The 72089-nt window shown below is 40.1% G+C and overlaps 1 protein-coding gene and 1 long non-coding RNA gene across 2 annotated transcripts; both read left to right on the plus strand.

Annotated features, from left to right (window-relative positions):
* The first annotated feature begins 27022 nt into the window (after positions 1-27022).
* LOC147898401 (pentatricopeptide repeat-containing protein At2g33680-like) lies at positions 27023-30659 on the plus strand. Its single transcript, XM_087379285.1, has one exon. It carries the CDS (start codon positions 27492-27494, stop codon positions 30366-30368), a length of 2877 nt encoding a protein of 958 aa, XP_087235411.1. The 5' UTR covers positions 27023-27491; the 3' UTR covers positions 30369-30659.
* Positions 30660-46066: 15407 nt separating this feature from the next.
* LOC147898402 (uncharacterized) lies at positions 46067-46983 on the plus strand. The gene is made up of 2 exons (XR_015541578.1): positions 46067-46405; positions 46596-46983. It is a non-coding gene; the product is annotated as an uncharacterized LOC147898402 (long non-coding RNA).
* Positions 46984-72089: the final 25106 nt, after the last annotated feature.

Consider the following 72089-nt stretch of genomic DNA (forward strand, 5'->3'; position numbering starts at 1 on the left):
ATACATATACTCTACATAAATGTATGCATTTATGTATATGTAACATAAATTTTATACATGTACACATATATATGTGTAGGTGTATGTGTTTGTGCATATTCAAATGCTTGTGTTGGTATAACTTTAGATAGATATGTGAACCTATATGTATGTATACGTGTATCCATAAAAGAATGAATAATAAAATTGAATGACAACTAAATACATGAAGGAGTTTGACTCACCAAGAAAATCAAGAAGTGGTTGGTTGACCAACTTTTCCCATGCCATGCTTAGCCATGCTCTCTTGACGTTGTTTTTCAGCCAAAGATAATTGCAATTCATGTTCTTTCTTTCTTTCTTCCTCATTTGCATTACCATAAGTTCCTGAACTTGACTTGCAATCCCCACTCGCATGCTTCTCATAGACATCCTTCTCCTCCTCAATGAATGTACCAGGCTTCATGTCTATCCACCACCACGAGTAGTTCTTGCTCTCCCAATCTGTCAATGTTATCTTACCTTTTGGATCTTTATTCCCTCAAAACAAAGGAGATGTGTACAATCAAAAAGTAGGTGGGGTTGTCCATGCCTTGCAAACATGGGGCACACTCTCCAGGTGCTTTAAGGCCACAAGAGACAACAAGAATTTGTAAAATAAAAGTACACAAAGTCCAATTATCGCATGAACATACACGAGTAAACTTATTAAACTATTAATTTCCAAAGGACTCATTATTCCAAAACAAAGAAAGATAGTTTACTTGTAAACCACTCTTCGAGCACAATTGAAATTTCCACTTGCTTTGATGGTGGTGCACTTACTTCCATGAACTCATCCAAAGGATGAAATATGTCATGTGACAATATCTTCTAGATACTCTTTCAAAGTTGGATGAGCTGGCAAAATAACTTAAGCACTAGTCATTGAAGCATTGATGATTTGTTAAAGTAGATGTTCACTCTCTTCCAAAAGTTGCACCATTCAAATCTCCTTTGCCATCCATGCAATGAATGCATGATCACCATGTGAACATTGTGACATGAAGTTGGGGGTAATGAAACTTCATGCACCTGTTAGCTTCCTGCTCTTCCCAATCTTAATAATAGAGACCCTTATCACTTGCAAAGAGAGATGAAGAAAATATTTTTATGCAAAGAAAACCACAAAATATCTTTCTCCTTGCTTCCCTTAGAGGAGAATGAATATGGTAACATCCCAAGTGACGTAGTCCAGCATTGGCAGAGGAAAAGGATTTGCAGAGGCCATTATCTCACCAAGCCGGTCGGCACCAAAGAGAAGAGCGATGCATTGTTGGAAGAAGATCTTTCAGCTCAACATGACATGAACTGATATATATCTAGGGGCTTGAAGGGGCTGATTTGGCTGGATGGGTAAATTCTGGGGAAACATGGCACCTCCTTCACAGAAGCCTCTAGAAATGGCTCAAAATCATACAAACTGCTAGAAAACACAGAGGTCTATAACTTCCACCAAAAAACTGATATTAGAAATTAAAGTACATACAGGGATGTGCCTTAAAGTGAGTTCATACTGATATAAATTTCGTTGAAAACAGATAAACAATTGAAGAGATATGGATAGTTTATTGAAAGGGGGTTAAAACTGCCATAGAAATAAACAATCATACACAAAGACTCATAACTTATTGTCTTGGACCCAATGTAAGAAACTAATTACATAGGAGGGAGAATCTTAAAGAGAGCTTTGCGCTGATATAAGTTTCATTGAAAATAGATAACCAGTTGAAGAGATATGGACACTTTATTGAAAGGGGGGGAAAACTACCATAGACATAAACAGTCATACACAGAGACTCATAACTTCTTGTCCTGGACCCAATGCAAGAAATTAATTACATGGAAGGGAGACCGTTAAATAGAGCTTTTGTGTTGATATAAGTTTCATTGAAATCGGACCACTGAGGAGAAAGTTATAGGCCAAATATTGACAAGGGGTCTAACTGCTATATTAACAGCCATCTGCCCATGCAGATTTCGCCTAAGCAAATTACTCCCTCAAGACTCCACGATTATCAACGATCCAATACACCTAGAATTCGCCTGAAGAGAGGAAGAAGCTTGCATGATGGCTTGTGAAACAGATGGACCATGTGTGCACAGTGAGTGGCCGAACAGAACTACTTTAGAGACTTGAATAGAGAGAGAAAAGAACATAGGAATGGAGACTCAAGGAAAATGATAAGAACTGACTTTCATTGCCATGAGATTAAGAATCCCCTCAAATACACCCAAAATACTACAAACACAAGGGAGAAGAAGAGGTTTCATACATACAAGAGGGAGCGGAAGCTCCAAGACTACTCATAGAGAGAGAATAAACTAGAGAGAGATAGACTCAAGAGTCTACATAAGAGAATATCTACAAGAGGGAGAAAAGGCTCATGGAAGAGGCTTGAGGAGACTAGAGTTACAGCAACATGAGGCCTAATGGTGGAAGAGATGTTGAACAAGGGAGAGGAGGGCTCCTTTTATAAAGATTTTGTCACCCTCCACCCGTTTACAATTGCTGCTTGTAGATTTCTTTCCCCATCAATCACATAAGCCCCTAAGTCACCATCCATGTCCTTTTTGGCTACTCTGGCCATGTGTCCCATCAAAAGATGCTCAAGACTCTTAAAATATTGAGAAAGTTAAGAGTCTCCCCACATGGAGCCCATAGGGACCCTCTCTTTTCCATATGTCCACATCCTCCTTATTCCACATGGGAATTCTAGAAGGATTCCTCTTGACTCCACACTCCTCCACATGCCTTCCACAAACTTGGCATGTGGCCTCTCTTATATTATTGGAACACATGGATATGAGCCCACATCTCTATATGACCCACTCTTCCTATTTTCTAAAAACCCCATAATATCCCATATACAAATAACTCTCACCCCATACCGAGGTATTTATAATTCATACCTATGGTATTTACAATGATCCATTCCACTCATCCTCTCAATCCCATACAATATCTTAGAAAATAGAAATAAGTGAGAGCCACTAGGCTATCACTTGATACTCAAACTCTTATTAAACATAGAAGAGAACAATACCAATGCCAAATAAAAAATATCAATTTTTGGCGTCACATCTTCCCCCCCCTAGCAGATCCTCTCTAATGACAGAGAGGGTCTGCTAGCCCTCAAGGTGGTCGAGCATAGAAGAATTTAAGGCGATACTCATTGGTGCGTCCGGGTATCACCATGCAAGAGCTTCGAAAGAAGCTAGATCCTAAGTCTAGGAAATGCATCTTTTTGGGTTATGGTGAAAGTGGAGAGATGGGCTATCATCTTTGGGATCCAAAAGCAAAGAAGATTGTACACAGCCATGATGTAGTCTTCAATGAGAAGAAGATTCATAAGGCACCCATGAGGGATGTGGAAATGAGGAGAATCACTTTCCAAGATGTGAATCCACCTGCATATGTTGATAGATATCAAGCTGTCCATGCACCAAATGTGCAAGAAATAGTACCACCAAGTACTCCCACAGGATATAATCAAGGGTAGATGATGGATCATCTATTGGTGGAAAGGATGAGCCAAATGTGGCTGATATGCAGGTGGGATAGCAAGCTAAAATTCCCTTGAGAAGATCATCTAGAGTGTCTAGACCGCCTGATAGGTTTGTTCTAGGGGTAGACTATGTGATGCTTCCTGGTTGCGGGATCCTTCTTGCTACAAAGAGGCTATGATGTGCAAGGATCAATGCAAGTGGGAGTACAATATGCAATCAAAGATGAGTTCAGTTATGACGAATAAGATTTGGTACTTGGTTTCTTTGCCACATGGAAAGAAAGCATTGCCATGTAAATGGGTCTACAAGATGAAGGTCATAGGTGATGTTGTGCCTAGGTACAAGGCCCACTTGGTCGCTAAAGGGTTCAAGCAAGAGAAGGGTGTGGTCTTTGATGAGATGTTCTCTCCGATTGTGAAGATGACCACACTTAGATGCATGCTTGGCCTAGTGGTAGTAGAGGATATGGAGCTTATAAGACCGTATTAGATAATTCGGGAAAAATGCAATTCCCAGAATGGCAGTTTTGGAAGAAATTGTAGCTCCCCTCAATGAAAAAACAGGAGAAATCTGTGAAAATAGACTAGATAGCCATTCATGAAGTGTGAAATATCAACTACATTCTCAAATAATAAATAGAATATCAGTGTCTAAACTATGTTATCATCAAAAAAATAATAAACTTTGAAACCCATTTGAGTTAGATTCATCTCGTGAGCCATAGTGATGTTCAAAAACACCTTCATAATAGCGAGTCTCTGGAATTTCCATTGATATTGAGACTCGCTTTTGTTGGGATGCGTCAATTTTACGAGCAAAAACCTATGAGCAGGTTTATCCGAGTGTGTTTTTCAAGAGATTTCTAAAAATGTTTTTCTTTAGGAAACATGGTTTTTACACTTTTATTTTCACTAGAACTAGATCCCTTTATCATAAAAATATACAGACTAGTCACTCATTCATTTTTACACAACATAATTTTCTTATTTAGAGACATCCCTTTGTACCCCTGTTATTACTTAAAAAAAGTGTTGATTCCTTTAAGAAACATTCCTCATAATCACTCTCAATGTAATAATTCTATGCATATATAATTACTTATTAACACATTTATATCATATGGCAATATCTTTTTAGTGTTTTTATAGCATATTTATGGACATGTTTCTAAAGAAGTTTAAATTACTATAAATAAGTATTAACTTGGGCTTATATATCACTCTCATAAAATACATGTAATATTTAATACTATATATGAAATATTTTCCAAAATATAACTCCATAGATGTGCTCAAATGGGGTGATCAATTTGAGTGGTTGAATGACTATATTTGGACATTGGATATGAAAGTTATGTCACTTTTAAAAGTGTTGTCCAAGGTAGTTTCGCCAGCGAAACTACCTTGGGAGACTTGCTTCAAAGGGGTTTCGCTAGCGAAACTACCTGGATGGCTTGCTTCAATGAGTTTTCTTTGAAGAAACTCTTTCATGAAGATAGGTTGAGAGAGGGTTTTCAATGTCACCCCCTATTAAGTAAAAGTTGTAAGAAGGATCATAAGGGAATTTTCATAGAGAAGTCTACTCTACATGTGGGTTTCTTCAAAAGCCATCCCATTATGCTCTCACCATTCCTACACATTCACCTAAAGATTTTTGTATAAAATAGGCATTGCTATAATACTTTGCATATTTCTAAGTGAAACTATGTTTTCTTCTGATCGATTTTTGCCATATTTATGCACAGTTGGAAGCTTTTTTTTTCCTTCGCTCGGACGCTCGGAAGATTTCGCTCAGAAAATGCTCGTCCCCCTTTTGTTGTGAGCATTCTCATTTGAAAATCTCCAAAACACCGTTTAAAAAATGTAGAGTGTAATTAATAACCATGAGTATTGCAATGAAAATGCACAGGCTCTTTAACTTAGTAAGATATGTAGTTGATGGAAAATCAAGATATGTAGTTGAGGAGAATGAATGCAAGATATGTAGTTGATGGAAAATCAATGGGCAATGACAAGCATTTGATGTAATTAGGTGGCAATGACAATCATTTATTGTGCACTTTCAATGTTTGGACTGACTAGCATTATTGTAAAACGATAACTTTACATGTCATGTTGATTACTCATTGCAAAGTAAAAAAGTACACTTTAGGATGAAAACACAACAACTTGTTGATACACCATTGAAATCCCTGAAATAAATCATGATTCCAAAGAAACTCTCAACCACTAGTGGAGAATGGCAGTAGGATAATGGCAAAAGTGCCAATGCACATGTGAGTTTAGGATTCCTTGTGCATGTTTTCAGGTCATGGTATGAGATTGGCACCACTACCATTCTCCACTGGTGGCATTCTCCACAGAAATTGGCACAATTCCATATGATCTCTGCACATGTGAGTTTAAACTTCTCAATGACATTTCTTAGGGCCTAATAAGAGATTGGCACCACTGCCATTCTTCACTTGTACAAATGTTTACCCTACTATTCTAGGAGGGGTATTCCAGTGATCATAGGAGAGTGGTGTCCGATTCCAATCCACATGTGAGTTTGATGATCTCAGAGATTGAGACAATTCCATATGATCTCTATACAGCGGAGACATATGATCACTACATAAAAGAATGCACATGTGAGTTTAGGATTCCTTGTGCACCACTGCCATTCTCCAGTGGTGGCATTCTATAATGGCAAAACTTCCAATCCACATGTGAGTTTATGATTCCTTGTGCATGTTTTCAGCTCATGGTATGAGATTGGCACCACTACCATTCTCCACTATTGGCATTCTCCACAGAGATTAACACAATGCCATATGATCTCTACAAAGCGGAGACAGTGACCACTACATAGAAGAATGCACATGTGAGTTTAGGCTTCTCAATGCCATTTCTTAGGGCCTAATAAAAGATTGGCACAACTACCATTCTCTTGTACAAATGTTTACCCTACTATTCTAGGAGGGGTATTCCAATGATCATAGCAGAGTGGTGTCCGATTCCAATCCACATGTGAGTCTGATGATCTCAGTATCATTATGTAGGTGCCACCATGAGTTTGGCATCACTGCCATTCTCGACTAGTGGTTGTCTAGACAAACTAAACCTATAGATTGACATTCCAAGGCCTAATAAGAGATTGACACAATTCCATATGATCTCTACACAGTGGAGACAGTGATCACTACATAGAAGAATGAGCATGTGAGTTTAGGCTTCTCAATGCCATTTCTTAGGGCCTAATAAGAGATTGGCACCACTACCATTCTCCACTTGTACAAATTCTCACCCTACTATTCTAGGAGGGGTACTCCAATGATCATAGGAGAGTGGTGTCCGATTCCAATCCACATGTGAGTTTGATGAACTCAGAGATTGATCTATTCCATATGATCTCCACACAGCGGAGATAGTGATCTCTACATAGAAGAATGCACATGTGAGTTTAGGATTCCTTGTGCATGTTTGCAGGTCATGTTATGAGATTGGCACCACTACCATTCTCCACTGGTGGCATTCTCCACAGAGATTGACACAATTCCATATGATCTCTACATAGCGGAGACAGTGATCACTACATAGAAGAATGAGCATGTGAGTTTAGGCTTCTTAATGCCATTTCCAATTCCCAATTTGGGAAAAACCCAATTCCCAGAATGGCAGTTTTGGAAGAAATTGTAGCTCCCCTCAATGAAAAAACAGGAGAAATATGTGAAAATAGACTAGATAGCCATTCATGAAGTGTGAAATATCAACTACATTCGCAAATAATAAATAGAATATTAGTGTCTAAACTATGTTATCATCAAAAAAATAATAAACTTTGAAACCCATTTGAGTTAGATTCATCTCGTGAGCCATAGTGATGTTCAAAAAGCCCTTCATAATAGCGAGTCTCTGGAATTTCCATTGATATTGAGACTCGCTTTTGTTGTGAGCATTCTCATTTGAAAATCTCCAAAACACCATTTAAAAAATGTAGAGTGTACCATGAGTATTGCAATGAAAATGCACAGGCTCTTTAACTTAGTCTCAACTTAGTAAGATATGTAGTTGATGATATGTAGTTGAGGAGAATGAATGCAAGATATGTAGTTGATCGAAAATCAATGGGCAATGACAAGAATTTGATGTAATTTAGGTGGCAATGACAATCATTTATTGTGCACTTTCAATGTTTGGACTGACTAGCATTATTGTAAAATGATAAATTTACATGTCATGTTGATTGCTCATTGCAAAGTAAAAAGGTACACTTTAGGATGAAAACATAACAACTTGTTGATACACCATTGAAATCCCTGAAATAAATCATGATTCCAAAGAAACTCTTAATTTCTAGCCCCAAAGAGAATGGCACCGGAAAGAATGGCATGAGAGACACTCCTTCTAAATACATTATGAATGTAGTTATGAACATGTTTGCATATTATTCACACACAACAATTACGCACCAATTTACATAGTTGGCAAGAAAGTAGTAATTCCCATAAGTAATGATTGTATAAAGAAATATCTATGAAGGGAAGGGGGAACCTATCACATCGTGTTGTAGCATTCAAACTCCGATAGTCAACACATATTCTAAGTTTGCCGGTCTTGCTTTTGGGAGGACAACTTTTCCCGAAGCATGCACTTGGGGCCACAAACGAGACATCCTATTCATAGCACGCAAGTCTTCTCGCACTCCTCTCGAGTCCTTGGAACCAACCAAGTGCGCCCAACACATTCTTGAAGATATGCATGGGATCCAAGAGATGATTGATTTGTAACTGACCCCAATAAGGAAGCTCGTGAAAGATCGATAGCCTCTTCATACCAGGAGGAGGTTCCTCTCCATTTGCCCTCCAAGATTGAATCCAGTCACTGGCCTTCAAATAAGATGGTGGTGGATCAAGCTGACCTCCACGTGCAAGATGGTCGAGCGGAAGGTATCGAGCATGACCTTCATAAACATTTTTCCTCATATGTTTGGAGTAGCGTGCAAGCGAGAGCCGGTCCACAAATAGGACAAGCATGGTACCCACTTGTAACAAGTCCTGCACGCATGCATGAATGTGTTAGTACAAGACATGCGTGCAAAAGAGAGTCAAAAAAGCATAATCCCTCATTGTACATGTAAAGACACAACCACGTACATGCGCAGTCTCCATATCTTGGGTAGTCATGCATGGTCCACATCAAGATACCCCTGACCAAAATATCATTGGTATGTCTAGGAGCTCTGGAAATATCAAAGACCTGCACTCCTCTCCATAATATCTGTAACTCCTCTATCAAAGGTGCCATGTACACATCCATGTTTTTTGCCTTGTACTTTCTTAGCACAAGTAGTGCAAGCATGAGGTGTCCCTTTTTTATTGTTAGCCATGGTGGGATATTGTAATTCACCATGACTATGGGCCATGTCGACCAAGATCTCAAGCATAACCCGAAAGGATTCACGCCGTCCATGGCTAGCCCAAGATGTAAGTTGCGTGGATCCCTCGCAAAGTCCGACCACTGATTATCTATGTGCTTCCAAGCTACACAATCTGTGGGAATCCTCAATGTGTCATCAGTGGACCGATGAGATGCATGCCACATCATCAACTCCGCTATGGATTTGCATCGGAACATGTGTTGTATTCTTGCAATGATGGGAAAGTGTCTCAAGACCTTTATCGGTATCCGCTCACCCTGCAAGTCATCTCTATATCGTTGTTCCCCACACTTTGGACAACTAGCCAAATCTCCATTCATCAAACAAACAATATCCAAATAATGAGTCAAATTAATGCAAGAGCTAACCTCATTAAGGCTGAGACACTTGTATCCGACCACCCATACTTTACTTGTAGATTTAAGATTGAGAGACAAGCACGTAGTTTAGCTTGTACAATTGTGTTGATTGCAACTCTCGCATTTTGACCTTAGACTCTGACATCACGTGTACGTGGGATGTAGTGCCCCTAAAAATGGAATCCATCATGTCGACCATACCCTCGTCATCATCCGGGAGACTATAGTCTTGCTGAAAGTGAGAAGGTATATGGGTACCCTCGTCACCCTCCTCATCCTGTTTTAAGATTCCGTGTAAATATAAGATCTTCTATTTCCTGGTATACAATAAGATTGCGAACTTAAATAGCTTCGACTTACCGATGGTCCATCAACATGTGCAACACCAATGGTGGGTACTGGTTCCAGCTCCTCCCCATACATCCACCAGTGGCGCATGATAATACAACATTGATGTCGTACTTCTCGCTTGCAATGAGTGCAATGATAGTATAACCTCTCCGTAAGCCACTTCATGCTCCCGAGTGTTAGCGCATCATCGGATGAGCTTCCACTCGTCCCTTCCATCTACACTTATAAAATCACAACATAAGCATGAAGAAGAGATATTAACAGTTATAAAATAGCATTTTTGACCTTCTTTTCATGTTACAATAAAAAGTGACTGTAAGCGTCGCTATATAGCGACCTTTTTCCTCTATTCCGTCGCTATATAGCGATGTTTTTAATTAAAAACATCACTACATAGCGACGAATAAGCATCGCTATATAGCGACGCTGTGGGTTAAAACCCGATACTTTCGCCGCATGGCATTTTCTTCATACTATCCTCTAATCTCTCAAGATAGCAAGCCAATATCTCCTCCCACCTATTTTCGACAACCTCCCACCTATTTCAAGCAACCTCCCACTCTATTTTCCACTCCTCACCCTTCTCCTAGCTCTTGTACTCCCTCTCTACCCTTTTCCCTCTTTGGTTTCTTGAAAGAAAGTTCTTCAAGAGGTGAGTTTGTTTCAACAATGTAGGTTGTTTGTTTGTTAGCTTTAGTTTTGTGAGTGTTTCTTCTTGTATTTCTAAACCTGTTAACCAGTTTTCATGCTTGTTTTGAAAGGATTGAAACAAAAAATGAGATTTCAAGAAAGAAAGAAGACTCACCTCTTTTTTCTGTATTTCTCTTCCTTCTCTTTCTCCTTGTCTCCTCAATCTCCTCCTTTCCTTGTCTCCTCAATCTCCTCCTTTCAAGAAGTTTCTTTTGTAATCTCCTCCTTCCTCTAACATCTTATTCGAAAAAATGGGTTGTTTTCTCTCTTTTGTAGGGCCAGTCCACTACACCGAGCGGGACATACTATTTCAGGTAAGTGCTTCCTCTTTTTTCCATTTATTATTCTTGCTATTTGCATTGGCCTGTAGCTAGCGCCTTAAGTGCTAGTTGCAGTGATGGGTGTAGGAACCCTCTCTTCCTCTCAAATTCTTTCCTTCTTCCCCCTTCTCTTATTCTCTTTTTTCCCCCTTCTCTTTTTTCCCTCTTCTCTTATTCTCTCTTTCCCCCTTCTCTATTTCCCCCTTCTCTCTTTTCCCCTTCTCTCTTTTCCCCTTCTCTCTTTCCTTTCCCTCTTATTCTCTATTTCCGCATAGCATGAGCATGAGCATGAGCATGAGCTTATGCTTCTTTCTTTCCCCCTTCTCTATTTCCCCCTTCTCTCATTCTCTATTTTTGCATAAGCTCATGCTTATGCTTCTCTCATTCCCCCTTCTCTATTTTCCCTTCTCTCATGCTCTATTTCCGCATAAGCTCATGCTTATGCTCATGCATGAGCACGAGCTTATGCTTAAGTTTCCCCCTTCTCTCATTCTTTATTTCCACATAAGCTCATGCATAAGCATAAGCATGAGCTTATGCTTAAGTTTTCCCCTTCTCTCATTCTTTATTTCTGCATAAGCATGAGCTTATGCCCCCCTTCTCTCATTCTCTATTTCCACATAAGCTCATGCATAAGCATAATAAGCATAAGCATAAGCTCATGCTTATGCTTCTCTCATTCTCTATTTCCACATAAGCTCATGCTTATGCTCATGCATGAGCATGAGCTTATGCTTAAGTTTCCCCCTTCTCTCATTCTCTATTTCCGCATAAGCTCATGCATAAGCATAAGCATGAGCTTATGCTTATGCATGAGCTTAAGCATAAGCTCATGCTTATGCTTATGCATGAGCTTATGCAAAAATAGAGAATGAGAGAAGCATAAGCTCATTCTCTATTTCCGCATAAGCTCATGCTTATGCTCATGCATGAGCATGAGCTTATGCTTAAGTTTTCCCCTTCTCTCATTCTTTATTTCCGCATAAGCTCATGCATAAGCATAAGCATGAGCTTATGCTTGTGCATGAGCTTATGCGGAAATAGAGAATGAGAGAAGCATAAATTCATTCTCTATTTTCGCATAAGCTCATGCGGATGCTCATGCATGAGCATGAGCTTATGCTTAATTTTCCCCCTTCTCTCATTCTTTATTTCCGCATAAGCTCATGCATAAGCATAAGCATGAGCTTATGCTTATGCTTATGCTTATGCTTAAGCTTCTCTCATTCTCTATTTCTGCATAAGCTCATGCTTATGCTTATGCATGAGCTTATGCGGAAATAGAGAATGAGAGAAGCATAAGCTCATGCTTATGCTTCTCTCATTCTCTATTTCTGCATAAGCTCATGCTTATGCTCATGCATGAGGATGAGATTATGCTTAAGTTTCCCCTTTCTCTCATTCTCTATTTCTGCATAAGCTCATGCATAAGCATAAGCGCATAAGCTCATGCTTATGCTTATGCATGAGCTTATGCGGAAAATAGAGAATGAGAGAAGCATAAGCATAAGCATAAGCTCATGCTTATGCTCATTTCTCTATTTTCGCATAAGCTTATGCTTATGCATGAGCTTATGTAGAAATAGAGAATGAGAGAAGCATAAGCTCATGCTTATGCTTCTCTCATTCTCTATTTCCGCATAAGCTCATTCTCTATTTTCGCATAAGCTCATGCTTATGGTTCTCTCTTTCCCCCTTCTCTCATTCTCTATTTCTGCATAAGCTCATTCTCTATTTCCGCATAAGCTCATGCTTATGGTTCTCTTTCCCCCTTCTCTCATTCTCTATTTTTGCCCCCTTCTCTCATTCTCTATTTTCGCATAAGCTCATGCATAAGCATAAGCATGAGCTTATGCTTATGCTTATGCTTATGCATGAGCTTATGTGGAAATAGAGAATGAGAGAAGCTTATGCTCATGCTTATGCTTCTCTCATTCTCTATTTCTACATAAGCTCATGCTCATGCTCATGCTTATGCTTCTCTCATTCTCTATTTCCGCATAAGCTCATGCTTATGGTTCTCTCTTTCCCCCTTCTCTATTTTTCCCTTCTCTCATTCTCTATTTTTCCGCATAAGCTCATGCTTATGCTTCTCTCTTTCCCCCTTCTCTATTTCCCCCTTCTCTCATTCTCTATTTCTGCATAAGCTCATGCTTATGCTTCTCTATTTCCCACTTCTCTCATTCTCTATTTCCGCATAAGCTCATGCTTATGCTTCTCTCTTTCCCCCTTCTCTATTTCCCCCTTCTCTCATTCTCTATTTCTGCATAAGCATAAGCATGAGCTTATTCTCTCTAACTCTTATTCTCTATTTCCCTCTTCTTTCCTTTCCCTCTTCTTTCCCTCTTTCCTTTCCCTCTTCTTTCCTTTCCCTCTTCTTTCTCCTTGCCTATGCCTATGCCTATGACTATGCTTATGTTTGTTTTTTTGTTTTTTGTTTTCGTGTTTGTGTCTATGTTAGACATGCGATCACGTTGCTCATCCGATGAGTACAGATAGCCTCGCAGGAGAAGAGCTCATGATCTTTATGCTCAGAGGACTTTGATTCCTCTTAGGCGACTACCCCGAGGACTACCCCTGGTTCGACTCCTCTCGAACCTAGCACTAGGACTACCCCTGGTCTTACTCCTCTTCCACGTAGCACTGTGACTACCCCTCGGAGAACTCCTTTACTAGCCGTGCATGGCTTTGTTGGGAGTCCCGACGAGTTTGTAGTGCAGATGAGTGATGAGGAGGCAGTGAGATTCTTCTCTTTGCTATCTCAGAGGACCTTAGCAATTCCCTCCCCTACATCGACGGGTGGACATACTGCCCAGCCGTCCCCTAGTCGTGCCCCTTCGACTGCGGGGTCATCACCTGCGCATGCCTCTCGTAAGGGAAGGAAGAGTAAGAAGGGCGGCTGATGTTGTGCTGACTCGGGAGATGTAGACGAGTCAACATACTCATGCTCCTTTAGGTCTCCACTTGGTCCGGAGACACAGTATCAGTTAGGTCCCTTTTCCTCTCCTACTCCCACTACTACTCCTCGCTCTGGAAGCACTCACGCAGCTTCCACTCCTTTTGACTCTGCTACCGTCAGTCTTCCTTACTCATTAGGGGATCTCTCCTATCAAATCACAGCTGCCGGAGAGATAATAGAAGATAGAAAGGGCAAAGCAGTGATGGCCACCGTGAGGAGGTTGATGAGTCATCACTTCAAGAGTGGCATAAATACCGATTGGCAGTATCAAGATGTCCAAAAGAAGCAGGCGGTGATCGATGAGTTAAAACAAAGATACCCTAATCCGCCAAATGTGGAGTTTAATGAGGATTATATGCGAGAGCGCATGGGTTTGGTCTTGAAGCATCGTAGATCAACCTTGCGTACTTCCATCACAAAGGGGTTGGCTAAACCCAGCTGGGTAGACAAAGCTGATTGGAAGTACTTCAAGAAGCAACGTAGGGACCATCTTGAATTGTTCGAGGGTCAGAGGAGGGCTAGGAAGAGATGGCTGGACATCGTAGGTACTTCGCACTTTGGTGCAAGCGGACGGTATGCATTCGAGGCAATCGTGGTAAGTCTACTTCTTCTCATTTAATGTATTGTTCTATTTGTTTTACTACATATTACATCCACTTTAGCTAACTCTAACTCTCGTAAATTGGATCCACAGCAAGCTGCGATGGGTCGTCTTTCTACAGATGCAGAGACGTGATGCGCATTTCGGATAGGAACAAAGCCATGGTTCGTTGAGCAAGAGGCAATGGGAATGATAGTCGATTGGGCTGAGGTGGTTGCTCGCACGGTATAAGTTTACTCCTACTTGTAATCTCACTTTTTAATTTAAGTTCCAATCTAACTTTTGATTTATATGGTTTACTCTTAGGGTCAAATCTCAAGCATCCCATCATCGGGGGCGAGTGATCAACAGGGCGAGAACAGGGCCAAGGATCAGACGTAGGTGACGAGGACGAGGGAGAAGATGCAGGTGACGAGGACCAAGGAACAAGCCAACAAGACGAGGATGATTCGGATTCGGATGAGTAGTAGTGGTAGTAGAATTTTGTATATCCGCTCGTTTGAGCAATTTTGTATCGCCCTTTCAAAAGGGTAATCTTGTTACAAATAATGTTGTATATGTCCGACATGTATATGCTTTTGTTGCTCATCATTTCACAAGAGCAATTTTGTATCACTCTTTTCGCAAGGGAAATTTTGTTATAAAAATCCTTTGTTTTGTAATTACGAAAAAAAAAAAAGATCAGTGGGGCTAAACAGGGCCATAGGAAGTCCTGTTTAGCCCCACTAACCCTTTTTTTTTTGTTCTGTTAATCGTCGCTATATAGTGACGTTTACCAGTGTCGCTATATAGCGACGATTAACAGTGTCGCTATATAGCGACGTTTGCCGGTGTCGCTATATAGCAACGCTTTATAGCGATGGTCCTTTTCCAACGCTTTTAGTGACACTTATAGCGATGTTTGCGCTTGTGAAAAAAAAAAAATTTTAATGTAAAAAGCATCGGTATTTTCGTCGGAAAATGGCCTATGCCTTGTAGTGCCATGCTCTCTTACACTATCGTGTTCTAGCATGCCCTTACCCTTGCACTCTCTACCCTTGTACTCCCTCCTCCTCCTCCTCCCTCCCTCCCTCCCTTCACCTCCTCCATTCTCCTTCTCCTTCCTCCTCCTTCCTCCCTCCCTCCCTCCTCCTCCTCCATTATCCTTCTCCTTCCTCCTCTTTCCTCCCTCCTCCTACTCCTCTCCCTCCTCCCCCTTCCTCGCTCCTTCTCCTCCTCCTTCCTCCCTCCTCCTTCCTCCCTCCTTCCTCCCTCCTCCTTCCTCCCTCCTCCTCCTCCTCCTCCTCCTTCCTCCCTCCTCCTTCCTCCCTCCTCCTCCCTCCTCCTCCCTCCTCCTCTACCCTTCCCCCTCAAATCCATGAAGGAGACTAGTGCTCCACTCCTCAACCTTGGATTCGGCCTAAACCCTGAGACCCCCTTTGAGCCCAAGAACTCCTAGTTAGCTCTCTCAACCCTGTCCCCCTTTGGAACCTTGAAACCCCTTTCCAAACCATTGAACTTCTGTGGAGGCAAGAGCCTCCACCAATCGTTATGATCAAGCTCTCTTTCTCATTCACACGTGCATGAGATCTGCTTTCCATGATTTAGCCTACACCTCTCACCAAAACATGACCCGAGGACCTATGCTACACTTGTGAACACCTATGCTACAATGAGCAATGACACAATTGTAGGTGACCAACACCCTCGGAACCTGCACTTGGGAAAACTAGAGACAACATGCATTCTTCAAACCAAACGACAGGACATTACTTGCAAACACTTCCCATTCTATAATAAATTTCGTCTTATCTTTATCTTCTTCCAACATTTGGATTTGATTATAACCACATCGAATCCATCCAAAAAATTGTATACTTCATGCGCTACCATTGCATCCAGAAATGTATAGCAAAATAGCAATGAAAATGGATTGGTGATCTTGTGGTAGCATTCATTTTATGCCAATTACATAGAAATGCAAAGTTTACCATTTGTTTTAGGAACAATTACTATTAGTGAAATCCATGTGACCTTTTAAGTAGGGTAAATGAAATCCACTTGCAATAACTTACTAATTTCTATTTTCACTTGTTTTGCACAATTAGGATTCGTACGATACCTTTGTTGCACTTGGTTTGAAATCGTTCTTTAAATTGATCCGATGCATACACAATTGTGGATCCACACCTTGCATGTTGGTGTACTTTCTCCCATGCAAAGATGTCACAAAATTCTCAGATAAGCACCACTAGATCTTGTCAAAACTAGACTTGCACATGCACACTAATTTTGATAGCTTTGGGTGTGCCGGTGTTCCCAAATTCACATTCATCTTCATGCACCTATGAAGTGCAGTGTAGTTGCTCTTCATATGCTTGCTCATATCTACTAAGCACTTGATTTTCTTCTTGCTGCTCCTTACCATTATGGTTGAGGAGCCCCATCCCTATTTCACCTGGGCTACCTTGAACCACAGGCATCCAAGTAGCATTGGGTAATATACATCATCTTCTTCCATCTGCTAGACAAAACAATTAACCTAGAATCCCATAGCTTCAATATGGATCAGTTGGATCCATATAATGCTTGGTTGAATCTGGCATTGGTATGCACGTATACTTGAAATGGTGCTATTTCTAGATCAAACAAGCCCATGCATTTATATATAAACTGTGACAATAAGTTGACCCCATATTCAGGTCCATTCAGCAAAACACCTATAGGTTCTTTTTATCCTATTTCACTCTTAGAAATGGCTCCCTATAGTCTACATCTTGCAATTGTGCTTTGCGTGTCTCTAGTCCCACATAACATTGTTGCACTTGTGCCACATTCACCCTATGTTTAGACTACTGTGGTGGTTCCAACAGCTCACCTACCAGCTCTTTTTAATTTCTAGTAGCATACGCAATGATTGGTGTACTTTCATCTGTACTTGTGCCTTCTGCAATGCTATAAGTAATTTTGTTGATAGATTCTTTGAGCTGATGGGCTCTCCTCCTTAGGTTACCTTTTTTGAACTACCACTGGCTCGCATGTTGTAGTGTACTAGCCTTGGAAGCATCCTGTTCCCATTCCAATGACTGCATGCAATCGACTGCTCTACTACAAAGACCTTCTGCTCGACTACAACTTCCTTCTTCAAGACCTCAGCTCGTGCCATCCAAAGGTCCAGTCGGTTCCAAAACCAACAGCCATCTCTCTGGCTTTAGTAGGCTCTAGTGACCATACCGGTAGCCAACTAGTAGCTCCTAACAACTATGATTTCCTATGTGGCTGATTATCTAGAGCAGGACGAACTGTAGACTAGCAGTTGTGAAGTGACTCCATTAACGACCTGAGAGCCCCGTCGGGCAAGCTCCAACAACTGCATCAAGCTCTCGGCTCCTGCTCTGCAACGTGGATCTTCTACAACTCCAAAGACCTACAACCCTACATCAAAAGCTTCCGACAGCCGATCATCTACGAGCCTCTCAATGACTTCTACTACACCTGCCATAGAATTAATGCCCACAATGACTCAACCTTATAGTGCAATTCTATCTTCACCAATAGTTCAGATTTCGCTTGATACGTTCAATGTTTTGTAGTTGATTTAGACAGTGATTTCACACACTTTGAGTACATTTTCCTGCACCATGTCTATGACTAGCAACCTCAATTTGGAGACATCTACTAAGCTAGACAAATCTAATTACAGCACATGGAAATATCGAATGAAGACCATTCTTGTACTTCAAGACAAATGAGAGCATGCCGATGGGTCTCTACACCTAGACCATTGATGACCCAGTGCCAGAAGTAGATCTACTCCACCTGTTGTCATAGCACCCGTAGCAGGATCTATCATGGGATCTCCAGCTACATCAACAATTTCCGCACTTGTAGCAAATCTTATCATTGCCCAAGCACATGCAGAATGGGAAAAGAAAGACAAGTATGCATATCATCTGATCAAGCAAAATGGGCAAGATGACATGCTAGGACATCTCAACACAGTTAAGACATCAAAAGAATCCTGCCCGATATGTTCGTAGCTCTATGAGTCCAAGAATAATTCCAAGATTCTCACATTGAGAAACCAGATAAACTAGAGTTTCCACAATAGCAGTGAAAATGGTCATGCTTACGTACTTAGGATATAAGATTACATCAATCAACTCGCAACAACAGGAGAGACTATGAATCCCATACAAATGGTTCAAGTCATCCTGAATGGACTAGGAGAGGAATACGTGAATCTAGTCTAGAGTATTGCCATTCAACCACAAATGTGCATGGTTTGCATCAACATAAATAAAATGTCAAATGTTGAGGTTTCGACCAATGCATGGTAGTTTTTGAGGGGTTGTAATTACAATGCATCAAGTGCACTCCATTGACTTTCTCACTGGATTTGGCCGTGTATATGAAACTCACAGTTTGGAGTGTGAATGTTCTGCATTAGCCGAGAAAAAAACATCATATGTTTGAGTTCAACGATGTATTGTCTCTTCTCGAAAAAAGGTGGTGTTCAAAAATACCATTTTAGTTTAGTTGGAGAAAAAGTAAGAATGCAACACTAGTCCTTGATATTTTGTCAAGTGTGCAGAACTTGCAACCACAAAGCAATGGTCTGCAAAAAAAAAGATAAAGAAAAAAGATCAATGTCATACCTTCCAAATATTTGTCAGTATTCAATTAAATTATCATTGTGCAAGGAAAAAAAAGTCATGCTTTTCAAGTACCTTCACTCCATTGTGGAGTCAGCATCAGAGTTGGAATCTGTACTATGACACAAATTTGTTAACGCTCGCTTGCGTACAATGGTTGGTATCTTCACCTTCATGGGGAGGTTGCTGCTCTTTGAGGAAACCTTCTTTGAGAGGTTACCTTTTGGAACCCATGACCATACAATAGCATCAATAGATTCCCAATGTGGAGGATCACCTTTATTGCACATCCAAATCTTGTTCCAACAATCTGCATACACCTCCTCAATTTGTGCATTGCGTCTTTTGCATATAGGTGCCCAATATTGTATGAAGACCTTCTTGAAATTTTTAGATTTATTATCCTTTTGTACATCAGTTTGAGCAACGCCTAGCTAAATTGGGTAAACTTTTTCTACTGGTCGGACCAAAAGAAAGTGTCCTTTTTGTACATCAACCATTGGATCAAATGATTGTTTTGGCTTTTTCCTTTGAGGTCCACAGTAGTGATCATTCCACTCTTCAATTCCTTGAAACTCATCGTTTTCATTATCAACTACTTGCACACAATCAATATGTTGCATCTTTGGCCAAAATCTCTCGTACATGCCCTCTACACTATTGTTTGGTTTATGAAGCTCATCAATCATGTTCTTCTAGTACTTCACTACCGGCTTGTAAAACTTTGTAAAAGATGCTTCTGGACCTTGTAGGTGCACCCATTTTTCCCAAAAGTGTACATACTCCTTGATACCAATTATCACATGTGAGTGATCCTTCACATACTCGAACATGGGTACACAAGGTGGCTCTCCACTTGGTAGCATTGGATGACCATCCGGATGTCTCTTCCACAACTCAATGCCACCTTCACTTGGTTGCCAATCTAATGATCGTGGATGCACTTTATATTGCATGATAGGAACTTCATTTCGCATAAAGAACCGAAATTGGAGAGGCTTTGAGTGTCCCACTAAAGCATCTTGCCCATCACATAGGCATCCATCAACATAGCTCTTGAAATCAGGGACTTCCGTTACCAAAAATGGTGTTGGAGAAGACTCCTCACATTGTCTAAAAGTATCCATGAGATGTGTAAATGTCAATGTTTGGCTAGTTCTTAACCTCTCTGAAAACTTGCTGAACATTGCATCAATATCCTCATGTGTATGCCCAACCATCAAGAATCCCAATTGAAGTGACTTGAAAATCCCTCGAGCAACAAGTAATGATAAGTATGCAAACAAGTACCTATTCTTGTTTTCAAAACCACAATTATCCAACTGCAACAATAGGTGTTTGGGTAGTTTCTTATAAGGATTTTCTTGATGGGAACTTCCAAGTCCAAGGTCTTTGAATGTTCCACCCACTGCTCCAAGATGAAGTTGTTGCTTGTCATTAGAAACATAGTGAGAATCCAATGCTTCTCTTGAGGTTAGTGCGTTTAGCAGAGCATTATCAAACCTTGGCATCCCATCATGTACCAAATCTCCAAGTGCATGGTTATCAAATCTTTCAAGATTTCTCAAACACAAAGCCAATGAACCGATTGTGAAGTTAGGATCCGATGGCCACAAGGATAAAGAAAAGTGACCATAACGTCCTTGACCATGTCCATGTGTTATCATGCCAGTCAAAGCCACTGGGAGCTAAAAGGATTTGTCTGTGTCCTTTGAATGATTGCATAATCTAGGGATGGCTGTCTTCTTTTGGTCCATCTTATCATGGATAATGCACAAGTATGTCTGAGGATATATTTCAGAAAATCTGTGCCAAGTGTAGTACACATTTCTACAACTTTTTTGTTGTAACATGTGCTTTCTTCTATCTTCCATCAACTTATTACATTCATTTTGGCATTGTGTCACTACAAGCTGAGCCTTGATTGCACTACATAAACCACACTTAGAGAATTCACTTGTTTTTGACAAAGTTACATGCTTGAATTCAGAGTTCCATATATGGTTGAATGTGGAAGTCGACATCTCCTTACAACCCAAACTATGCTTTAATTGCATATGTTAACCTCATAGAGAATATCAACCTGCTTGTATACATCCGGTATCACCAGCTGTGTTTCCCTTGATCCATCCTGAAGTGTTCTACTTTTGTGTGGCATATGCTCAGAATTGTTATCCACAAAATCTTGGATTATGGCTCTACCCAGTTCTGTGTGGTCCCAACCTCTCCGCACAATTCCTTTATTACCATGCATGCACCTTCATATACCAATTTCAAATTGCTCCTTGTATCGATAAAATGTTGTTTTTGGAATACCATGCATTTCATACCATGCTCTACAACAAACTTGAATACCATTCAATGAAAAGCCGTATTTGAACTGCCCATTGTCATCTTTTCGACAAGCAACCCTAAGAGTGTCATACACATAATTGGTGCGAGCCTCCAAACTTTGGCCCTAATACTCTATGCATAATTTGGATATCATTTGACGATCGGCAAATTGACAACAATTTTGTTTACAATAATCAATCATAGATACTTTTGTGACTGCATCCCTTGTGAGTCTAGATGATGCTAATGGCATGCTATGTTTTTTAGCTTTCCTCTTTATCATGCAGTAATGCCTCTTTTTTGTGGATTTTTTATTTGGGTCCTCATCTTCCATGTGCTTTTGCCTAGAACCACTTGGAAAATTCATGGTGTTATCGATTCTTAATGAAGTTCCATCTAAAAAGGTTATTTGTGCAATGGGCCATTTTATTAAGTGGATCGTATCGATGCCTGATACATCACTATGATACTTTTCAATTCCCACACCCAGATTACCTTCACCAAGCATCTCAAAATTTATAGGTTCAAATGGGTAGACATACAAAACAACACCCTCAGCAATGCTCTTGGTTTTCTGCTCATCCCATATTAAAACTTTCTTGTCCTTTCATGATTCTCGAATGGAAAACTCATCATATTCACATAGAGGTTCAACATCAATGGTATCTGATGTTATATCATTCATTGGTACAATAGCTCCATTGACATTGTCCACACAACTCATTGATCGTGCTTTCCAACGAGCAACACTACCCAAAGCCTCATAGACTAAGAATGCATCCATTGTAGGAAATGGAAGAAGTGCACTTTCATCCATACAAATATCAATCGCCACTGACAATTGTTTTCTCCGAAGGGCACACCTTGGCACATGTCATCATGTGATGTAGAGAATATTGTCCCAATGGCAACAATCTTTCCACTGACAAGCAAGTTGACTTTAACCCCGACTTTCAATGTGGCACCTGCATACATAATGTTTGTTATAGTTCAATATTGATATCTGATGGTGTGACTTAGGATGAAAATGCTTTACAAGATTTCACTACATGACCAAATCTTCCTAAACCTTGGTGCTTTGAATTTTAGCCAGCAAAATCTGGCTACATGGCCCAATCTTCACAGACCATGGTGCTTTGAAAGGGAGATAGCAAGATTTGTCTACACAACCAAATCTCTCGAGACGCTGGTGCTTTCAAGAAACCATCAAGATTTATTCACACAACCAAATCTACTTAGACCTTGGTGGCTTGAAAGAAGCCGAATCTCCACATACCTTGGTGCTTTCAAAGAAGCCCACAAGATTTGGCCACATGGTCAAATCTCCCCATACCCTAGTGCTTTGAAAGGAGCCAACAATTGTTGGCCACATGGCCAAATCTCCTAAGACACTAGTGCTTTGAAAGAAGCAATAAGATTTGGCCACACAGCTAAATCTACTCAGACCTTGGTGCTTTCAAAGAAGCTAGCAAGATTTGGATGCACGGCCAAATCCTTCGAGACTTTGTGAGTACTTTCAAAGCACTGAGAAGATTTGGTTGTCGCATTCTTTCAAACTTGGGGAGATTTGGTCATGTGGCCAAATCTTGTAGGCTTCTTTCAAAGCACTAGGGTATGGGGAGTTTTGGCCATGCAACCAAATCTTGCATGCTTCTTTCAAATCACCAGGTTCTAGGAGATTTGGTTGTGTGGCCAAATCTTTCAAAGCACTAGAGTTTGGGAAAATTTTGCCGTGCCGCCAAATGTTGCTCGCTTCTTTCAAATCAGTAGGAAGATTTGGCCATGTGGCCAAATCTTCAAACATTCAAACATTAAATTTAAAAATTGAAAATTCAGATTTTAAAATTTAAAATTTAAAGTTCAAAGTTCAAAATTCAAATTTTAAAATTTAAAATTTAAATTTGAAATTTGAAAATTCAAATTTCAAGTTTCAAGTTTCAAATTTTGAAATTAGTATCTAGAGATCCTACTTTCAAAAGCATCGTACATGCTTTTCAGGATTCACACTATTACACTTTAAAATCATACTTTTACTTTAAAAGCAAACCTAAAAATCTAAAACTATTAAAAAACCAAAACTTTAAAAGGCAAAGCTAAACAAACCTTTTAAACCAAGCATGAAAAGTAAAACTATGAGAAGGAATTGAATTCATCTTCATGGGGGATCAAGTGCTAGGCTCACCTTGTTCTCTCCCTTCCTAGATCTCAAATGTGTAACTAGGGTGGTTTGAAAGCCTTAGGATAATGTCTTAGATGGGGTAGTTCTTGGAAAACACTCCTCCACCCTTGGTTAGCTAATTGCAAGCAAAAAAGTTCAAAACTATGTCAAAATGAGAGGTCCCGAGAGGTTCCCCATCCTAGATTTATCCTAACAATGTGCACTTAACTATGTAGATTTTAAACTTCCATTACCAATTAAACATTCCATAGGTTCCACACTCAATAGTTGGATTAGAAAGAGGTCCTTTTTTTTTTTTTGGTATCTGATGGTCTACATCAAGGTTAAGGTAGTTTTCTGTTTTTCCCTTTTCTGACTATCTATATGTACTTATTCTTTTAAATCTATTTGCACCTCTTCTTATTTTGTCTCTTATTTTTTATTTTGTTATGAAGGTACAAGATCCCTTGCAGCTACCCCATGGCCCTAGATGCCAAATGCCACAGCTGAGATGACATGGGCCACTGCCACTGCCACCAGGTTACTTCCATGATGGTCCTCAATTTCCTCTCAGCGCACGGGTTTTGTGAGGGAGTATCTAGAATTGTTGTTTGACGAGTGATTCCATGTTCAGTGCAAAATGAATTGAATGCTTTTGAACAATACTCGCCACCTCCATCAATACGAATTGTTTGTAATGGATTTCCAGTTTGAACTATCGCTTGATGAGATAATATTCAATCAACTTGCTCTTTTGCGCTAAAGAAAATACACCTTGGTGTTGCACACCACAAATGACTAACTGTACACTAGATTTAGTTGAAAATGTAAAATATATACAAATTAGAATTAGGGCATCTAACCCTTTCCTTTATAGCACTCTATATGTGTTAGTGCTATGCACATGTAATCACATGATGTTGAGCTGATCTCTCAACAACCTTTCCTTTTGTTGTAGTTGTTCCAATTCCTCCTTCAACTTTTCCATTCTCCTAGCCCTGATGGCAACTCTGCTTTTTTTGGCTTCTTGAGTGCTTTTTTTGGCTTCTGATGACCCCTCAACCATATTAAAGTCACCTAATATCACACAGTCACTACCATCATCCATCAGTGCATCCCATGTGGCTCTTCTTAGAGTCATAGTACCGGTTGGAGCATAGACTGAAATCATAGTAAAAGCTATTCTTTTCAGCTTGCTATCCATCTGTGGTTTAAATCTTGCTGAAAGTTGGACACACAGTCTTTGTAGTGAGATAAGACCCCTATTGTAGTCCCACATCTACCCTCTTCATGAGAGGCAAAAAGCCACACTCTTCTGTTATCAATGCTTTTGAGTCTGTTTAACAAAACCTCATGAATAACTTTAACTTCTTGCAGCGCAATAAAGGTTGGGGAAAGAGGCTAATAACTCCTGACTCCTCAAAGGGTCAGTCAAACCACACACATTTAATGTGAGGAATGAAAAAGCGCTACTTACCATTTTTGTTCTTCCCCTTTTTTGCCTTGGGGGCAGACCTTTGGGAGGGACACCCTAGCCTTTGACCTGGGAAATTCTTCTCTTATTCTGAACTGTGGCTTGAGGTTTAGCTGGCACCACAATACTCTTTTCCTTTTGAACCAAAGGAAGTTCCTCCTCTGAGTCATCTAACTCAGAGTCACTCATACTTGCATCTTGTTGGTTGACATCATCTTCAAATTCCTTTGACCAACCAGGTTTGACCTCATCCTCTTCCATTTTGGCTTCCTGAATCCATTGCTCAATTTCATGCTCTACAAAGGCTTCATAAGCATTGTTAGTAGCCAGAGGAAAAGTGACTGTCCTCCTTTAGGTGTACCTTACTGTTCTTCAGTCCTTTTGACTCTTTGACTAGGGCATTGCTGCTTCTTTTATCTACAACCCCTTCCTTTGTTTGGGGTTTCTGCTTGTCCTTAACTGCCCACTTGGGCTTGGAGGGTTGGTTAGCATGTTGTTGAGGAGGTTCCTGTGGGTTCTTGGATTTATTTCTTTTCAAGGGACAATTTTTTACTGTGTGGGTAGATAACCCACAAAGGAAACAAGAATTAGGTAAAATCTTGTACACTTATGGTTGCTCCATGAATATGCTTCCATTTTTATTGACATAGGGTGTCACGAAGTTCCTCAGCCACATCCATCTTGACACATACTTGAGGATGCCCTCTAGGGTTGATAAATTGCTCTTTTTCTACATCAATAACCTGACCTAGACTCCTATACAGATTAGGAGCTTGGTTGACAAGTGAAAAGGGAAGATCAGGGAGTTCAACCTGCACCGGCACAAAAGTAGACCTAGGTTTATTAGGGTTAAAATTCAGAGACTAAAATTCTAGATATAGAGGTTGGTGTCTAATGGTCCAAAGACCATGATGAAGAGCTTTTCAGGCCATGTCTTCTGTAAGAAAAAGAAGCCTTTTCTAAGAAATCTTACACTGGTGACAACTAGGCCTTTCCTAATCCAATTGTTTCTCAGCCAGCTTTTAAGAAAAACCGCCAGAGGTCTGGGGTCAGGAAGAAAGTCTATCAAGGCATGAGAAGAAAGCCACTCAATGGACTGTTCTAGTCTATCTTCATCCAAAAACGCAGTAACTTTACCTTTAGAATATGACTCATCTTCAGACTGAGGATCCTCTTGCTGATGTGAGTGTGGACCTACTAGTGCATTGCATTTTGCTAGGCAACTGGTATTTGCTGACTTGGAGCCTCCATCTGTTCCACCCTTGGGATCTCCTTCACCGACACCAGTTTTGCCTGCTGTGTCGTCCCTTGTTCTGTGCCCTTTCTGTGCGCTTGGGTCGGAACTCTTGGGGACCTGCTATACATACGTTTTTGCCTGGCTTTGAAGGTCTTCCCTCCTCGTGGAGCTTGGAGAGGTGATGGTTGGTTTTTTTCCATTTTTGGACCCTTCTCCTGGCTCTCTTGTAACACCACGAATACATCCACTTGTGACTGGCTGCGCAACTGCAAGAGAGACCTTTTGCACCTTTGCGGGGCCTCCTTTTTTGGCACTTTCGTCTCTGGGAGCGCTAATAGAACTACGCGTGAACGAGGTGAAAGGCCCTCCTCTGAACTCCTGCACCACCCTCGCGTAAGAGGACCTTGCTGCCTTTTGGGAAGATCCACTGCCAGTATCTGGTGACTGGGAGAGGGTCGCTTACCTCGCAGCTCATCTTCTTGAATGGTAACATCGTTGGCGTTGAGAAAACGTGGACAGTGGACGAAAGTGACCCGCGCGTTGTCTACCTCGAAGCTTGGTTTCCATGCATCTGTCTCATGATGAGCAAACAACGAACCCGTAGAGAATCCATGCATGAAAGAGAGAGGTGTCACCTCAAGTGTCAGCTCAGAGATAGTTGGAGCTAGATTAGGGGGAGGATCCGTGTTAGTCCCCATCTTTGGGCTCACTCCGGCTCTTTCCCCTATACATAAAGGTCTGCGGTGGCGGTCGACGGAGGGCGATTAAATCTCCATCGTGCGATGGCGGTGGGGGATTCGGCCCCTCATGTCATTTGCAAGAGCCTATTGCCTGAACCACGTGGCACTAGCAATTGCATCGCTGTCACTCGCAAGCCCCTCGAGAGAGAGAATAAACCGGTGGGTGGCGGAAAGCCAGATTCCGAACATGCTCGAGCGTGGAATCCATCTCCCGGGATCCATTCCCACTAATCTCCCCGGGCAGCAAAATTGCATGTTAGTGTAGCGAAGCTTTCCGTCATCTTGCTCTGTGTTGCTCCGATTTTGCATCCCCAGTATGTTCACATTAAAGCAATGGACAGTGGTAATGAAGGATCCTTCGGCTGGCTTCTCCAAAATATTTCACTCTCATCGACCAACACGCTTCTGGCAACTAGTTTTCATTGTTTTGATGCTTCACAGATATCTCAAGTATAGGGGGCTTACCGGGGGGGGTTGTACTTCAGGACCGTCCAGTGCTGGGACAACCGACGAAGCCGAGTCTGACCAAGCAGTTTGCCAAGTAAAACTGTATAAATATTTGGTTATATTGGCCAGACTGACGAGTCTGTTCTGATGGGTTCAACAGAGAAACCCAAATTCTCAAGATTTCAAGCTTAAAGTTATCAAGGAATCGCTTCAATAGGCGGCTGGTTGGACTAACGAGATGTGCGAGAAAAAGCAGTCCTCAAGCTGGGAAATGCACGCGGCCAAAGCATCCCGTGGTCAGACTGGGTCCAACTCTGAAGCCTATGGCGTAGTGGAGAAGCTAGCTGAGTGTGGCCTAGAGCAGAGACTCGTCTATTTGGAACGGATGCCCCAGCTGCCTTCGGTCGAAGACTTTGTATCCATCTTGCAGAATTGCAGGAAGAAGAAAATTATAGCGTATGCCAAGCGCCTCCATGCATGTCTGTGCAAAAATGGGCTAGAAGCTCATAGATTTCTGGGGAACTACCTTGTCCCAATGTTGATCGAATGTGGAAGCATGTGGGATGCTCAGCAGGTTTTTCACAAGTTGGTCGATCGGAATGTGCATTCCTGGACTGCGCTTATCATGGGTTATATTGGATGCGGGAAATCACAGCATGCCCTCGACCTGTACAAGAAAATGCAAGATGATTCTGTGCATCCTAGCAAGTATACGTTTGTGGCCTTACTGAAGGGTTGTGCAAAACTGAAAAATGTGGAAAGAGGCCGAATCATACATTCTGAGATTGCTAGACAGGAATTGGAACGGGACGTTTTCATTGGCAGCACCTTGGTTGACATGTATGCCAAATGTGGCTCACTTGCAAAAGCACAGGAAGTGTTTGACAAGCTGGGAGTTCGGAATGTAGTCTCGTGGACTGCATTAATTGCAGGATATGTGGAAGGCGAGCTTGGTGAGGAAGCACTGAAGTGTTTCGAACAGATGCAAATGGATGGTGTCTCTCCGGATGCTGTGACGTTTGTTTGCGGCTTGAAAGCTTGTGGCAGCTTAGGAGCCCTAGACAAGGGCCGAGAAATACACACACGGATTTCAAAGCAGGGTTTGGAGAGAGATCCTTTTGTTGGCAGCATGTTGGTCGACATGTATGCCAAATGTGGCTCGCTTGCAAAAGCACGTGAAGTGTTTGACAAGCTGCCAGTTCGAGATGTAGTCTCTTGGACTTCACTAATTTCAGGGCATGCTGAGCGTGGGCTTGGTGAGGAAGCACTGAACTTTTTCGAACAGATGCGACTGAATGGTGTGTCTCCAAATGCTGTCACGTTTGTCTGCAGCTTGAAAGCTTGTAGTAGCATAGGAGCTATAGACAAGGGCCAAGAAATACATGCTGAGATTGCCAAAATGGAATTGGAAGGAAATTCTTTTGTAGGAAGTTCCTTGGTTGACATGTATGCCAAGTGTGGCTCTCTTGATAAAGCACAGGAAGTTTTGGACAAGCTGCCAGTTCGAGGTGTGATCTCGTGGACTGCACTAATTGCAGGATATGCCGAACGTGGGCTTGGGGAGGAAGCACTGAACTGTTTCAATCTGATGCAACTGGAGGGCATCCCTCCGAATTCTGTCACATTTATTTGCAGCTTGAAAGCTTGTAGCAGCATACAAGCAATAGATAAGGGCCAAGAAATACATGCTGAGGTTGCGAGACAGGGATTGGAAAGAGATCCTTTTATTGGCAGCACCTTGGTTGACATGTATGGCAAATGTGGCTCCCTAGCAAAAGCACGGCAGGTGTTTGACAAGCTGCCAGTTCGAGCTGTTGTGTTGTGGAATGTATTAATTGCAGGATATGCTGAACATGGGTTTGGTGAGGAAGCACTGAACTCTTTTGAACAGATGCAGCTAGAGGGTGTTTCTCCAGATGCTGTCACGTTTGTTTGCAGCTTGAAAGCTTGTGGCAGCATAGGAGCCCTAGACAAGGGCCAAGAAATACACGCTCACATTTTCAGACAAGAATTGGAAAGAGTTTCTTCTGTTGGCAACGCATTGGTTGATATGTATGCCAAATGTGGTGCTTTTGCAAAGGCACGCGAAGTGCTGGACAAGCTGCCAGTCCAAGATGTAGTTTCGTGGAGTGCACTAATTGCAGGTTATGCTGAACATGGACTTGGGGAGGAAGCACTGAACTGTTTTCGACAAATGCAACTAGACGGTGTCCCTCCAAATGCTATCACGTTTGCTTGTAGCTTGAAAGCATGTGGCAGCATAGGAGCTGTAGATAAGGGCCAAGAAATACACACAGAGATTGCAAAACAGGATTTGGAAAGGGATCCTTTTGTTGGCAGCAGCTTGGTTGACATGTATGCCAAATTTGGCTGGCTTGATAAAGCATGGGAAGTGTTTGACAAGCTGCCACTTCGAGATGTAGTCTCGTGGACTGCGCTAATTGCAGGATATGCTCAGCTAGGAGAGAGTAGAATTGTTTTTCATATGCTTGAGAGAATGAGAAGAGAAGGCTTGAAGCCAAACGGGGTTACATTTCTTAGTATTCTTACCGCATGCAGTCATGCTGGTCTAGTGGATAAGGGCCAGAAGTACTTTGAGGTCATGAGTCAAGACTATGGCATCACTCCAACTATTGAGCACCACACATGCATGGTTGATCTCCTTGGCCGTGCAGGCCAATTAGACCGGGCAGTAGTGATGGTGGAGATGATGCCTTTCCAACCGAGTGTTGTAGTATGGAATACTGTGTTGGGTGCTTGTCAAAAGTGGGGTAACGTAGAGCTTGGCAGACGGGTCTTTGAACATGCAGTGCGGTTGGATGAAAAGGATCCTGCAGCCTATGTCTTGATGTCTAACATCTATGCTGGTGCTCAGATGCTGGAGGAGGAGAAAAAGGTTGAGGAAATGAGAGTGCAACAAGCATGGAGGAAGCTACGACAGAGTTGCATTGAGCTTGGTGGATTTGTGCATACATTTGTGGGTGGGGATACAAGGCATTCCCAAATTTTCCAAGTGAGTGCAAAGCTAGGTGGTCTTTCGCTCAAGATCGGGGAGGAAGGGTATGCCCACGATTTGGATTGGGTACATGTATGTGGTGGTAATCCAACGCCCTAATTAATACTCACGAAGGGCACCCCTATCTGTTGTGCCTAATTAATACTCACAAAGGGCACCCCTATTGTTGTCAATACTCTCGGGGTTTGTGAGGACTGTCAGGTGGTCACTGCTCTATAGAACTTTTCTTAGAGATGCAAAGCTCCTTCATATCTCCAAGATCGAAAAAGGTCATTGCACTTATATCAAAAGCTAGAGCTCTGCAAAGGAGGAAAGTGTACTTGTGGGGACTATTGGTGGTGCTACTGCATTGAAAGGAGGCATTGTCCTGATTATTTGACAAGAATGACAGAAAGAAGTGAGAATAACTTGGAGGAGAATGAAAGTGAGTCAGATGATGCTGAGTGACTTGCCTCTGTATAACGGTGAATCTGTCTCTAAAACCATGCTGGTGTGGTTTCCTTATCTGCAGTTTCTCAAATCAGGTCTGCGACTTTTATAAACCTAGTGATTTCTGCAAAACTTCAAGTCCTTTTGATAATTGTTTTGCATGTGCTGTGCAGCTTTTGTACATACTCTCAGCCGCAGGCATTGTCATAAAGCAAGAAGTGGATTAGCCACGTCTAGGTCTGGAGCAGCATGCAAAGGAGGGCAGCAGACAGCTAGCAGACCCCAACACAGCGACACAGGTTGCCACACCAGCTTCCACACAGCACATAGTCCATGTCTGTTAGCACTTAGCCCTGGTATGAGTCTTGTAGGTCAGGTCAACTTTATGAGTTGACTTCTGTGGTCAACCATATGGTTGACTTGGGGGCCATATAGGCCATCCTTCGTATTTTTCTCATATCCATTTGAGCAGTACTAAGTTTTGCTCCAGCTTGTTGTTTGCTTCCTGCACTCCACTCCCGTTCCATTGCTTCCTGCACCCAACAGTGGTATCAGAAAAGGTCTATGAGTTGACTTCTTTGGTCAACCATATGGTTGACTTGGGAGCCATATAGGCCACCCTTTGTGTTTTCCTCATATCCATTTGAGCAGTACTAAGTTTTGCTCCAGCTTGTTGTTTGTTTCCTGCACTCCACTCCTGTTTCATTGCTTCCTGCACCCGATAGTGGTATCAGAGCAGGTTCTCTTGCTCCTACTTGTCTTCCATTGTGCTCTCCCATTGCTCCTACCTGCCAATTTGCTCCAGCTCAGTCCAGTGCCTCATTTCATTGCTAGAAATCTGTTTTTTGAGCAGAAAAACACTCTAGCGACAATTTTTTGACTTTTTGAGGTTCGATTTCGACATTTTTTGAAATTTTTGAGCTGTCCGCATGCAAACGATCCTGTCCCATACCATTTCAGCCGAGAAATTTTTGTCCTATATGGATAGGTATGCGATGCTGCCAGGAATCCGAACGACTTGTCAGAAGTCTATTTCAAGCATTTTTAAACTATTTATTGAGGTTTTCTGCTCAGATTTGGACTCTTTTTAGTCATTCGGGCCTTCCTCCAAGTGCTCCAATCTGCTCTACCACCATTTGACTGGGATTTTCTCCCTCTTGACTCAGATCTGTCTGGTACAATCAGATTTGAAGCTTTTCACTCTACCAAATGCCCAAAATTGGCTGTACCAAGACAATGTCATTGCAAATTTTAACAAAATTGACAAAACCCCTAATTTCTGAAAGGGCAAAACTGTCAAATTTAGAACAAATGACCAAAAGTCTCAAATTTTGCTGAAATAAAGTAAATGTGACAAAATAACTTGCAAATCTAAAAAAATCTCGTATTCTGTCAGCAATAGATCCAAAATCCCTAGTGTGGGAATGTAAATGAAGTCAAAATAGGACAAATACTACAAAAGCTCCAAAATGTGACCAAAAGGAGCAAATGTCACTGCAAAATCTACAAATGTGATACAAAATCCCAGTCTCGAGAGCAAAATCATCTTAATGCATACATCACAAAAATCAAGGATTTTCAAGAGTAGCTCATTAATGTGGATGAAATTATTTTAGATGCTTAGGTAGTGGCCACGACACTCAATGGACTTCCTGAGTCCTACCAAGGGTTTGCTACTACTTTGAGATTGGTTGCCATGGGCAACCCTAACACTTAACTTTCTGCTAGCTTGTTTTCCATCTGCAGGAAGAGCATATCTGCACAAATTGTGCCGCCTCTCAAATTGCAAATGAGGCTTTTATCGCTCATCACAAAAATAAGGGAAAGAACGGGTAAAATTACAGCAAACCCAAGCCTTTTGGAGGCTCATCTACAGCTAGACACTCATCTGGTTCTGCTCCGTCTGATGGCAAGAAGAAAAACTGCAAATGTGGTAATTATTGCCAGAAGCCAGGACATGACATTTTTGAACGTCGCAAGCACATTGCTTCTGAAAAGAAAAAGTAGCAAAAGGGACTTGCTGTCACTACTATTGTTGCTGCCCCAGATCATGGTCATGAAGTAACACACATTGCTCACCATGAGTGGGCTTTCACGGTGACATGCCAGTACCATCCAAAGAAGCTTGCTATAGCCTTGTCTGTCTTAGATTCTAAGCAGATTGGCGCTTCGACAGTGGTGCTTCCAAGCACATCACTTCTTGCAGATCACTCTTTCAGACATTGGCGGCTGCTCCACATGGTGGCACAGTGACATGTGCCAACAATGCATCATATCCCGTAAAAGGGATTGGCCACGTCGAGGTCACTTTAGTTTTCGGTGATACGACCACGCTCATGGACGTTTTGTTTGTCCCAGGTATCAAGAAGACCTCATCTCCATTGCAGCCATATCCTTGAATGGCTTTCGGGTTCTCTTTGATGGTTATCTCGATGTGCCATGTATGACAACCGATATGATGACATCATAGTACTTACTGGGTTACTTTCTTTTAGGCTATATCATCTTGATGTTTAAGACAAACAGCTTGCTATAGAGGCAAATTTGGTGGCTGAATCTGTAATTTTAGATTCTCAATTATGGCATGCGAGGTTGCTTCACCTCAAATACAGAAGCTTGGTTGAAATGCATTCACAAAACATGGTGGTTGCTCTCCCACCCATGCATGCATCAGTTAAACATGTTTGTGAGGGATGCTTGTTGAGCAAAATGTACCATTTCTCATTTTCAAATTATGGGATAGTTGGTTCATCCAGGAAGCTTCATCTTGTGCATAGTGGTGTGTATGGGCCGATGCGGACATCATCTCTCTCGCTCTCTCATATTTTATGGTGTGGATATATTACGGAATTTGTGCTTTTGCAAGCATTTGTGGACCATTAGGGGAGGGATGATGACAATGAAACATTTTTAATTGCATTGGACAAAACTTGAATAGCTTGAATAGGATGTTATAAATACTCAAAATGTAAAGAATGCATGTGAATTAGAGAAAAACGCACCAATCATTGTAAGAAAGATCTTGATCCTACTTTTGCATATTTAAGGATTGTTGTATTATGGCGTCAATTCTATGGTAGTTGAATTCTATCTTAGAGACACTATATGGCTTGGATTTGGAAAGCAAGCAAGCATGTGTAACTAATGCTAAAAAACACTTTATGAATTAGATTGGAAAACAAAGTTAATGCATGCATAACTAAGGTGTTTTTTGTTTGATTAAAATTGCTTGCAGCAGTAAGGGTCCTTTTGTGTTCAAGTTCAAGATGGGTTAAGATTTTGAAACCTTTTCTTTATGCATAATGTGTGCATTAGGTATTCATTTCTCAAGGCTTTAAAAGAAAAGACATTATTCCCATAAAATTTCACCATTTGATATTAGAATGATGTTAATGGTCTCTAGGTTAGCACTGACTCTATGCTCCAAGTCATCACCACCAACAGAACGAGTGACCTAAAAAAGAAGAAGTAAAATACAACACTCTCCATATAATTGATGGGTCTTCTTGGTTTGAAACAATAAACAAATAGGTAGCTCCAAATCCCATATTACTATGACCTCAAGTTTAGGATGCCAAGTACATCTAGCCCAATCCTTCATGAGGGAGTATATGCTACACCTTCATGATTGTAACCTAATTAAAGTTGAGAAAATTAGGCCCATTTCATCCTTCTTGTAGTGGAGCATGGTTGGACTTAATCTAATGACATGACTTTTGGTTGGTGAATTTTAGAATACAGAATATACAAATGTTAAAGCTCAAGTCAAAGATAGCAAACATTTTTATTTGCGGGAGGGTGAGCATGTGCAAGCATGCATACTTCATACTTATAATGAGAACAGTGATGAGAATCCTCAAATTTTGGATGTCTTTATTACTAGCTTAGCAATCCAAAAATGTGACTTTGTAGTACATTTTGCATACTTTCAGCAGTATTCTAAATTTCTTTTGTGAAAATATATTTTGAAAATAAATTTGCCCATGGGGCTATAAGTATATACTAAAGTACGGAAAAAAAAACCGAATGGGTGACACTTCTAAGGTATGAATGGGTCCTTAATTTTTACCTTGATCATGGTCCTTGTCGTTAGAGATATAGAAGTGGATTTGTTTATGAGCCTTGTTCTTCTTCTCGATCTCAATATGTCAATATGCTATGTGGACAAGTATGGTGACTTGGTCAGAATGCCAATGCATTGATTGTATCTCATTTTGCTCCTTAAAACTATAGTTTTTAACAAAGTCAACCACTGAGACAAGAACATATTTGGGGAAATTTCTCAAGAAGTCCCTGAATTTCTTAGCTTGCCATCTTGCCATGAAGTTATGTAGACACTTCAACCTCTTTATAGTGCTATAACTACTATGTGCTACACAATAACATTAGCATTGGTATGTGCTATACATAGTAGTGCTAAGTGATGATATAACATTGATATGACTACCATGTACTATATGGGAATAGCTATGTAGTAGCATGATGGCTACAAAACTCTCCAATCTTGTTACGGACTTCTGAAAAGCTAAGTTCTAAGTGCTATGTGTTAGCACTTTGTCTTGGGGGGTGGGGGGTTCACCTCTCAAAATTTTAGTCTACCACGTGCATTCAAAAGGAGGGTTATTTTCATTCCACTTTTGGAAAAAATTTAATAGGTTTACAATAAGTGGAGGGATTTTCTTATTCAACTTTAAAAAGAAATCCGTTAGTTCATAAGTAAAGAGGGGTGTTTCTATTGGGAAATGTTTTTTACTTGAGGGATTTTTTTAATACTCCTTGAACACACATGATGCCTAGGATTTCTTAATGGTGCACCCCCTGAGCACTTTGTAGTGCTAATGCTAAGTGCTATGTGCTAGCAGGTAGCAATGCTCATACTTAGTAGTGCTAAGTGCTAAGTGCTCAATGCTAACATTGATAAGTGCTAGCATTACTATGTGCTAAGTGTTAGTATTGCTAAGTGCAAATTGTTAGGCTGCTACCAATGCCAAATGCTAAGTGCTAACTTCTAAGTTGCTATAATTGTTAGGTACATGCTATGCATAGCAGTACTAAGTGATAGTATAGCTAAGTGCTATGCATAGTAGTGCTAATTAATTTGCCATAATTGCTAAGTGCTATGCATAGCAGTGCTAAGTGCCAAGTTCTATCATTGCCTTAATGTGAAGCACTAAGTGCTAGCATTGCTTTAAGTGCTAAGTGCTAGCATTGTGAAGTGCTACGTGCTAAGTTACTAACAGTGCCAAGTGCTAAGTGCTAAGAGAGTGCTAAGTTGCTATAACTATTATGTACTATGCATAGTAGTGCTAAGTGATAGTATAGTAGTGTTATACTTAATGCCACATGCTATACATAGTATTGCTAGTAAGCACTGCTATAAGTGGTATGTACCATAGATAGCAGTGCTAAGTGAAAGTATAGCGATGTGTAATTGCTATGTGCTATACATAGCATAGCTAAGTGATAGTATAGCATTGCTATAACTGCTATGTACTATACATAGCAATGTTAAGTGATAGTATAGAACTGCTACCATTTCATAGTTCCTTGGCATCGCCAAATACTCTACCATCTCTATTTCCATTTTAGCTTGATCAATATCTATTTCATAATCTTTATCTCAATGCGAATATTCACCTTAATCTTAAACATCATTCCCAATGAGAGTAACACTACAAGGCACAGGTCCTTTTTCGATGGAAATACCAACCTTTTTTACACTAAAAAGTTTTTTTTTGACGGGCATAAAAATGCAGCTACTAGCATCGAAAAAGAATTGTCGCTATATAGCGACACTAATAAACATCGCTATATAGTGACACTGGTAAACGTCGCTATATAGCGACGATTAATAGAAGCTTAAAACAAACATTAGTGGGGCTAAACAGTGCCACAACAAGCCCTGTTTTGCCCCACTAATGTTTTTTTAAAGTAATTACAAAAGAATGTTGTTTGTTACAAAATTTCCTTTGTGAAAAGGGTGATAAAAAATCGTTTAAACGAGCCGAGTGACAGAAGCATATACATGTTGAAGATATACAACATTGTTTGTTACAAAATTACCCTTTCAAAAGAGAGGAGAAAAGAAGAAAAGAGGGAAAAAAAGAGAAAAAGAGAGAAAGCATATGCTTATGAAAAGAAGAGAAAAGAAAATAAGAGGGAAAAAGAAGAGAAAGAAGAGAAAGGAAGAGGGGAAAAGAGAAGGAAAAAAGAGAGGAGCATATGAGCATACGAGCATGTGCTCATGAATAAGCATAAGCATAGGCAAATGCATATGCTTATGAAAAGAATAGAAGAGAGGATGAAAGAGAGGAAATAAGAGAGGGGAAAAGAAGAGAAGGAAGAGAAACAAAGATGAGAAAAGAGAAGGAAAAAAGAGAGGGGAAAAGCATATGAGCATATGAGCATATGCTCATGCATAAGCATAATATGAGCTTAAGCATAGGCAAATGCATATGCTTATGGAAAGAAGAGAAAAGAGGATGAAAGAGAGGCAATAAGAGAAGGGAAAAAAAGAGAAGGAAGAGGAAGGAAGAGGGGGAAAAAGAATGAAAAAAGAGAGGGGAAAAGAATAAAAGAGAGGAGAAAAGAGAAAGCATATGCTTATGCTTATGCATGAGCATATGAGCATATGCTCATGCATAAGCATAGGCAAATGCCTATGCTTATGAAAAGAGGAGAAAAGATGGTGAAAGAGAGGAAATAAGAGAGGGAAAAAGAAGACAAGGAAGAGGGAAAAAAAGAAGGAAAAAAGAGAGGGGAAAAGCATATGAGCATATGAGCATATGCTCACGCATAAGCATAAGCATATGAGCATAAGCATAGGCAAATGCATATGCTTATGAAAAGAAGAGAAAAGAGGATGAAAGAGAAGAAATAAGAGAGGGGAAAAGAAGAGAAGGAAGAGGGAAAAAGAAAATGAAAAAAGAGGGGGGAAAGAAGAAAAGAGAGGAAGAAGAGGAAATAAGAGAGGGAGGGAAAGAGGGGGGAAAGAGGGAGGAAACGAGGAAAAGAGGGGAACAAGAGGGAACAAGAGAAGAGAGCGGAAGAAAGGGTTCCTACCCCCATCACTGCAACTAGCACTTAAAGCACTAGCTGCAAGCCAATGCAAATAACGAAAACAAGAAAAGGAAAGAAGAGGAAGCACTTTCTTACTTGGAAAAGTCCCGCTTGATGTTTCGTGGACTGGCCCTACAAAAGAGAGGAAACATACCATTTTTCAGATAACTAGTTAGAGGAAGGAGGAGTTTGGAGAAGCAACTTTCCAAAGGGATTGGATTGAGGGGACAAGCATCAGCTACAAACAAGGAGAAAGCACGAAAGGAAGGGAAAGAGGAGCACGAGAAATACCAAAAAGAGAAGAGACAATCTCATTTTTTGTCCTTAATCTCTAAAAATCAAGCATGAAAATTAGCACATAGGCTTAGCAATGCAAGGAGAAACATGCTTCAACACTCACAAAATGAAATCTTACAAAAAATGAACCTACATTGCTTAAAGAGACACACCTTCTTGAAAAACTTCCTTTCACACAAGTAGAGAGGGAGAAGGGTGGAGAGGAAGCACAAGTGTCAATGGGATAGGGGCTTGGTGGGGTAAGGAGTGTGGGGAATAGAGGAGGAAAGCGAGATCACCAAATATAATGTGGGAGGAGAGATTTTTGCTTTTCTCGCAATAGGGTTGTGAAAGATGATATCGCGCGGGGTTTCGAGTTTTAGTCCCCCAGCGTCGCTATATAGTGACACTGGTCAGTCATTATATAGCGACACTAAATGTCTCACTATATAGCGACACTCATACCCTAAAAGTGTCACTATATAGCGACACTTATACCCTAAGTGTCGCTATATAGCGACACATCTTAAGGGTTGCTATATAGCGACACTTATATCCCAAAATTGTCGCTATATACTTATACCCTAAAAGCATCTCTATATAGTGACAAAATAGGGCAAAGCATCACTATATAGCGATGGTTCAGGGCACTTGATCTAAGAAGAGAGGGAACGAGCTCATGGGTGGCTATTTTTGGATCTTAATGGACTTCCTTGCATTTTGTGTTGTGATATTGGAGGTGTGCAGATGGAAGAGACGAGTGGAAGCTTGTCAGATGATGCGCCAATGCACTCATTGCAAGCGAGAAGTACGACATCAACGCCGTATTGTCATGTGCCACATGAGGATGTATGGGGAGGAGCCCAAACCAATACCCACCATTGGTGGTGCATGTGGTGATGGATCATCAAAAAGTCAATGCTATTTGAGTTCGTGATTAATATTGCATGCATACACGACACAAAATCTTGAGACAAGATCTTATATTTACACGAAACCTTGAGACAGGATGAGGAGGGTGGCAAGGGTTGTGTGTGTATACCTTCACACTTTGAGAAGGAGTATGGCTTACAGAGAGGTTGTATTGTCATTGCACTCATTGCAAGTGAGAAGTATGACAACAATGCCGTATTATCATGCGCCACTTGAGGATGTATGGGGAGGAGCCCAAACCAGTACCCATCGTTGGTGGTGGATCATCAGAAAGTCAATGCTATTCGAGTTCGTGATTAATATTGCCTACATACACGACATGAAATCCTGAGACAAGATATTATATTTACATGAAACCTTGAGACAACATGAGGAGGGTGGTGAGGGTGGTGTGCGTATACCTTCACACTTTGAGAAGGAGTAGTCTCCCGGATGTGCCAAATGATGAGGAGGGTATGGTGGACATGATGGATTCTATTTTTAGGGGCAATGCACGTGATGTTTGAGTCTAAGGCTATGTACATAGTACCTTTGATAGAGGAGTTACAAATCTTATGGATAGAAGTGTGGGTATTTGAAATTTTCAAAGCTCGTAGACATACCAATGACATTTCTGTGTTGAACACATCGATTGAAAGAGAGTCACATATGATTGTGGAGTCATGGCTAATATAACTTCACACAAAACAGGGCAAAGCATCGATATATAGCGACGGTTGAGGGCACTTGATCTAAGAAGAGAGGGAAGCAGGTCATGGGTGGCTATTTTTTGGATCTTAAAGGATTTCCTTGCATTTTGTATTGTGATTTTGGAGGTGTGTAGATGAAAGGGAGTGGAAGCTTGTCAGATGATGCGCCAATGCTCGGGAGTGCAGGGTGGTTTACAGAGAGGTTGTATTGTCATTGCAAGCGAGAAGTACGACATCAACACTGTGTTGTCATGTGCCACTTAAGGATGTATGGGGAGGATCCCAAACTAGTCCACCGTTGGTGGTGCACATGGTGATGGATCATCAGAAAGTCAATGCTATTTGAGTTTGTGATTAATATTGCATGCATACATGACACAAAATCTTGAGACAACATCTTATATTTACACGAAACCTTGAGACAGGATGACGAGGGTGGCGTGCATATACCTTCACACTTTGAGAAGGAATATAGTCTCCCGAATGTGCCAGATGTGAACGAGGATATGGTGGGCATGATGGATTCTATTTTTAGGGGCAATGCACATGATGTCCGAGTCTGAGGCCGTGTACATGGTACCTTTGATAGAGGAGTTACAGATCTTATGGACAGGAGTGTGGGTCTTTGATATTTCGAGAGCTCCTAGACATACCAATGAAATTTTTGTGTGGAACACATCGATTAAAAGAGAGTCACGTATGATTGTGGAGCCATGGCTAACTTCACACAAGATAGCTGAGCAAGTGCTTTGGATACCAATCTTCTCTCCTCGCAGTTGGAGTATTACGGGACTATACACAAAATCTATGAAATTGATTTCTTTAGTATTTTCATTCTTGATGTAAAATGGTTTAGAACTATTTAGATGGTCTTTGTTCTTCACGAGTATTGTGAGTAGGTGCATACTAATGATTTAATTAATTGAATCTTTTGTTTTTAAATATCAATTGGTACATGTACTTAAACATAGTTTCATATAATTGATGGCATTTGGCACCCATCTTCAATATAGGTGGTTTTTCATCCAAATCATTTTGATCCAAGATGGTGGTACATGATTCAAGTTGCACCACAAAGTAAGAAAAGTTTTGAAGATAGAGATGTGAATATGGACATGCCACTACCAATGCCAGATCCAATTGATCCAGATGGGATTTAGAGAAGATGAAGATCACAATATGAGCCAAGAGGAAGATGTGCATAATGACATCATATGGGAGGAAGATCATGATATTGAGGAAGAAGATGATGATCATCAAGAATCACCTGACTTTATTGAAGAAAATGATCAAGTCTATGGTGAACGTATGATGCCAGAGTACGATGATGATATATATAGGAGATCAACTCAATATAGAGTTGGAGATTGACTTGTTTGGCACACTAGACTTGGCTCAGGATGAAGCCAAGTGTCAAACGTGGACGAATATATGAGCTTCAAACTTGATGTACATGCTCTTGTACTTTTATTCTTTCAAAGGATCAAACATGTATGAAAAGAAATTTTTTTTGTCATTGAGTAAAACTATCTTTAAAGGTCGGTATGGGAAAAAAACACGCTGTAAAATGTTGCTGTATAACAACCTTATACAAGTCTAGCATATAGTGACATTTATAAAAGTGTCGGTATATAGCGACACTTTTTAAGCCTGCATTGCATACCGACAATTAGCACCCCATGCGCGCTAAATGTGGGTACTTAACCATTGGAATAAGGCCTATGTGTAGAAGTGTAAGGAGCATAATCATCAAAATACTAAAATACAAAAGTTAAAGTATAATCTAACTATGTGACACCCTGACACCACATTCCTCCTATGAATAAGTTCAAAATTTTACTCCATTTTCACATCATTAAGCCTTACCATGTAAAACAATAGGCTCCAAAGGCAAATAATACCTATGACTCATCCAGAATATGTATGAGATCTTCAATGTGCCATTCTTGCCGATTTGTAACCTACATACATCCTTTTTGCTAGGTGAAATTATGCAACAACAATATCTTGCAACTCCTTGCTAATCACATCATTCTACACAACTACAAAGGCAAATTGTTTTAATCCTTCTTTTCCAAACAATATTTAGCCACATATAAATTTCTCTTATGGACATCTAGTATTTTCAAGCTTTAGCAACATTACTTTTACCTCCATTTCTTGCATTCATCAACATCATCAGGCAACTCCTTTTTTGAAACAAGTCTCCTAAAGAATTTGGAACCTTGACCACTTGCAGTGAATTATGGAGACTATATATGAGTCCTGAGTAGGTTTTAGTATCCTTCTTGGTTTTGGAAACTTTATAGGGATTGTTGAGAAGGTCCTTCACTTGTGGATAACTTAGAAGAGGGTGTTGAAATGCGCTTTGAAACTCCTCAAAGCACATGCCCTAGTCATTTGCAAAGCTTTCTATGTGTATGCACAATAAATGGAGAAATAGCCAAGGAGAGGGGAAAGACAATGAGAGAGATCATAATAGGGGATATTGCAAAAGAGAGAGGCAAGGAGGGAGGGCGGGACGATATGGAAGAGAGAGAGGGAGGGGGGGGGGAGAGAGAGAGAGACAGAGAGAGAGAGAGAGAGAGAGAGAGAGAGAGAGAGAGAGAGAGAGGCAGGGAGGGAGGGAGGACGGGAGGGAGGGAGGGAGGGAGAGGGAGGGAGGGAGAGAGAGAGGGAGAGGGAGGGAGGGACGCGGGGGAGAGAGAGAGAGAGAGAGAGAGAGAGAGAGAGAGAGAGAGAGAGAGAGAGAGAGAGAGAGGAGAGAGAGAGAGAGAGAGAGAGAGAGAGGGAGGGAGGGAGGGAGGGAGGGGGAGAGAGAGAGAGAGAGAGAGAGAGAGAGAGAGAGAGAGAAGAGAGAGAGAGAATGGATGTGAGAGAAAGACCTTGGGAAGCGAGAGTAGAATTCAAAAAACTGACAACCAGCCATAAGTTAACTGTTAATAACCAAGTGCCCAATTAGTAGAACTACCTATAAGTTCAACAGCTAATAATAACCAAGACTTGCCCAATCAGCATGATTTCCTACTCCAGCTCAGTACAAGTTTTGTACAATTGGATTGCTTTTCTAGCACTTAGCACCTCATGTCCTGAACACTGCTATTTGGTCCACCTAATTGTGCTTTCTCCTGGGTGCTAATGATAATTTCCCTACTTCTAATAGCATCCATGTAGGCCACCCTATAGAGTTTAATGGTACCCTTGATTACCATTTGTCTGCCCTTTGTCTAAAAGCCTCACTCATGGATATTGGCTATTGTTGAAGGTGTTGTCATAAAATAAATCACCCTGTTAGAAAAAAGGTGGCTTAAAAGTAACACCTTTAATCTAAAAGGGGCTCATATTAGTCACCCTATAAAATAGAGGGCAACGTTAAACAATATCCTCTCTTTCTTTGGAAGCATATATTAAATCATATATCATATCCAAGTTTCAGGTTCATAGGTTTTGATCCACTTGGTTTGGATTCTAGATTTTGAATTCACTTATTCAAGACTCCAATTTTTCAATTTTAGGTATAGAGCTATCGTGTTTTCACTTTTGGGTTATATTTTTTTATTTCACTTATTCAAGGCTCCAATTTTTCAATTTTAGGTATAGAACTATAGTGTTTTCATTGTTCCTTTGAATTGGATTTGAAGTCTACCTTTTTGGATGTCTTCAAGAGTGGATTAGGAAGGGGAAGCCCTTTTGGCCCACCTTTTTTTGACATTGTTCTTGTAGTGCAAAATTTTTCATGAGAATTGGACACATCCTTTTATGCATTACATACTACTCCAACATAGTCATGAAAGCATAGATCACTACGGTTTACAAAATTATGGAGAGGAAGAAAATCGCCTCTCCACCCACACTTTGTATGCATTATATTCATATATGTAGATAATCTATTTTATATTTATAAATAAATAAATTATATATATATATATATATAATTTTGTATATGAATAATAAAAATTGAAGAACCTAGGTAATTATGTTGAAATATGTTTTAATAAGCTAGCCAACCCTTTATTCGAATGCATGGTCTTGAATGCAAACGAGGGCTAAATTACAAAAACAACACCAATGTTCATGTTATCATGGTCTTGATCACTATGCATTATGAGTTGCACGAATGGTGACTTCCATGCTATCGCTATCAAATCTTTAAGGCAAGCATTTACAAGCTCATGTGCATAATAGTTCTCTATTCATGTACTTTAGTTAAACTACTACTATATGGCCATCACTAAATTTGTAATAAAAGCACTAAGCTTGAGATTTGAAGGGGGAATTAGAACTTGAAGCCTTTGTGTCATGTCCATGAAGGTTTTTATAGAAGGTCAGTTGTTTGAGAAATTAAAATTTACCGAGATAGTTTCACAATAAAGAAAAATAGTATGATCATATGTATTGTTTTTAAATTCTAGAAGAAAAGCTATAGATATTGGAAAAAAGTAAAAATTTTGGGGATCAAAATATCAAATCTTTGGGAATTTGTCAAAATTATATTTCGATTAGAGTAGGCAAACTCTCGACAGCAATAAAAAAAGTTTCACTTAATGAAACAAAACAAGACCAAATCATCCATGTTTGTTTCATGTCCATGATTCTATTCATTTATATAAAATAAAAAGATAAAAGGTCAATCAAGTGTTCATTCAATAAGAAAATATGAAAAAGAAAGGAATTTACCAACAAATGCACAATCTAGGTGCCTAAAGTCTATGTAGATTCTCTATAAGGAGTTATTAGATTCCACATCAACTGCCTACATAGTTCATGAGAAAATGCAATTTGGAATCCAAATGATTAGATAAATGCATGAAATTTTTCTTATTTTTGGAGGGTAAATATAATTAGGTTTATTGCTTCCTAGGCAAGAGCTACTTATACATATCGAAAGTAAAAATTGAATAATTCATGGAGTCTACTATGTACTATTCATCTATTTAATGGAGAACTTCCTTTGTTGTTCATCAAAATATCAACGAATCCTTCTCAATGGTGATCAATTGTAGGCATGCTTCTAATAACTTATTAAGAATGTTCTTTTTGAGAGAGAGAGAGAGAGAGAGAGAGAGAATTAATATAGTTTCTCTATACTAATCATCAACAATACTTCAAATGCTTTTTCTTGTAGTTCCTTTCTTTTTTGACGATTTGTCCTAGGATATTATTTAAACATGTATAAGAAGATCATGACTTATCTATTTGCCTTCCACTAGTGCGTTGCAAGTCAACCCAAATCATTGATGTGGTATACCTATGTCAACTTAAACTATATTACTAGGCTTTAAAAAAGTATCCTTGGAGTTTAATTTCATTCTTTTTCAAGGATATTCTTGGAACATCTCGAAGACAACTTTCACTAGTCTATGCCGATCGGTACAAGTCAACCTAAGTCATTGATGTGGCATATGTTCATTTTTTTGGCTTGCCCCTTGGGGGTAGCCTTAGCAATGATGCAATTTGGGCAAAGCAGAAATTAGGCATTTTTAGATTTTTTGGAAGTATATTTTCTTATTGGACAATATGTTGATATGTGGCTTCTCTTCATCTTCTAAACTATATTACTAGGCTTTAAAAAAGTATCCTTGGAGTTAAATATCATTCTTTTTCAAGGATATTCTTGGAACATCTCGAAGACAACTTTCACTAGTCTATGCCAATCAGTACAAGTCAACCTAAGTCATTGATGTGGCATATGTATGTCTCATTTTTTTGGCTTGCCCTTGGGGGTAGCCTTAGCAACGATGCAATTTGGGCAAAGTAGAAATTAGGCATTTTTAGATTTTTTGGAATTATATTTTTCTTATTGGACAATATGTTGATACTTCATCTTCTGCAACCTTCCTTCACACCATTTCTAGTGGATTCCTTTTTGTTTGCTTTTTTAAATCTTGGGCAAGCCTTATGGATGATTAAATATCATTCACCTTGTGTTGTCTACTTAAAGTATGGTTGTCTTGGGAAAAAAAGATCTTGACGTATAGTGGAGAAAATGCTCAGCAAAGTAAAATATATTGAACGACTTGTAGCAGCCTGCAGGTTTACAACCTTAACGGAAACGCTGAGAATCATCGATCAAGAGTTACTTGTTCACATTCAGTCTTCAGTGTGTCAATTCTATATGCGCCTTGGGTTTTGAGAAGACAGTATATATGCCAATCTGTGCGTGCTTACACTCAGCACAAGCTGCTGCCAGCTGGTATATCCTGGGAGATATACATTTTGGTCTTTGGCACATTGGATTACTCAAGTTGCCGACTTTGCAAAGTAATGCTGACAATCATCTCAGACCTTTTGCACGTCAGTCCCCATGAAAGGCTGCTGTTTCCTCAATCCGCCGACGATAGAGCGATTACCGGGGTTGTTAGTGGATTGGGAACACAGCGTGATCGATGGTGCATTATTTGTGATCAAATCAATCTGTCAACGTTATAGAAACGGTGTGCACGATACTCTCCACTCGACAAGCTATGTCTCTCCATTATTACGATATCCCAAAATCATATCTGCCTTAGGACGATAAAGAACAGCCACCCCACCCATGAAGATATTCGAGCGTTGATTGTGATAGAATAGACAAGTTGCCACCACCGAAAGATCAAGCTGTACATCTCAAGAAACCTGCAACTAGACTTCAGCCTATTTAACGGAGTTGCTGGCCTTGAAATTATCATCGCTTCTGAGATATAACCACAAGCGCCTACACCTGTGAGGACATCGCCCAACTGTCTAGTATCTACCAAGCCCCCCTAATTTGTAAGTCACATATACTCTCCTGAGATATTAATTTTGTAAGAGAGTTTAGCATCTTTGCAGCTGCTAGTGTGTTCGACACAGGATTTGTAGAAGTGTCCCGAGCGCGCCCTTGATTTGTTGGTTATGCAACTTGTTATCTTAAACCGCCTTTAAATTTGCTTGGCTTATATATGCTGGTGCTCGGATGCAGGCCAGGTTAACATGTCAGGAAAAGGCAAGAGCGGTAAAGCCAAGACCCCTACGACGGGACATGGAGCCAGCAAAGGGCCTGCCACGGCCAAGGTCGGCGAAGGAGTTGTTCCCAAGAGCAGTACGCCGTCTGCGGCTGCAAAGAACGCGGCAGCAGGGAACACTGGCTCCAAGAAATGAGAGGCAAACGTGAATGGAGCTGTCGCCATCGCCATGGAATTTCCTCATCTTGGGGCCTATGAGGAAACCATGCTCTTGCGGATATATGTCTCTGTGGCGATGGCATTAGTTTGTGTATGCTTTGTTAAGATTGCGACCATGGATTTGCAATTACCGTATTGTTAATATATGATATGAAGCAGCCCCGTCTTCCTTCTGTTATTGGAGAAGCCAATGTGTCATTCATGGGACAAGAGCTTTATAGCACTTAACTAAAAGACTAGGGCGTATGATGATAGATTTAGGGGTCTCCACTTTGTCCCTAGCGGATGTGGCGAGCTTGCCAGAGCTCTTTTCTAGTGTCGGACACACTAGAATAAGTGCTTATAAACACATGATTTTTAAAAAAATATGCCTCTTTTGTACATAAGCGTGCGTGCATCATGGTGGTAAAGCTCACAGATGTCCATAAATTTAGCGTGGGTCCAATCCCTAACATCCATAGTCTTTTGAACTTTGGTTCATTTAGCTTTTCCGGCTGTCAGCAAGGTGGGTCCTAGCCTCTTGAATGCTTCAGATAGGACAAAGCTGAAGCCCCTAGATCTATCCCAGTGACTCAAGTCAACTATTCGTTATAATCTACCGTGGATTGATCGTTGAAGAGGCAAAGAGTCACCAAGGTTGCTTGCAATTATGTGTGTCATCAGCTATGACTTCAATTATGCAATGCATGCACTTTTTAATTATCTTGGATGGTTCCACGATCCACTGTTCACTAAAAACCCATGAGTCGCCAAGCTTGCTTGCAATTATTTGTATCGTCGACTATGACTTCAATTATGCAATGCATGCACTTTTTGATTGTCCTGGATGGTTCCACGATCCAGTGTTCACTAAAAACCCTGGTTTAGTATAGGTGAAAGGAATTTTTTCCTTGGAAAAAAAAAACATCATTGGAAGCTAAAACTCTACGTCCGCCTAATCTTGATAAATGTAGAATTTATTAATCTCAAAAATGCAAATTTTATTAATTGGAAAAATGCAAAACTCCTTGGTTTAAATACATGTGCCTTTGTGTATGGAGGTAGTGCCTTTGTTACCACTACCTCCACATCTAGTGGAAAGTTAATGTTACTTTTGGGAACTGTAGTTATTTTAGAAAAATTGATAGAGTTGAGCCTCATGAAGATTTCATCTTCAAATTAAAATTGCCTTTTAGTCATTTTTCTTGCATTGTTAATAATATGTTTGTGACATCTATGGGTTTGTTGTTTCTCTTATGTTGTCTCTTCCATTTTGCCTCCTCTCTTACATCCATAGCCTCTTCCTCTTGCTTCACCACCAATGATGTTTAAGCCATTTCATTTAGCTCTCCTCACGCCCTTGAGCTTATCACTACAACCTAGCTTGTAGCTATGGCTAGTTCCTCCCTGGAAAGCCATGCATAGCCTTGCCTCTTCTTGCAATGCAATAACAAGAAGATACCTCAGCTTTGTATGTGGAATGAGGAAAATCCCAAATTGTTATCAATTGATTCTTGTGATCTACTGATAAGACCTGGATGACAGAGCACATGAACAACTTATGCATCACAACATAGAGGTGGGAGGTGGAGTCAGATCCAACTCTCTACATATATTAATGCTACATAATGTCCTCATGAGGCTACAAAGTATCATTGCCTCCTATTGTGAATGAATGGCTCAAGATCAATGGTATGAAAGAAGCCAGATGGCATTGCCCACCTTGGAAAATGCGGGAAGGATGATTTTTCATACACAGAGGCAAGCATAATATGTCTGGAGAAATTTGATATCACTATAAAATATGGACCTCTAATTTGATCCATTAGTCCGTGAACCTCTCGGATTGTTAAATTATAGTCACATACAATGTTCATTTCTTGTTCATTTCCTCTGTCGCTCTAGTCATCAAACTCCTTATCAAACATGTATGTCCATACATTCTACATTATCATTTTGGTGTCTACTTGATGAACAAGAATTAGCTTATGCTTTGCAGTTGTGTTTTTCCTTCAATGCGATCGAATTACTTAGAATAAACATGATTGATATAGGAAGTGATATATATATATATATATATATATATGCCTTTTACTAAATTTTCTTTGACTTTGCAAATTGCTTTCCAAAAGATGGCCCTTGCAAAAAGGACCCTTTGAGAGAGAAACATTCTCAAGCATGTGGATCCTAAAAATGTGAGTGGCACACACACTACACACCTTGGGGTTTGCACTACTAAGAAACCCTATCTATCATGTGTGTTCTAGGGGTATTAAAAAAAACCTTGTTTACTTATGACAAATTGATTATTTTCTAAAGTTCAATTAAAAAACCCTCTTGTAATTGTGATCCTGTTAAAATTTTTCCAAATGTTAAATTAAAATACCCCTCCTTTTTAATGCACATGGTACACTAAATTTTTTTGAGGTGACCCCTTGAGCATGCACACGCAAGGGCGTGCACACATGCACACACACACACACACACACACACACATGTGTTTATAAGTGTGAATATAAAAGCAATGACATTCTACGTACATAATTGATTTCACTTGCCAAAAAAACACTTCGATTAAACGCATATAGGGAATACATATCTAAATCATGCATGGCTTCATACTAAGCAAATTTTCCCTTTTAATAGGCTTTATTAATGTGTATAAATGGTTTGATTAATACCAAGTAATTATTTGTGGAAATTGTGGTCACTAAAAAATTCATTAAGAGGGTTTACCATTGATTGTAAGGTGCTGACCATAGCCAACTACTATATGGCCATTATGGACCGACTACAATTAATGCATCTCTAACCAACTGATTCAGACAAGAAGAAAAAGTCAGCTATAAAAATCATGGCCATACCTCTTCGACACTACAAGGCACGGGTCTCTTTGCGACACTGTCTACCGGCGCTTCGCAGGTGCGGGCATGAAAATTATCGGTACGGTTGGCGAGCGAGGAAGGTGTTAGTGTGGACGACAAAATTATAGTCAATATGAGTGTCAGTATGTACATCAATATAGGCATCGATATATACCAATGCACATATCAATGATTGACAATGCTTCCACGGACACTTCCACCGTCGTCGTCCTCGCTAATACCTACTCTGGGTTAAATTTTTCATATTGACGTCTTTACAAGACATTGTTTCCATGGGGCCCAAAATAATTCTTGACCACAAGTTTGGTCATTTGAAAGATAAAAAATATAAGGGTATACACAACAACACAAAGCACCTATAGACGTGCACACAAACACATTTCCTTAACTTAAAAAAAACTTACAGGTGTGTCTATAAACCCGCATCTATAGGCGCATCTATATAACAGACAGATGCACCTATAGACATGCTTTTAGACACTCTATAGAAATTAAAAAAAACAAAAAGACGCGTACATAGACATGCTTATAGATGCTCTACAGAATCTTTTTTTTTTAATAAAAGCAAAATTTTGTGTGGTTGAATAGAATGCTATGTATGTTGTGTATGCTATGTGGTTACAAGAATCCCATTTCCACATTGTGCAATCCAAATCATACAGCCAACCGCATTTTAATTAGCACGATTCCAAGCACGTCTATATCCAATGATTACAATTCTGAATAAATATTACAACTCCAAAACATTTAGTTCACAAGGCATTCATTGATAGAACGTTGCACAAGGAAATTGAAAGCCAAAAAAATAAAAGGAGTATATATTAATTCATAGCCCAAAAAGTGCTTATATGTGCATATAGCACGAAGCCAAGCCACATCCTATGTCTTTAAGTACAAAAAATAAGAGGAGTATATATAAAAGAGAGGCACGAAGCCAAGCCAATGGCTTCAAGTACAAAAAAGAGTAGCTAGCACTACTTCTATGACTAATCTAAGTTCTCTGCATCCTCGCTCCCTTCTTCCTCATCTTCTTCCTCTTGATCAGCCCTAGAGCCTTGTAAATGAGGGACAACATGTATCAATGTATGCAAAATCAAATCTTTATTTACAATATTGACATTATTTAATTACTTTTAAATACATGGGGGGGCGCTCTAGTAGCCCGGATATACTGCTCCTCAATAATCAACCCATCATCATAGAAGTGCCTCCATGTATCTCCTTTGTGATGGTGGTGGTGGTAGGCTGTCTCGATAGGAGTAGGGTACCTGCCCACGATATCAAGCTACAAGATGACACAATTTGTGGAGGGGTTAATACAAAGAAACAACCTCCTAATAGACCACATAAAAACAATATAATTTGAGATCGATACTTACGAATTAGGCCTCCCATGATTCAACACCCCCTGCTCCAAAATGCACGTTTCCATATTGCTCCATTTGGATCCTTCGTGCCTCCATGTACTGCAAATTAGGGTCCACCACCTTCGTTGCCTTCATTGCTTTCTTTCACTCATGCTTGTGAGCAGTGTGGGACCTGGCCCCTTGGTGGTTGACCTCCCTCTCTCTTGGCAATCTCAGCTAGTGCCTGCCTCTTACGTGAAGATCTTTTATTATCAAGTATCATAGCAATCTTTGACTTGGTCCATTTATCTGCCATTTATCTGTGAACTGAACATTGGGGGGATTAGGATACCTAGAGTGAACAGCAACGAGGGTCTCATCAACTAACTTTTTTGGCTGGTCTTTGTAGTGAATAAAGCAATCTCTGTAGTTGTTAGCAATTATAGAGCGCATGAAGGCCATAATATCCTTCCCCCGCACATCCATCAAGATGCCTCCTATTTGAGTGATGTCATAGAAGATCATACCATCACCCTCTAGCATGTCTACATCATCTGAATCATCCCCGACCCCACCATTATCCCCCCTAAAACACTGTGCCATGCAATCCCCCCACCGCTCTCCCTGCTACTACGTTTACTACCCTGTCGTGTCAAGCTAGTATGTTGGCCACTCGTAGCTAGAGAAGTGACCTTCGACTACATGGGAGTATGCTGGCCACTCGTAGCTGGAGAAGTGACTCTCGACTGCACGGGAGTACGCCGGCGGCTCTGTGAGGTAGAAGGGCCTCTTGACCACAGGGGGGAGAAGGGGCTCGGCTCTATAGCATACTGGGCTATCTCGACTCCACTGGGGTAATCTCACCTAGTGTGGGATTGGGGTGGTTTGGAGTCTATACTGCCGACTCCTAGGGGGTGCTTAGAGTACCCGTCATGTATGTGTATAACTCCCCAGGAGTGGGAAGGCACCCCAAAATGTTATATAACTCCCAAAAGATGGCATCTCGAAGATCAGGTGAGGCTGAAGAGCTTCCTGTCCACATGATGAGCTGAAGAAAAGAAAAGAAGAAGATTACCATCGAGCATGCCCTCTTTCCATCATGAAAAGAAAAACTAGAGTGACAGCCTGACATTGAGCAAGCATTTACAAACTCCTGCACTCTTTGAATTAGAGTGACAGAAGTCTGTATCTGCTTGCTCAATGTCAGGCTATTGAAGCTTCATGTGCTAAAAAAGAGAAGGAAAGAGAGGAGAAAAGAGAGGAAAAGATAGGAAAAGAGAAGTAAAAAGAGAGGAGAAAAAAGAGAAAAAAAGGGAGAATAAAAGAGATTTAAAGGATAAAAGAGAGGAAAAGAGACAAAAAGAGAGTAAAAGAGAGATAGTGAGGATAAAAGAGAGAAAAAGAGAGAGGGAAAGAGAGGAGAAAAGAGAGGAAAAGAGAGGAAAAAAAGAGAGAAAAAGAGAGGAGATAAGAGAGAAGAGAGGGGGAAAAGAGAGTAAAAGAGAGGAGATAAGAGAGAAAAAGAGGAGGAAAGAGAGGTGAAAATAGAGGAAAGGAGAGGGGTAAAGAGAGGAATAAAGAGTCCAATTTTCCTCTTTCTTGGACCCGCCCTCATGCAATCACTTATTTCCATTATTCATGCAATTCCTTATTTCCTCACGAATGCTTAAGGGAAAGACAAGGGGAAGGGGAAGGGAAAGGAAAAGAGAAGGAAAAGGACGGGGAAGGGGAATGAGAAAGGGAAGAACACATAGGAAAAACTATCATAGCACGTCTATTAGTGCATCTATAGGCACGACTATCTTTTTCCAAAACTTAGATGCATTGTTAGACATGCTATTTGATGCATCTATAGACATGCTCTGATAGATGCCTTTTTAAAAGAAGTTAAAAAGGACATGCACTCGACCCCAAAAAGAACAACACTGGTACCAAAAACATCCCTTCCCTCAATATGACAAAGGACAAATCCAAAGAGAGCAACTTCCAAAGAAGACCAACTACCAAGAGACTTACCTTGGATAGAGGTATGGAAGCTTATTGTCCTTCTTCAAAGTTGCTTCTCTTTCTTCTCTTCCTTGTTCACCCTCTTCTCTTCTATGCTTGGGGATGACTGTGGGTGCTTGGTGATAAGTGTGGATGCCTGGAGCTATGTCTGTTAATAGGAAAGCAAGCTACATGACGCTAAAACTATGTGAAGGAAAGCAAGCATGCTAAAAATAGGTTTGAAAATTAGCTCGCAGTCTGCATGTTTAAACATGCATCTAAAAGCATGTCTAAATGTGTGTCTATGAGCATGGCTACACTATGTTCTAGATGTGCCTATAGATGCGTTCTATAGTATAGACATGGTGTTAGACGCACTTTTAGATGCTACATAGAGTTTTGACATTTATAACTCATGCAAGAACACATTTTTTAGGTTCTTTATCTGTAGGATGTCTTCATCTTCAACAAGTAGCTCTAGTGAGGATGAATCCCTCCATATCCACGATCGCAAAATATGGTTGGAGCAAAAAATCAAATGTACGTGTGATCGATGTCGAGGAAACATCATGTATTGTGCATGCAAAATTACACTCAATCACATCTCAAAGTATGGAGAATGGGATGCGACCATAAACATGGTGTGTTAAAGAGTTAAGGTTGAGTGAGATACCTATGGGTGTTTGACATATGATCCCTTTGTAATTTGATACAAGATGCAGTGAAACACCTGCAAATGTTGCCCTATACTTGTTGTGAGGAGGCGAAGCATCGGCAATATGAGGTGGGATATTCAAGAAAGACTGTTACGGACGAGTAAGCTGACCCATCTACGACGGGCTAGCGACCCGCTCCACTAGGTCTCAAGATGCTAAAATGTCTAAAACCAAAAATATAACAAAAGAAACATTTAAATGCAAGCAATAGGAGATGCAACGCATATGGATTTATTCTCCAATTCAACGCATGTTTTTATGATGACCTTCCATCTTCTTCGACTGATTTCTAACTCTTCTAATATTGTCTCTCTATAAAAACACTCAGCCTAAATTGGATGGAGAGTGCAGGAAGAGGCAGAGGTTCGAATAACAGGAGAGAAGCTATGGCTGGAAGAGAAGGAAGTTCAGCTGATACAAGGAGAGGATGAAGTTATATTAGCAATGTTCAATTAACCAAAAAAATCTCTATGACATAGTACTTCAAAAGATTACATTTGAAAGTGAAGCTAGAGAACTTATTAATATGTCCAAATACACATTTGCAAACAAAGTGATAACTGAACATACAAAATCTACAATAGACACATAAACATCCCTAAAGGGAAAAGTCTGCGGCCATGTACTATAGGGAAAAGCCTACATCGGCCATGTACTCCACATCCGCCACGTCCAAAAAATTTCTCTATGGCAGAGTACTTCAAAATATCACATCCAAAAGTGTAGTCACATATGACTGAACATGCAATAGATAAATCAAAGAACTGATTGATATATCCAAATACACAGCCGCAAATAAAGTCATAACTGAACATACAAAATCTACAATAGACACACAAACATCCCTAAGGGAAAAGTCTGCGGCCATGTACTACAGGGAAAAGCCTACGATGGCCATTCACACCATGTCCACCACATCTGCCGCATCCACCTATGCTACGAACATACAACGGAGTACCAACAATCATATCTAAGCCAGCATCACATAGAAAGATAATTTAGGAACTATAATTATTGAGCCATAAAACTTTTATACATGTATGTTGGTAAAACCCAACTCATTCTTTAGAGTACTTACTCAGACGCAAAGGGCTATTAGCAGTGCTGACAAAGGTGTACGTGTAGTCCCCATTTTGCCATTGATAGAAAATCTATATCCACACATATTCATAGTATCCCAGCCAGTGAACAGTGATGGTCTGTGGTCCATCATCCCTATGAAGCCGGCAAGCTAGGACAACATAATATCCCAAATGGACTCGTCCCTCCAAAGGATTGTGGATGTGGAGATTCATTACAAACCTTGAATCAGGAACAGTCTGAAAAGACAAACAATAGCATATTTTCCCACTCATATATAATCCAAAAAACCTTTTGTTTTAACAAAAATAAAGCAACAAACAATGTACACGTTTCTTACCCAAGGTAGCTCTCCAGCTCAAGCAAATCCAACAACAGTTGCGTGCTCTCTAGAGATCGCCAGCCCACAGGATCTGCAATTTTCTAAAAGTGAGTGATTATACTATTAAACAGGTGAACATAAAATGTGGTTGTCAAGCAACTATGTACCTTGCACCTGCGCTCCTATTTCAGTGATAAACGTGAACTGCCTAGACATCCTATCGCATTGCAAAAAAGAACGCACGTGTCAATCTACATGTACTGAAAAAAACAATAGGCTTTGAAGAGAAAATAGCCTGTAGTATATTGCAAACCCATAACTCAAATGAAAAATGAAATCCAAACATTATCAAGGACAAAGTCATGAAATATTACGTCTCACTTCATATTTGAATAAATAGCCAACATTCTCGAAGACCTATGACAGTTGGAATATTGAAAGAACTTTAAAAAAGCTATACAAAGATTACCGAAATGAAGATTTGCCACCCAAGGAAGTCTGAGGAGGGCTTGAAAGAGCAATGTCATACTCCTAGTCTCTTGCTGTTGCCAATTGCAAAACTTCCTTGTACACAACATTTGTGGTAGAAGTATTATCCATCTCCTCGCCCCTGGCATTAGACGCACTCTGTGAAATGAAAACGTTAACAGCATTTGATGCTCGAATACGTGAAAATGCCATGTATAGCTGGCCATGACTGAATACCAGTGTCGCTAAGTACAGCCCCAAAACAGATAATGTTTGTCCCTGTGACTTATTGATTGTCATGCCAAATGCCAATCAGATAGGAAATTGATGTCTCCTCGTGTTGAATGGAAGTTTAAGGTTGGTCAGAATGAATGCTATCCTTGGAATAAACGTTCTATCACTAGCATTGGTACCAGCAATGATTTCAGCTTCTAACACTTTCGTGTGAAACTCTTTACATATCAACCGTGTCCCATTGCACAAACTCTGGTGAGGATTCAAATTGTGCAACAAAATTATAGGAGCATTCCTTTTCAAAACCAACTGATGCGGGGGATATCCACCACCAAGATCAAGACTGTTCAAATACTCGACTGCAAACAAAAAGGAGTCTCTCCGTAAGTTGTCCACTGAGTCTGCACTTAGGTACTCCCTTTCCTCACCGGCCATTGCCTTCAATGCCATAGCATTAATTGCATCAACCTCAATGTTTCGAGGTGCAAGAATAGCACGCTCTCAAAAGTATGGTGCACATTGCAAAACAATTGCAAGCCCTCGATACACCCATCCAATGAGGCCTTCCATGGACTTTGTCTCTAAAAGCATCTCCGATGGAATCACAATAGTATCTTCTTTTGTACATCTATTCATCCCATTGCCAATGTCCAGAACCCATTGCATGAACTCTTGCTCAGCACAATTATCACCATTCCGAAGGACCCGCATATTCTGCATCAACTTCAATACTGTAGTGCGACCCCATCCTTGAGTGGCATAAGGTAGCATTGACAATGTCCTCTCGTCCTGCCTTTGGAAGAACTGGCAAGACTTGTCTAAAATCCCCCCCAACAATACCACCTTCCCACCAAAAAGTTGCTCATTGGACATGATATCTCGCAATGTTCTGTCTAGTGCCTTGAAAGCAAACCGGTGAGTCATGGGTGCCTCATCCCATATTATCAACCTAGCCATCTTCAAAACATCTGTGAGTTGGCTATTAACCTTAATATTGCAACTGCTAGTATCATCCAGCTCCAATGGTATCTTGAATCGTGAGTGTGCCGTGCATCCATTAGCTAGTAGCAACTACAAGTTGATAAGCTGAAAGAACAAGTTCAGCTACTGTCCACTGAGGTGTCAATGTTCAAAGTTGGTTTAAATAGGCTAACTGCTTTGATGACCACGATGAGCCATAAACTAGAGCAGGTCACAACCCGTGACAATTAAGAGACTCCTGAGACTTTTATGTCACTTTTTGTACTGGAACCCCAAATGCTTCTATGGGATTCCTGTACTTGGGTTGCCCTTATGTTATTTGGCAAGACAAGTTTTTTGCAAAGGATTATATTTACTTTCATTTGACGTATATATGGCAATGGAAGCTAATTTAATTCAATATTTGAATTGCCTATTGTTCCTTCCCATTTTCATTTTATTTAAGATATACTCAAATATTTGTAATTTGCAAATACCTAGCAGAGGAATTTCTTGATAATCTTCTATACCAAATGTGGGATGTTAGGGAGGGTTTGTAGTAGAAGGGAGACCATTTTTTATGTATACTTACTAAAGAAAGTATAGTAATAAGATATCAAGTAGTGCAGAGTATTTGCTACATGAGATATGCTTATAGATGTTGGAAAAATAATCATAGCACATGGATACCTATGGATTGTGATTTAGTGGACACCACAGAGGTAGAGATACATATGCCTTTTGAGAAACCATGCTCAACATCATGTGATCATATGTGCATAGCACTAACCCAATAGAGTGTTGTAAAGGAAAGGGTTAGATGCCCTAACCCTAACTCTAACCCTAGCCCTAAAAGGGTTTGTATATATTCTACAATTTTAACTAAATCTAGTGTATAGTTAGTGAGTTGTGGTGTGCTCTCTAGCTATGTCCTCATCTCCACTCTTATCCTCTCCCCTCATCATATTTTGTCATGGTATCAGAGCATCATTGCCTTCCGCTGAGGCATTACGATCCACGGGAGAGAGTGTGATTGATTGAGAGATTGAGAGTTCTCTTGAGTTTTCTCCATGAGAGTCCACTTTCGGTGAGAGATCTTTATCCATTATTTGATAGAAAATTTTCGTCCATTGAGAGAATTCCGTCCATTCTTTGTGAGGATTTCCATTCGTCCTTGTTGAGAGTTTCTTCAAGTGAGAAAGAGAGAGATGTTTTCATTAATGAGAGAAAGAGAGAACTGAATCTTTGTTCTTAGAGGTCTAATTTGTATTGGGAGAGATATCTACTTTGAGAGAGTTCTTATCAGACTACTAAGGAGGCAACTACATCCCTTAATAACAACACATGACTTGTCTTCTCAGCCGACTAAGCATCTACAAGCTCGCAGCAGCAAAGACTATGCAATCAACTCACAAAGGCTCCAAGGCATCAACAAAGTGAGCTACAACAATTTCTTCTTCTTGCTAGCTGGCTCCCAATAAAGAACACACAGAGCAAGAAACCTACCAGCATTTACAAGGGCAATTTCTACAGACTAGCCACTATTTATAGTCTACGAAAGCAAAAGTCTACTTCAATGCCTTGAAGTGATGGCCTCCCCTAGCATAGACTATACTTGCAATGCCCCATGAAGCCAACTCGCTTACTCTAGCAACCTTTAGGCTTGCAATACTGTGCCATGAATGACTCTCCATTGATAACCCTTTATATCAAACACTTGAACATCCATAGGCATCTCAATCAACCTCAATGCTTTAACACTTGCCATGGATACGTCACATCCCATTCTCTATACTTTGAGATGTGATTGAGTGTAATTCTATGTGCTCGATACATGTAAGTCTACCTGCATGATACATGTTCCCTTGACATTGATCACACATACATTTGATTTTTTGCTCCAACCACATTTCTAGATGGTGGATACGGAGGGATTCATCTTCATTGGAGGTACTTGTTGAAGATGAAGACATCCTTCAAATAATTACAACTCAAAATCAAAGTCTAAAATGTTAGTGCAACACCAAAACTTTGTAATGTGTCTAAAAACGCATCAATTAGCACGTCTATACTATGAAACATGCCTATAGGGGATTCACCTACAAAAATCTTTGTTCACCACGTGAATTTAAAAGGAGGGGTACTTTAGTCCCACTTTTGGGAAAACTTTAATAGGATTACAATAATAGGAGGGGTTTCTTAATTCAAATTTAGAAAAAAAATTGCTAGTTCATAAGTAAAGAGGGGTGGTTTTATTGGGGGGCTCGCACGTGATACTTAAGATTTCTTAAGAGTGTCTTGAACACCGTTATGTACTCTTCATTGTTTGGAGGCCTACCAATCACAGATTCCTATGGAGCCAAATTCAAGGAGTTAGATATGAATGATACAATATCTGAACGTTTGAACATATTAGATATTTAATAGAAGATAAATATATACATTGTCTAGTCTGTTGCCGCTCCCAAGGTTCGAAGGACCTATGGTCTCTAGGAATCTCTTGGGTGCCCTCCACTAAGTGGTGAATGCATTTGGATTCTCCTTGGAGTCCTTATTTGCTTTCTTCCAATCTTTCGGGTCCACCCACCCTAGCTTGTTCTTACCTTTCTTAACAGTAGTCCTTAAGCCATATCTACGAGACCTTAGGAGCTCTCCCATGCGTGTAAGCATGGCATTTTTCTCAAACACATACCCTTTAGGGTTGGGAAATTTTTTCTTAAGGGCATCTATGATGGCATCCTTGTCTCTATTACCCTGTTGATTCCAAGGTTTCAATATATCCTTGGGGAAGTGTGTCTCATCAACCTCCTCATGTATCTAAGTACCTTCATCCCATCCTTATCCTCTATGACTTTCCCAATGCTTTTCATGAGGTAGTGGACCTCCAACAAAACATAGTGTAAAGGATGTGCGGTGGATGGATTATTGGAGCTAGAGCATGGAGTGGGAGTAGCAGAGGTAGAGCAAGGGGTGGAGCGAGGAGTGAGGGGTAGGGGAGTGAGTAGTGTGGGGGGGCTCTATGGCCTATGAGAGGGGAGGGCAAGGGACCAGGCTCGAATAGTGTCTCATGAACAAGGACACCTAGAGCATTGGTAGTGGCAGACTCATCTACATCTCTCATGCGACCATAGTAGCCTCGGCCCTTACTACTCTTTCGGGACCTATGATGGTGACACCTAAATGATTATCCCTCAGAAGGGGAAGAGGGGATGTCTATCGAGTAGAAAAGCCATCGATGTTCCTGATCTAACCCAGGCGGTGCAGGAGAGGGAATGTAAACACTAATTCAAGCTTTCCAATGCATCAAGAATCTCCTCAGTTAGAGTTTAGGATCAAAAGTTATGTGATTAAAATAGTGAATGTTGGTTTTTCCTTGAAGAGGCAACGTGTTGTGTCTAGGAGAAGCATTTGAACCTTCAACTCAATGCAAAACATCAACTTTACTCATGGGTACTAGTTCCCCAAGCTTTTTTACGGGCATATAAATTTTGTTAAAGCATGTATTTTTATAGTTAGTTTAATCTTGAAGTCGATGTTAGATATTGAGTGCAAGCTTAAACTAGATGTTGAACATCAAGTTAAAGCCTCAACTTGATATTGACAATCAAATCAATTTTGGACATCAAATTTAAGCTTGCAATTGATGCATTGAATTTGAGCTTCACCTCCTTCAAGAATGTTGAATTAACATCTAAAACTTGATGTTTTGCATTTATTTAAATGTTATTATCATCAATAGTATAGATGAAGATGCTTCTTCCACTTCATCTGGGAATGAAAACAATGTAGCCAATAATAGTGATTCTCTAGAAACCAATGAAGAACAATCAATTTTGAAACTATATCGGAAGACATTTTGTTTTTACTTATTAATGATCAATTTTCTATGGTTTGTTTTATTTTTTACATATATTCTTTTATCCTTCCAATAATAGCACAATTACCTTTCCATTTGAGATTCATGATTATGTTGAATCTATTTGCTTTCAAAAATCATGTTATTTCTTTTAAAATTTTTGCTATTTGAGTTTGAAAAAATATGGCCTTTTTGGCTCATCTTAAATTTTCCTTCTGATGACTGAAGCACTTCTTAAATATCTTTCAAAAAGGCAATTTTTATGCAACATCTTTCAAAGATTCCAAATGTTTCTCCTAAGCAGGAAATATTACCTAAACAATCTACAATGGTGTTTAGAACCTATCTAAAAAACACACTAGCATCATCAAATGTCATACTTTTCTAATGGAAGGTGTTTTCCCAAAAAATCATGTTAATATATCAGAGACAAAGACTCATTTGAAGAGCAAGCCATTCATGGTGCCAGCAAAAGCACCATACAAGCACAAAGTCATCCAAGTACTCCTACAATGTGTTTCAAAGCATGAACAAACATCCATACTACAAGAGGCACATCAAGGTGTTTCTAGAGATTGCTTTTTAGGAGAGGATATGCTAAGTAAAATATTTCATGATATGCTAAGTAAAATATTTCATATTGGATTGTGGTGCCCTATCATAGTCAAAGATGCCCATGAACTTGCAACACAATGCTAGTATTGTTAGAGAGAAGGACATCCTATGAATGCAGATTTAATCTTATAGAATTTGCTATCACCCCTGAAACCTTTTCAAAAGTGGGGGTCATATTTTTTCAAACCTTTCAAAACCAACAAGACGATACATTGGTAACAATAACATTTTAGTCGCATCATATTATTGTACCAAGGGATTTGAGGCACAAACTCTTAGAGATTCTACAATCAATAGCAATGCAAAGTTTTTGTATCGGAATATTATGACCCAGTTTGGATGCCCCATCAAATTGATTTCAGATCCGGGAGGCCATTTCTTGAATAATGCAATTACAAAGTTGATGGATGTGTGCATGATTTTGCATAAGAAATCTACAACTTATCACCCTTAGGCCAATGGTCATGCAAACACACTTGATGGATGTGTGTTTGGGATAAAACTGTGTAACTTTTGCTAGATTTTGACGAATGACCACACACTTGTGGATTTCAAATAAGATACTTGAGCCTACATCTCACTTGAAACTCTCAATAGCTTTGATCTTTTCACATCCTTGCATCTAAACTCACTATGCAAGCTTTTGCTTCATTTTTTCCTCAACCCAACATGAGAGGAGCATTTAAGATAGTATCAGTGGAAGAGAACTAGAGAGAGAGAGAGAGAGAGCGAGAGAGAGAGAGAGAGAGTTGTGGGTAGCACTTCTTCTTGCCTTCCATGTTGTCTTCGACTCCAAAGCATAGCCTGCCATGATCGTAATGAGAAAGGTTTCCTTTTCTATTAGCAAAAGTCTCCAAAATCAATTAGAACAGGGGCACAATGATGATAAAAATGTTGTCGAGTCAGCAAAGCAGTCTTCCAAAAGTTTGGCCTATGATATTTCTACTCAGTTTCAAGATTCTAAATATGGTGTGGATGAATCTATCACATAGAATATTTGTGGTTAGAAAGATTGGGTCTTTATGATGAGTACAACAAGTTTCCATGATAGATGTGAGTGATAACATGCATGCAACAGAGCAATTCTAATATTCACAAGAGAGAAAAGGCTTTCTAACTTCTAGAGATACCTTTTACATTTGAGATAGTGTCATAGTTGTTTGAATTACACTTTATCCCAAGTTCTCCAATAAAACCACCAACTCATTGCCCTGATGCGTTAAGGATTTGATAGTATGGAAAGCTAGGTCACACAAAAGGTTGTTGTATGATCGAACATTATAGGAAAGCTAAATGTTGCTGTCAATTCCTTTGGTTTTGGGAAAGGGTATTACTACTAACCAAATATGATTATATCTTCGAAGATAATTATTCACTCCTATATTTTGCAAAGCAAGGGGTAAATGTGAACTAGGAAAGTGTTGTGCATGATAGGATTGTGCTGAACTTCAAAGAAAATGTAAAATATATAGCACTCACCATTCTAAGATGATATCTATTCTATTTTTTCTATTTTCCTTGGTATAGACTGTCACTCAACCAAAGAAAGGGTTGAATTTTTTTTAGGAACAAGATGTTGAAGGCAAAGCAAATCTATCGTGGTCACACGATATAGCACAGCTAAAACTGTTAAGGCACTTAAGGATTGTGATTACACTCAAGACGGGATTGATTTTGCGCTACTATAGAGTAAGAGGTGTGATAATGCACCATTAGTATCCATGGAAATAGAAACACAGCAAATAAAGTCTACTGCATGGAAATAGAAACACAACAAACAACTTGTCTACTACAAAGAAGAGCATTAAGATAAAATTAAGGAGAGGAGTTTTCTCTAATGTTGTTGATCAAAGGTGCAAGTCTCACTAATAAATTAGAAATTCACTGAAATAGAAGTTGAATTGATAACTCACACAGATACTATTCCTATCTCAAAGACAGTACAAGTAGAACTTGTATATGCAATGGAGGTAAGACAAAGAAGACTAAAATAGTACAGCCCAAAAAACGAAGGAAACTGAGGAAAATTCTTTTTTAGATTGTGCTAGAGCTATCCAATTTCTATGGGGGTTAAAGGTCACTGTGCCTTTACCTCGGTTATGTACAATACTCAAACACATATATAAATGAATGAAAAAGAAGATTAGGGTGATTTTGCACCCATCAAAACTTGTGTGGCTCTCTGTTTCTCTCTCCCTCTTCCATTCTTGCTTCCGTTGAGAGCACTCTCAACTGGTATCAGAGCCCGGGTGATCTAGCTGAGTGTGCATGAATGCTTGAAACTCAGCAGCTATGTGGGAGGAAGGAGAAGCTCTGTGGGAAGCTTTGTGGGTGACTTTACTTGCATCCGAGTGTGTGGAGACCTTGGAGAAACCTTTGGAAAAGTCACTTTGGTTTTGCGAAGTGGTTTTGAGAGCCTGTTAGAAAGTCATTTTTTGAGCTTTTCCCTGTTCCGTTCGATGATAGAGACTTCGTATTGATTTGTAGAGGCAACTATTGCTTACTTTTGGTCTCCACTTCACTTCAGGAGCTTGGAAAATCCCTTCATTTTGAATCTGGGGTCATTTCATTGGATTTCTGACTCACTGTGTCAGTTTCTACGTTTTTCTGCCCAAGTGTTGGAACTCAAGTTTGGAGCAACCATTTGCAGATCTGTCAGTTTCGGTGGACTCAGAAGGTCCTAAAACTTCTATGTTGCTCATCATTCACACTCCGGTGGAGTTTACAAACAGCTCTGTTTCCAAAAACGTTTTTCAGTCCGTGTGTTGGACCCAGTGATTGAGACCATTGTTACCAAAACCGTCTATCCCATTGCGTTTTGGACACCTAAAAACCCCTACCTGTTAGTTCTTACGTGATTCGGTGGAGGATTTTCAGAGTTATAGATTAAGGTTTTGAAACCTTAGATTAATGCCACATGGCAATGGATAACTGTTGACTCCCATTTCTCACTCATCAGTTGGGATTTTGGAGTTCCAGCACAAGAGAGATATTTGTAAATTTTCTTGCTGAGTCCGATTATGCAATGGCACCCATGTTTCGAGGCATCTCAGGTTCTATTTTCAGTAGCAGTCATTACTGTGGGACTATGATTTCTTGAGCATACCTTGTGCAGATCACTCTGGTTGTAGTTTGAGCAGTGTGCGCTCATTTGTGGTGTGCATTGGGTTGCAGTGGATGATTTATAAACCATTTGGATGCATTGAGGTCTTTATTGGATGCATTGATAGGCCCAAATTGCCTTGTGGGATGCTATTTTTATGGATGCTTTGCACATGGATGCTATTTTATGCTGAGGGATAGCTTTGACACATTGCAAGTGATGCACTGATAGTGCTATGCTCTCTTGGACGAGATATTATTGATGCATATGCCAGTGGACGGTGTTTATGCTTGAGTCATTTGGCACTTATTGGCATTTTGGATTGCCATTGCAGTTGGCATTTTCTTTTGGGCCGGATTTGCTCATATGGATGCATAGTATATGCACATGAGTCAGATGCATCTTTTGATGCTTTGAGCTTTGAGTTTTGGTGATATTTCACTCTATTGTGGCATACACATTTGGGTGCATCTAGTATTTGGTGTGATTCTCTCTTGTAGGCACTAGCATTTGGGATTTTTGCTTCATTTGCATCATGGCATTCTCTTTCATGTCTGAAAAGGAGTTTTTTAGCATTAAAAAGTTTGATGGGACAAACTTTTCTTTGTGGAAAGAACAAATAAGAGATGTGCTTATTCAAAAGAAGTAGATTAAACCCTTGGCAGGGATTGAAGCTAAGCCTACAAATATGTCTGAGAATGATTGGAATGAGTTGGATGCATTAGCAAAATCTACTATTAGACTTCATCTTGCAGAGTCAGTTTATTTCACAGTAGTAAATGAGCAGACTACGGAAGATTTGTGGAAGAAACTGTGTGCCACTTATGAAAAGGAAACTGCCTCTAATAAAGTTTACCTCATGAAGAGCTTGTTTGAGCTGCAGATGAAGGAAGGGGTCTCCATTTCTTCTCACTTGAATGAATTCAATATTATTTTCAGCCAACTTCACGCTCAGAAGATGAATTTTGATGCGGAGACTAAGGCAATATTTCTCTTATGTTCATTGCCATCCTCATGGGATACCTTCTGTATAGCTGTCAGTAACTCTACACCTAGTGGAGTACTGAAATTTGATGATGTTGTGGGTAGCTTGTTGGCCGCGGAGATTAGACGGAAGTCTATGGATGGCAACAAGCAGGATGAAAACTTAAATGTGCAAAGGGGCAGATCACAATTCAGGGGGAAGTCCCAAGAAAGAGGGAAGTCTCGTAGCAAATCCAAGGCACGAAACATTGAGTGTTACCACTGTGGCAAGAAGGGCCATATGAAAAAGGATTGCTACAAGCTTAAAGAGAGAAAAAGGATAAGAAAAAGAATGCAAATTGGGGTGCAAATCAAAAGGAAGAGAGTCCAAGGGAGGACAAAGGAAAAGTGAAGATCGAGGAGATCAATGCAGTCACACATGATAGTGACAATGACGTTCTCTTCATGTCTAGTTTACCTGCAGAGTTGCTTACACTTCAGATGATGCATATTCCCATCATTGGATTTTGGATTCTGGTGCTTCATTCCATGTTACTCCCCATAGGGAATGGTTCTCCACTTATGACAGTGGAAAGACAGGTTGTGTGCATCTTGGAAATGACTATGCATGTGACATAGTGGGAGTAGGTGACATAAAGTTTTCTTTTGCAAATGGGTCTGCATTTATTTTGAAACATGTGAGACATGTGCCTAAGTTGACCAAGAGTCTTATTTCAGTGGGTCAGCTAGATGATGCTGGTTTTCACACCACTTTTGGTTCTCAGAGTTGGAAAATTCAGAAGGGCTCTATGCTTTTCGCCAGGGGTGCCAAGTGTGGGACTTTGTATCCCTTACGTGTATCAAGGGTATTTGATCATGTTGTTGCAATAACCGAGCAGCCAAGCACTCGTTTGTGGCATTGCAGGTTGGGGCACATGAGCCAGAATGGAATGAAACTCTTATGCCGTTTGGGTTATGTACTGCATTTGAGTTTCTCTGATTTTGAATTTTGTGAGCACTATCCCTATGGGAAGCAGACTAAATCAGCCCATAAAAGAAGGGGAAAGAAAGAGTTTGAGGATGTCAATCCACTTGCATATGTTGATAGACAGTAAGTTGTCCATGCACCAAATGTTCAAGAAATGGTACCACCGAGTACTCCCATAGGTATACAATCAAGGGTAGATGATGGATCATCTATCGGTGGAAATGATGAGCCAAATGTGGCTGATATGCAAGTGGGACAGCATGCTAAAATGCCCTTGAGAAGATCATCTAGAGTGTCTAGACCGCCTAATAGGTTTGTTCCAAGGGTAGACTATGTGATGCTTAATGATTGCGGGGAGCCTTCTTGCTACAGAGAGGCTATGATGCACGAGGATCAACACAAGTGCGAGTATGCTATGCAATCAGAGATGAGTTCACTTATGAAGAATAAGACTTGGGACTTGGTTTCTTTACCACATGGAAAGAAAGCATTGCCATGTAAATGGGTCTACAAAATGAAGGTCACAGGTGATGATGTGCCTAGGTACAAGGCCCATTTGGCGCTAAAGGGTTCAAGCAAGAGAAGGGTGTGGACTTTGATGAGATATTCTCTCCGGTTGTGAAGATGACCACACTTAGATGCATGCTTGGACTAATGGCATTAGAGGATATGGAGCTTATGCAGATGGATATCAAGACAGCTTTCTTGCATGGGGATTTGCATGAGGAAATTTACTGTGAAGATAGTGGGAGAGAGGGAAGGAGTCTCACTTGCAGCTTTCTCACATACACAATGGGGGAATACACACAAAGGTGGAGGCTGAAAATCGTTCTCCTCTTCTTAGTTGTGAAAGCCAAAAAGAACTCTGATACAAAGAAATAGAAGAACCCTATATGTGGGTCTCAAACCAAACTCAACTAACTAAGGTGGCATACTAATTGAGCCACGAACTAGTGTAGATAAGGATAGCTGTCATCCAGCTATTATTCGTGGGCAGTGTACCAACCGCATCTGTAGCTAACAAGTCGGTGACATAAATGCACAACAGTCACCCTGGCATATCGTGAGTGGAGCTCGATATCTCAACACTCCCCCTCGAGCTCAATCCCAATTCTTGCACACCAAGCAGGTCTCTGAACTTACACAGCTTCTCTGCACCCAATGCCTTCACACTAGCACACCCAGTGTTGGAATTTGGGAAAAATTCCAGACTCGATCCCAGCCATATGTTCTTAATCCCAGTCTTTCAGAATCTAGTAGACTCTTTCCATGATGCAACATCTCATCAATCCAAGACTGTGAAAAATTGACACAAAAGCTGGCACATCATGGAAGATGGTAACATCCCATGTGATGTTGTACTCAAGCATAGGGAGAAGGAAAGGATCAGCGGAGGCCAAAATCTCAGCAAGCCGGTCTACACCAAAGAGAAGAATGATACGTTATTAAAAGAAGATCTTGTAGCTCAACATGACATGAGCTGATATATATCAAGGAGTTTGAAGGGCTGATTGGGTCAGATGGGTAGGTTCCAAGGAAACATTGCACCTCCTTCATAGACACCTTTACACTTAGCTCAAAACACTCTCCAAATTGTCATAAGACACAGAGACCCATAACTTTCAGCAAAGACATGATATAAAATATTCAATCACATATTGAGATGTCCTTAAAATGGGCTTGGCTCTTATTCAAGTTTTATAAAAAACAGAGAAGCGGTCAGAAAGATATGGGCAGTTTACTAGATGGGGGTAAAAACTATCTAAAAAAGAAATAGTCACACACAGAGAGTCATAGATTTTTGTTTTGACATCTAATATAATAACGAAAGACATACAATGATGCTCCTTGAAGAGAGCTTTGCACTGATATAAGTTTTGTCCAAATTGGACCACCGAGCAAAAAGTTATGAGAAAAATACTAACAGGGGGTCAAACGGTCATGAAAAACACCTACTACTCCTCTAGTGGTGCAACTTGGGAGAATACTACCTCCATGCTTAAACTTAATCAACGATCCAAGTCCCATAGAGGTCACCTAGGAAGGAAAAAAGGGCTTCCTTTGTGGCTTGTGAAATAGATAAACCATGTATGCACAATGAGCAGCTGAATAGAAAACATTTTTGAGCACTTTGGAAGAGAGCTGGAAGAGAGCAATGGAAAAAGGGAAGAGACACTCAAGAGAGAGAACCTGAAGTGACCTTCATCACCAAATAGAGTGAGACTCCACTCCAATTCATTTCAAAATGCTACAAACACAAGGGAGAGGAAGAGTTTTCATACGTATAAGAGGGAGCAAAATCTCCAAGACTACTCATAGAGAGAGAATGAACTAGAGAGAGATGTATAGGATATGCATCTTGGAAATAGGCTACAAATACAATAAAAATGTTGTGTACATTTAGTCATGGATTGCATAATGTAACCTAAAGCCATCACAACAACAATTGATTACCTCTTAAACCATATGTGTGAGAAGTTGAGTCACACCACAACAAAGGTGGCTCTTCATATATGCAAATACAAAATAGTGCCCTTATCCATAAGGTTGTCTTGCACATGTATTTCTCAAGCATATTTGGAGTATATTTATCTCCATTTATCACACTAGCACACCCAGTGTTGGAATTTGGGAAAAATTCCAGACTCGATCCTAGCCATATGTTCTTAATCCCAGTCTTTCAGAATCTAGTAGACTCTTTCCATGATGCAACATCTCATCAATCCAAGACTGTGAAAAATTGACACAAAAGCTGGCACCCAATGCCTTCGTGAATATGTTAGCTACCTGATCCTCTGTGCTGACATAAACTAGATCAATAAGACCTAGTAAAACCTTCTCCCACACATAGTGATAATGCACCTCAATGTGCTTTGTTCTAGCATGATAGACTAGGTTATTTGCCAAGTGTATACTGCTCATGTTGTCACAATAAATAACAACTGGCCCATCTGTAGACTGATGCATATCATAGAGTAGCTTATGCAACCAAGCTACCTCACATGCAGCCATTGCTGCACCCCTGTACTCAGCCTCTGTGCTCGACAAGGCAACTATAGGCTGTTTCTTGCTGCTCCAAGTGACTGCAGCACTCCCAAAAGAGAACACATAACCACTAGTAGATCGTCTATCAGAAATACTACCAGCCCAATCAGCATTAGTGTATCCATGCAACTGTATCTGAACCCCAGCCTCATAAAATAGTCCATATTGCAATGTGGACTTCACATACCTGAGTATGCATCTAGCCGCATCCAAATGTGGTTTCCTTGGAGCCTGCATAAACTGACTTACCAACCCAATAGCATAGCTCAAATCTGGCCTGGTAATAGTCATGTAAATCAAACTTCCTACTATGCATCTGTACATAGTAGGGTCTTCCAGAAGCTCACCTGCATCTGCGCTCAGCTTCACATTCTGCTCCAAAGGAACTGAAATAGGCTTACAGCCTGTCATCCCATATTTGGACAACATGTCCAGTCCATACTGCCTCTGCAAGAGCTGTATCCCACTTGGTGATCTAATCACCTCAATGCCCAAGAAATAACGCAGCTCTCCCAAATCCTTCATCTCAAACTTCTGCCTCAATAGCATTTTCACATGAAGGATATCTTCATCACTATCACCTGTGATGATCAAATCATCAACATAAATGACAAGCAGCATAATCCCTTTCTCTGTTGTTCTCACATAGAGTGAGAAATCTGCCTTGGAGATCTGAAAGCCAATAGTGACAAGATATTGTCCTATCTTGTCAGACCATGCTCTAGGTGCTTGCTTCAAGCCATACAAGGCTTTCTTCAACCTGCAAACAAACTCAGGATGAATAGCATGAACATAACCTGCTGGCTGCTCCATAAAGACCTCTTCTTGCAAATCACCATGCAAGAAGGCATACTTTACATACATCTGATGTAAAGACCATCCCTTTGATGAAGCCATAGCAATGGCTACTCTTATGGTTGCCATCCTTGCAACCGGGATGAAAGTTTCTTCATAATCAATGCCATATGTCTGTGCATACCCACGCAGCAAGTTATAGCACTTATGGACACTAATGTTGTGATTTTATTCCATGATGTGCCAGCTAAGACTTCTCCAAGACTATGAGGAATTGGCTAAGACTTCTCCAAGAAAACCCAAAAAGTAACAAGGAAATCACCAAAGTACTCTAGCGCTTGGAAAGTGAAGACCAAACAATGGAGCAATCCATTGCAAAAGTTACAATTATTGAGATTGATCCTCATTAGTATAATTCTTTAAAATCTAGTAGTTCTACTTCAATTTGTGTTTTTTTTAACACAAACAATTTGAAACAATAACTGATTGTAATTTCTTTTTTATATCACAATAGCACCCATTTTTTATTTATAGGTTTTTTCCTAATAGTAGATAGCTATGCATGGGGGTTGTGAAAATCTTGGTACTACACCAAGCTTTTGTGTCAATTTTTCACAGTCTTGGATTGATGAGATGTTGCATCATGGAAAGAGTCTACTAGATTCTGAAAGACTGGGATTAAGAACATATGGCTGGGATCGAGTCTGGAATTTTTCCCAAATTCCAACACTGGGTGTGCTAGTGTGATAAATGGAGATAAATATACTCCAAATATGCTTGAGAAATACATGTGCAAGACAACCTTATGGATAAGGGCACTATTTTGTATTTGCATATATGAAGAGCCACCTTTGTTGTGGTGTGACTCAACTTCTCACACATATGGTTTAAGAGGTAATCAATTGTTGTTGTGATGGCTTTAGGTTACATTATGCAATCCATGACTAAATGTACACAACATTTTTATTGTATTTGTAGCCTATTTCCAAGATGCATATCCTATACATCTCTCTCTAGTTCATTCTCTCTCTATGAGTAGTCTTGGAGATTTTGCTCCCTCTTATACGTATGAAAACTCTTCCTCTCCCTTGTGTTTGTAGCATTTTGAAATGAATTGGAGTGGAGTCTCACTCTATTTGGTGATGAAGGTCACTTCAGGTTCTCTCTCTTGAGTGTCTCTTCCCTTTTTCCATTGCTCTCTTCCAGCTCTCTTCCAAAGTGCTCAAAAATGTTTTCTATTCAGCTGCTCATTGTGCATACATGGTTTATCTATTTCACAAGCTACAAAGGAAGCCCTTTTTTCCTTCCTAGGTGACCTCTATGGGACTTGGATCGTTGATTAAGTTTAAGCATGGAGGTAGTATTCTCCCAAGTTGCACCACTAGAGGAGTAGTAGGTGTTTTTCATGACCGTTTGACCCCCTGTTAGTATTTTTCTCATAACTTTTTGCTCGGTGGTCCAATTTGGACAAAACTTATATCAGTGCAAAGCTCTCTTCAAGGAGCATCATTGTATGTCTTTCGTTATTATATTAGATGTCAAAACAAAAATCTATGACTCTCTGTGTGTGACTATTTCTTTTTTAGATAGTTTTTACCCCCATCTAGTAAACTGCCCATATCTTTCTGACCGCTTCTCTGTTTTTTATAAAACTTGAATAAGAGCCAAGCCCATTTTAAGGACATCTCAATATGTGATTGAATATTTTATATCATGTCTTTGCTGAAAGTTATGGGTCTCTGTGTCTTATGACAATTTGGAGAGTGTTTTGAGCTAAGTGTAAAGGTGTCTATGAAGGAGGTGCAATGTTTCCTTGGAACCTACCCATCTGACCCAATCAGCCCTTCAAACTCCTTGATATATATCAGCTCATGTCATGTTGAGCTACAAGATCTTCTTTTAATAACGTATCATTCTTCTCTTTGGTGTAGACCGGCTTGCTGAGATTTTG

This window comes from Dipteris shenzhenensis, chromosome 9 (assembly GCF_047967505.1).
Source record: "Dipteris shenzhenensis isolate YYH24624 ecotype China chromosome 9, Dip_SZ_1.0, whole genome shotgun sequence".
NCBI lineage: Eukaryota > Viridiplantae > Streptophyta > Polypodiopsida > Gleicheniales > Dipteridaceae > Dipteris > Dipteris shenzhenensis.

What these genes read in the sequence shown, in the direction of transcription:
- LOC147898401 (XM_087379285.1), top strand. Translation starts at nt 27,492, where the DNA reads ATGTGCGAGAAAAAGCAGTCCTCAAGCTGGGAAATGCACGCGGCCAAA.